Here is a 60,948-nt window from a genome sequence, read left to right on the forward strand (position 1 = left end):
TTGGGAGGAGCTATGTTGAAAACTTTGTTCAAGAATTTTGATTTTGAGGTGGCCCCAAGCACAAGTGGCTCGGTTTTAATGCCCAAAAAAAAGAAAGATAAAAACAGTTCTTTCATAGAGTTGTTTAGAGTTAGACAGCATGATCAAATTATCAATCAAATAATATATTAAAAATAAAATAAATAAACATCATTTACTTAAAGGATTATGGAGCATATGTCAAACATTTAGAAACCACATGGACTAATCCTACAAACAGACGAATTTTTCGGGAATGATTTTTCAAAAAAAAAGGAGACTAAAAAAACTCTTAGGCAAAAGTACATTCAGCATCCTGATTTTATTTCTCATGTATATTTATCACCCAGGTTTTATTTTTCTAATTTACCGAGCACCCCAGTATTATTATTTTAGTTACATCCAATATCATAATCTTTAAGATGCTTAATGCACAAAAAATTAAATTAAGATACTGAATGTATCATAAAAATAAAATTAAGTCGTTGGATATATCTAAAAAAAAATAAGATTAGAATGTGACTTTTACCCAAAATTCTATATGTTGCAGGTACGGCGTTGACAAGGAACATTAATTGAAGCGGCGTTGGCGTAGAAATTGAATCGAATGTCGATTTTCCTCTAGAAGTCAAAGAAAACGTCATTTTCATTTGACATAAGGAGGAGCCAAATGCGCGTAAGCTCACCATTTATGCTGTATTTTATCAAATAAAGTTTGTTTTGATCTCAAAGCCACCGCTGATTCCAATTGGAGATTTTGTTCTTCCTTCGGTAGTAAAAGTCTTTATCACTTTGAGCTCATCACCATGTTTTCTCTCGTTTGATTCACATTTAGTTCAAGAAAGTTGCACTACGTGATTAAAAATCGGAATATCTGGTTTTGAACTTGTGTTCTCTTATTTCTGGAATGAGATCACTATCATCTCAATCAATAGCTTGTTGGTAAAATTGTTGGTTTTAAATAACAAGTCATATGTATAATTTGTATTCCTCCGGTCCTTAATATAGGATCCAATTGTTGAGTTGGTTTTGGTCCTAAATATAAGACTCATTTCTTATATTTATCAATTTTCTCTAAATTACCCCTATGGATAGTCCCTCAACCATAATCAAATAGAAGAGGGAGATGTGGTATTAAGAAAGATGATTATGATGTTTTAGGAAAAATGCGTCACATTTCTTATAATTAACTAACTTACCTAACTTCTTTAATCTAATCAAATTAATTAAATGGGTCTTATATTAATGATCGAAGGAATATTTAAAAAGCATATGTTCATTTCCGAGCCTTAATAATTTTATCAATATTAAACAAATAAATATGGTTTGGATATGTACTGAGAAGATAATTGAATGCGCAGATGAAAGAATACATCAGACAAATATTCTAAAAAGGAGGAGGAAGACCAAAAAAAAATCAATGAAATTATCAAAAACGAGACCTTTTAATTAATAATCTATTTAAATATTTAGTTATTAACGGAGTATAATGATGTCGTGGAATTTCTATGGGTTCTTTTTTAAATAAAAATACAATTATACCAAGGAACAAGAAACAATCTTCTGGACCCACGCAATGTTTTTACATCGTAAAGTGCCATAATTTATCGTTTAATGCGCGTTTTTAGGTGATGGCCGCCGTCCAGTTTTATATTTCTGCCCCCGCCATATGTATAATGTGATTAATGTCAACAAAAATATAAAAATCATATTCAATGAAAATGTTTGGTGAACTACAGTACTCCCACTGTGATAGATGTTAGTCATTATATAAAATTTTAGTTTATTTTTTTCATATTTATAAGAAAGAATTGTAATAGAATCCCATGAAAAGAAAATAACTACCAAAAAGTCTCAATAATAAATGAGTAGTTGTCCCTAATGTGAAACTTGTTATTATAAGCTACTTAGTTGTTATTGAAATGTTATAGTAATTATAATTTTTTTATTGAGATTTCATTGCAATTCTCCCTATTTATAACTTGTTTCACACTAATTTATTTAACTAATAAACATATATATAATCTAATACTATTATATAAACATATTGCGTTAAAATTAAGTCATTTTTATCTGAATTAAGTAATTTGTTAACTTTTTAATTTACTCAAATAAATTTAAGTAGCTTAGGAAACTAGAAACTATTATACACATGGTTTCTTTTTAAGGAAAATCGCAAAAAAAAATGCCCAAATGAAAAAATTATACACAAAGACCCGTTCATAAAAATTATTATTAAACCTACGTTATTATTGTCAAAACCTATACTAATGTTATTATATATCTCTATTTATAATTTTTCTATTTTACCGGTCATTTTTTACTATTTTTCCTTCTTCTTCTTTTTATGACTTCATCATTTTACCTACTTCTATTTGAATTATCAAAATTAAGTATACACCTTTTAGAAATATAATTAATGAAAAAAAGACTCAATCCATGAGACATTCAACATTGTTAAATACGACTGGGTTTATCAACCCATACCTAAACCAATCGCCCTAGCGTTCCAGCTTTTAGGTAAACATGCTTGTCTAATTCATTTCAAATAAAAATATTATATACTCCCTCCGTTCCTTATTATAAGAGACATTTGATGCTTATGGCATGTTCCTATATATAAGAGACACTTAAAAGTTGTCTCTAATTTTTTGTGTTGATTTCCTATTTTACCCATATTTATTGTCTCCAACTCACACTCTCTCTCCTTCCCACTTCTATTTCTTTTAATAATTTACCATTGTTCTCTCTCATGTTCTCTCTCCTTATTAATGAGGGTATTTTTGAAAAAAAAAATTATACTTTTTACACATTAATTGTTCTTAACTAATTTTAACTGTTTTTTTGATCAACGTAATTCGGTTATTCGTCTCTTATAATAAAGAACGGAGGGAGTACTAATTAAAATCAAGTTTCCCATAGGTCAATGAGGCTTCGAAAGTTACTCGGGAAGAGAGTTATTTATTCTGCATGTTTGATATACATTATTTAATTAAGTTACTAAACCTGATCTTAATATAAAATTATTCTCTTTAGTTTTTATTGTAAGAGACTATTAACTAATTCACACATACCAATAAAAACAGTTAAAATCATTAAATTTGTCATGAAGTTTAAGTGATTTTTAATATGGGCATATATGAGAAAACATTTAATGCTTATTGAAATTGTTGTACTCCTCCGATTCTAAATATAAGACCCTTATTCTAATATGTATAAAGGTTTTATATTTAGAACTGAAGGAATATGTCTTAGAAAGAGACTAAAAAGTACTTAACTAATTTAAATAAATTAAAAAATTAGTTAAGTTAGTCATTTGTAATAAGAGTTAATTTTTCTAAATTTTTTTTAAAAACATTATCATCCTTAAATGGAAATTCCTTGATATATATTTTAAAAAATAAATTACAAATTTATGAGATAAATTGAACTGAATTACGAAAGATGGTAATAAGGAACTAACACTTGTACTGATTATGGAATATTAGGCATCACAATTTAGATGCCTGTGCGTAAACTGAGAATAATAAGCTGTGCATTTTGTTCAAATTTCTATCGAGCGAAACAAATAAAAAAATTCCTCTAGTCTTATATTTTTAAAGTTAATATCATTATTCGTCATTAAAGTTTGATCAAATTCTGGTTTCAATTCTATAGTTTTATGAGGACTTAATATGAGTTTAAATAAATGAAAACTAAAATTCATTAAAAGTATAAACATCAGTCCTACATGATATGAAGCCTAAATTTTAATGAGTTCTGCTAGACTGAATAAAAACTCGATCACTCATTTGGTATTAATATATTAATATATTGATATACCATATATTACTTCTGGTCCTAATTATAAGATATTGTTTATAGATTATAAAAAATGTCTTATATTTAGAACAAGAGGTAGTATTAGTGTGAGAGTCAATTGCGTTGGTTTGTTATCTTTAGAATAGTTAGGATTCAACAAAGAAAAAAGTCATAATTTTAGTTAATTACTACCTCTATTTCTAAATATAAAATTTAGTTTTTATTATAATTTACATTACAAATTAGATCTAATAATTAATAACTAAAGATCTTACACTAACGAATTCGTTGCTCTGCATCACCTAGATTTAAACAACCAATCAAGATAACAGATCCATACTGCCAAACATGATTACTTTAGTATCTATTTGCTTTTTTTTTTTTAAAATAAAAAATTAATCATTTAATTTTTATAGTTTGATTTAATTAAAATTTAATTCCTAAATTCTAATTTGATCCAACTCAATCTCTATAATTTTAATTCAATTTAAATTTAATTCTAAATTTTAATTTGATATAACTTTAATTTAAGAAATAATTTTATCTCCTACTATTCTTAAATTTTGTTGATTGATTGATTCAGTCAAAACCAATTAAACAGAAAAAACACTTGCTTTTTTTCGGCAACAAAAAAAATGCTTGCTGGCTCCACCTAATCATAAATCATAAATCATAATCATGAAAGCTACATGAAACAAACAGATCAGGTCCATTTGTAACAACAGTACAATCTGTGGAATAGGGATAGGCAAATGGAACACAAATACTAGTCCCGCTATTTAATATAAAAGCGAGTTAAAAATTAGATTTATTCTATTTCTTGTTTTTATCTAATATATTCATATTGACTATAAGGGATTTCTACCAAATAGATAATTTTAAATGCATATAATTAAAAAAGATAGTTTAAGAAGACTAACATATATTTGTGATACATAACTAATTCAGTTAATTTTTTTAATATCATCAAATTAATTATTTAACTCTTATAATAAAACCTAAAGATAGTATTTAGATTTTTTTTTTTTTCATATAAGGGTCAAATGAAAAGCATACAATACATATCACCACACAAACACACTCCGCACAGTTTGATTTTGTGACCTCTCTGGGAGCTAGTCTCACTGCACCCAATGGTCTTTAGCATATAATTTAATATATTTAATTAATTTTTGGTGAAATTTCTTTTTTTCACCCTCCAAATTTGTTTAAAATTTTTGCCATCACATAATATATTATTAAATATGCCACACACATATTCACGCATATTAATAATTATATATTTAGGACACCAACACGGACAATATGTTACAACAAAGATGAACAAAAGTCAAATATTGGTGGCCAAGAGCACGAAACAAAACTTGTCTTTGTAAAAATAATTTGAGAAAATAATTAGATAAAATCAAATCATAATTTTAAAAGTAATTTTATGATATAAATATGTGAAAAAAATTTTCTCGATATCTATAAAAATACTTTTTAACGGTATTTTTCATCTCATCTAAACACTTTTTAAATCTTAATTTAACTACAATAGTTTTGCCATGAAAATAACGGGATATGTGTGAAAAGCTTGTTCTTTTCAGTTCCTTGAACAAATGAACCACCGAGGCGAACGCGTCCACTTTTATTAAATACTCGTAATTAAATAACAAGAATTGATTGATTGATTTTAAAAGGAGCATATACAAATAGCGTTCGGTGGAAAAAGCAAAGCTCTTGATTGTGAATTTTTTTGACTAATCACAATCCTTTTCTGACTCTGTCTTTAATCATCGCCGGTGGCAGCCCCAGTTTCAAACTTTAGCTTTCTTCTGAAATTGATCAGATTTTGCATCAGCATACCTCACCATTTGAAGTTTCTCGTCTTCTTTTAGCCTCACCGAGTTCATTGTCCATGGCGGCAGAGCCACCTCCACCGTCGGAGATCCACCTGAGGATTAATTCTCGGAAGAACAACCATGTGATCCACCCAGAGGAGGCAGGCACGGCTCTGCCCTATTCAACAAGTACAACGCCAGTAGAATACACCGAAGTAAAGCATTTTAAGAGATGGTTTCCCTGGCTAATTCCTTTCATTGTGATTGCCAACATCGTTGTGTTTGTGATTACCATGTACGTCAACAATTGCCCCAAAAACTCTGTCTCTTGCGTTGCCCGCTTCCTCGGTCGTTTCTCTTTTCAGCCGCTGAAAGAGAACCCGCTTCTCGGGCCTTCTTCATTAACGTGAGTTGTCCTTGTTCCTCTAGATCATTAAGATGTTACTCTTATATTTCGTTAGAATTGTATTTCAACTCACAATGTTTAAGTCCATATACGTGAGTAGCTGTATTATAATTGATAGTTTTCATATGTGGGACTGAATTTTAAAATTGTAGCTGTTCTGAATTTTTGTTTTGGAATGAAATCCATGGCTGTAACTGCAATTGAAGAGGTGATATCTATTTATTGCTCAGGCTACAGAAGATGGGAGCTCTTGATGTCGGTAGGGTGGTTCACAGGCACCAGGGCTGGCGCCTTCTCACTTGCATGTGGTTACATGCTGGTGTCTTCCATATATTGGCAAATATGTTGGGTATTCTCATCATCGGGATCCGGCTTGAGCAAGAATTTGGATTCTGTATGTATTTTGCATCTCAAATTAACATTTTTTATTTTCTCCTTGCGCCTTGCAATTCTTTGGATTATGTTTCTTTGAGAGTTAAGACCCCGAGGTCGATTTCCTTCTCCTAACCCATAGTTGGCGAACATCAGGGCATGGTAGCATCTAGACATAAAACAACAATTTTATATATGGAGGAGGAATCCATTTATACCCGTGTCACTCAAAATCAATTTTACCCCATTATACAGGATGATCATTTTTTTCTTCTTTTCATTTAACAAAATCTTCCTTTGAATCCATGAATCCCATCCTCACAAAATCAGTTCTATGACTGATCAGTTATCATAAAAGTAATGTAATGTACAAATTACTTGTTTACTATTTGATTACATGCTTACTGTTATCCACTTTTTCTCAAATTTGAAGGAAAAAAAATAACATAAGACTATTTACAGAATCAGATGCTTGAATGGTGCTATGGTTGGTGCTGTTTATAATATCATAACTATAACAAAGTGATACTAAAGATACTTCATTTTGAGTTTCTCTTGTAGTAGAGATGGCTTTCTGTATCTATGTTATCACTTGCACTATTTAGCGCTAACTGGTTTCCTGTTTCGCATATTGTTGTATTACAGTGCGCATTGGATTGCTATTTGTGATTTCTGGATTTGGGGGAAGTTTGCTTTCTGCTCTATTCATTCAGTCGAACATCTCAGTTGGTGCCTCTGGGGCTCTTTTTGGATTGCTGGGAGCCATGCTTTCTGAACTCATTACTAATTGGTCTATGTATGATAATAAGGTGATCATAAAATTTCTCCTATTTGAAATGTGATCTCCTGAAAAGGAAAATTTCGGCCCTTATATCCAACTTGTTATGATATAATTTTCTGATATGTGCAGTTTGGAGCACTCTTCACTCTTGTGATTATCGTTGCAGTCAATCTAGCTGTAGGGATCCTCCCACATGTGGACAATTTTGCTCATATTGGAGGATTTATTACAGGATTTCTTCTTGGATTTGTGTTTCTGATCCGTCCTCAGTTTAGCTGGGTTAACCGAAGATATGCTCCTCCGGATTACTCTTCTGCCTCAGCTAGATCTAGATTCAAAAAATACCAGTGCATCTTATGGATCCTCTCTCTGATCCTTGTTGTTGCTGGGTAAGTCTCTCAAGTGTTGTTCTTTCTAACATCATATTGCGCTAACAAGCCTATATATAGAAGGAGAAACGTCTTAAGGCTTAACCCTATTGACATATAGCATGAGACCAGTGTTTCAGTTAGGTGATCGGAGTGGAGCAGACTTAATGTATATAGCTTAAGAAGCCAAGTTAATTGCTCGATGTCATAACATAATATAGAATAAAATAAAATACTGTTTTCATCCTGACAGAAGAGGAGCATTTTAATTTGGTTCTCTGAAGTGTAATCTTTTCAATTTAATTCCTCAATAGTGTTTTCCAGTCACTTTCAGTTCTTTTTTTTTGGCCCAAAATCACTTTTAATTCTCTGTTAAAATCATGGCAACTAACTTCCCAATTTGATCCTTCAAACCAAATATGGCAACTAACTTCTCGATCTGATCCTTCGAACCAAATAAGAAGTTAGTCATCGTAGTGACAGAAACATTGTTCCTGCTCTTGATGATATTGTATGTTTCCCTAGTTGCCCCATCTTACTGTATCCTTGATTTTCTCGCCCCCGCCATTTTACATTTTTGTTCTGTTTCAGAGATTGAGCTAATATTATATTGTCAATTTGACAGAATTACTGTTGGCCTTATTGCGCTTCTTCGTGGTGTTGATGCCAATGATCATTGTTCTTGGTGCCATTATCTATCTTGTGTTCCAACTTCAAGATGGAAATGCAACAACGAACCTGCATCTTGCTTGGTAAATATTATAACATTTTACCTGAACTACTCTTGATTGAATAACCCTATCAGGTCATAAAATCACAAAACAATATTTCTCTCTAATTTAAGCACCTGCAATACATCTTTGAACCCCTTTTGGATTGGATACGTGAATCGTATAACACTATTGTGTTCTACTTCTACCAACAACCAATTTTTCAAAAGATAGTATGGATCGTAAAATTATATTATTGACAGTTGAAGACCTCAGAAATACTTTTTTTTTTGTTTTTGGACTCTTGATGTATTCATCTGTGCATGCATGAATTAACGCTTGCTGGAATGCTATAATTTGCAGACAACGCAACTTGGCAGTCAGCTGAACATAACTTGCTCAAGCAATGGGAAATCCAGTACATATTTGATTCAAGATCCAACCGATTCACAGATCAAGCAGTTGTGCAGTCAGCTTTGTACTTGAATTTTGATAGTGAAGGGGATGGTATTAGGGGTTGCTATGAGCTGTTTATTCATTTGTCCATATATATATATATGTGATGTTTTAATTGTTTTGAGGCTCTTATGAAACACTGCTCTATATAGTTGATGCCCTTTGCCTTGGGACATACTTTTCATAGCCTCGAGTAAGGCAAATAGATTGATTTTATATAAAATTATACATCATCTCATTTATATCACGAGGGCAACTTTAGTAGGGTGGAAATGGAAAAATGGAAAGAGCTTCGGTGCTACTTGTATTTATACTCGAATTTGTTATTAGATATTACGAAACCCCCCTCCCCCCAACCAAAAAAAGGAAAAGAAATAAAAATGGTGACCAACAAATGCAATCATCAACACTCGTTAGAATAAATTTTTAGTTGTCTCTAATCTTTTGAAAAACTAGCACATGCCCTGTTTAAAAAGTAATGGTATTTACTCATCAACTCAACCCCGAACTCGAGACTTACGTGTGAGGTGAGGATTTATGTTAATTCTTCCCTTTAGTAAGGGCTTAATTATCTTCCGCGCCTAAATTACATGCTAAGATGCCGTATATATAGAGCCAATGGGTGATTAACTAATTAACTATTATCTTATTTTACAAAGACAATATCTCATATCTGTATCAAGTTCCTAACATCCTTCCATCCCAAATATAACGCCTAAACAGTGAGGCAATTTCATTTTTCAAATCAAGTACTCCACCATCGCATATTTTCGACCCATATACAATGAATTTTAGTATGAGTAAACAACCAGTTATACTCATATCATTAACAGAGGTTAGATCTAGTGAAAAAGGCTAATTTTTCATAACGTGACGAATCAAAATTTAAATATTTGTCGAGAGGTATCCACATTTAGTATTCAATATTGTATTGAATAGGATTGTCTCCAATAAAAGAATCCATGTATTTAGAGGGAGAAAAAACTAGTTATATTCACACAACACGTCACGCTGATTGTTTTGAACTTTAAAAAGAGGAGCTTTACTGCACATTCAACCAAGGGCAATTAATATATATATATATATTATACATATATTGTAATTTAAAAAATAAAACCTTCTTACAGGGAAAAAAGCTTGAGGGAACAATAAGAAATTTTTGATAGTAATTTACAAATTGTACATAATACAATTCATTTTGAACTTCATATAACTATGGTCCCATGCTATTTATGATTAGCTCCACGAAATTAAATATTTATGATGAAAGCAAAATATAATCCAAATAATCTTGAGATGAATTGATATTTAAGTATAAAGTTATTTTGTGAATTCACATATTTTTCTTATATTTAGAATATGAAATATGGCAAAAATACGTTGGCAAAGAAAATGAAATATGACAAAAATGAGGTTTAATGTTGAAGAAAGGACAAACATTAGTTTTAATCCTTGTCAGCGCAATACATTAATTTGAGATTCATTAGAGAATGATCTTAAAAAAAAACTCATTATTTATGGCGGGTGTTTTGGTAATTGCAGAGCTTTTCGTCCTTATTCTGGACTGTGGAGTCGGAGCCATATCTTTGTGAAGCAATATCGGAATTGGAAGATCGCCGTTTTTCTCTCAAGGCTCCACTCAATCCGCTGTTCGGTCTGGAAACTCATGAAGCTCTAAACTTGTCCTCTATCAGACGCTACTATGGCGGTTAGAGCAGTTAATAGCAGCTATATTTTTCGCTCTTCATCCCCTCCTCTCTCGGCGTTCCACATATGCTGCTGCCGCTGCCATTTTAGGACATTGCAGGTTCGTTGCTACCGTGAACTGAGTTCCCGGCGTTCACCGCTGTTCCACTTTCAATCTCAGTTCTTCAACTATGGTGGTGTTCGAAGCTGTACCTTCCAAAGTCTCGTCGAGAGCGTCATGGAAGAGCTTAAAGTCATGCGCAAAAGCAGGAAGAGAGCTTCCTCCGGTTCCGTGTACATATACGCATTTCCTTTTTATTTCTTTTTTTCGTACTGTACTATTGAGATTCTGAATATATTTCTAGATGTTTGGTCTCTTCATTTGAAAATTGCCTGCTTGAAGCGTTATAGATAGGATTTCAAAGAATTATCTTGTGGTTTGGAACAAATAGTACCCGGATATACAATTGAGTGGCATTCTGTAAACATCTGGCTCGGTTACATGTGGTTAGACTTCGTTTTGAATCCGGAACCTTCGACAGAAATCCCATGCTTATTTGATGGTCAGTTTTATCTTCAGAAATTTCAACAGAAGGTCCGTGGAAAACACACAATCAGACTTTATCTATTGACAATCATTCAAGTTTTAAAATTCAGTTAATATTTTTTTCCCTGGTCATAATGCTTGTCATGAATCAGTTTCTGAAAATTTCTATCAAAATATTGTTGTTCATTTCATAGGAAGTACTTTTATTCTGAACAACTTCCTCTCAGGGATTTCTTTTAACTAAAAATTGATTCTGAACAATTTTAAAGTCCATGGGGAATAAGAATCTTAACATTTTTTTCATAATAACATTTGAAATTTTTTCGGGAAAGGGAGGCTTGTAAATTGATGCAGGCAACCTGAATTATCAGATTCCTTGTTCTGCCATCATTTCAAACATCATCTTAAATTTATATGTTGACTTTACAGCATGGCACTGATGGGTGAAGAAATTCTTGAAGATAGACTTGTGAGCCGTTCATTGCAAAAAGGGTTGCTTTTGGAATTCAAGAAGGATTCTGATAAAATCTTGCTAGCAGTTGCTCAGAGGCCTGATGGCAAGAAGAACTGGATGGTTTCTGATCAGGTTCAAGTAGAAACAACATAATGCGGCATGTTGTATAGGTTGCTAGGTGTTGGAACTCCTTCTTTCAAATGCTAAACATTATCAGGTTTTTATTTTGTCTAACTGTTCCTTGGTTTTATTGGGCTGTAGAATGGTGCCACTTCTTCAATTAAACCACAACAAGTGACATATATTGTGCCTGGTATCAGTAACTTTGAGCAAGCAGATATTTCAGATTTTCTCCAGAAAGCTAAGGACAACTTGGTGGGTTTAACATTATTATGGTGGATGATATTTCATTTCTAATTTTTTGCTTCAGTGGATAAGCAGAATCCTGCTGATGTAATGCAGGATCCATCACTACTTGAATTTGCTTGGATTGAGCTTCTGGAGGAGAACAAGTCAGTGACAGCAGAAGAATTGGCCGAGGTAGAATGATTTCTGGGAAGGATGTCATAGTATGCATCATAGATCCTCACTAAATTATATGCTTGTTCTGCAGATGATTTTTGGCAATGCTGAGCCTCTTGAGAGCTATTCTGCACACATGTTGCTTTCAAAAGATGAAGTATACTTCACAGTGCAGGAGACCAAAGGCTCTCGTACCATTTACAGGCCGCGACGAACTGAACAGGTAGATATATTACTTCCGGGTTCCAATTAGCTTTATAAAGCAAATGGGATATCCATTATGTAAAATGCACAAAAATATTACATTATTATGGGAGTTGTTTACCTATCAATTTCAAGTGAGCTAGCACTATGGATCGATGAATTTCTATAATATTTAGGACTTTTAACTACTCGGTTGCTTTATTAATTAGCAGTAAAAATTCATCACAATTGGTAAAATACTACCAATGCAGCATCAAAATGCGCACAAATTTCCCAAACATTGTTTTTGATTAATCTTGCAATAAAAAATGCTTAGGGAGATGCCACCAGAGTTATTTGCTGGAGGAGATTATCTTCTTTCTTTGTGCTTTGTTCATCACTTCAAGTGCTGATTATGACATTGCGGAACTTAAATTCCATGAAATGCTGTCTTTTTTTTTTTTTGGTATAAAATCCAGAAAATGCTCTTGATTGTATGAGGGTTATATACTTTCTTTACTTGCTTAATAAGAACGTCTACATGGAAACATAATTGTGTCTATTGTTTCTTTGTTTGTTTAATTTGTGTAAAGGAAGGTTGAGGAGCTTATGCGCAGGAAGATAGCGAGGGAAGCGGCTGAGAAGGAACTACAGGATTTTGTGAAATTGCTTTGTTCGGCAAAATCAATGCCTTCACATGATAAACCTCCCAAAGCTTCATGGATGGGTGAAGAGAAAATCTGGAGTCGAATTGAGTCATTAGAAGCATATGCTGTTGATGCATGTAAAAATGATGAACAAAGAAAAACAGCTGGGATGGTACTCCAACCGAAACCTCCTAATCTGTTTACATTTGACATTATAATTGATGCTTTTTTTTTTTTAGTGACAGGCTAAGATGTCTTCAGGATGATAGTCTAGAATCATAAATTTCATCATCTTAACTGTTGATTTTTTTGCTATATGTATTGACTGTTCTGTTCTAATGACTCTTATTTTCTTGTCCTACCAGATTCTTAAGGAAATGGGTTTGACAAAAACTGCATCTTCGGCTGTAAATCTCCTGATAGATATTGGCTATTTTCCTGTACATGTCAATCTTGATTTGTTGAAGCTAGGAATTCCTACCAATCATTCAGAAGAAATTATATCAGTTGCTGAAGGTCTCCTAGCAGACTCGTCTGATGTAGATGAGGTAAGTTTCCTTCCTAATAAACTTTATAATATATATGATGTTGAAATTATATGAGTTGCTGAAGGCCTTCTAGCACAGTCTATTCCCTAGTTTTAAGATCAGAGGAGGTACAATGTGATCCGAGTTTTACTTATTGGGGTGTATCATATTCCAATAGCTGTGATTTTTATTAATAATATCTATTTAAGATGTGTCCGTTATATTCCCCGTTTCCGTTCCATAAATCCCTTGTATCTTGAAGTAAAAAGTTAATACAATTATATCAATCTTTAATGAATCAAAGCGGATAAAATTAAAATATTTTCAAACCATTAAGGAGACTGCATTAAAGTCTTATTTATTTTATTATTATTTTTTGCTTTAAAGAACTTATCATCATCATCATCATCGTCATCGTCAATCTCAGATATGTCTTTTCATTTAATTGGGAAACCCCTGCAATAAATGCCTTTCTCTGAAATATGATCAATATATCTCTGCATGGATTTTTAAATTGAATTTATCATGATTATTGGTTAGAAGCCTCTGTCAATAATATCAATTTTAACCGAGGAAGCACTGGTATGGCCAAGAATAAGCTATGCGTCTGATACTGATGCATATGTGGGTGCATTCCTATCACAGCTATATCCATCTCGTCTTCCTCTGAAATCCCCAAGTGCCATTATCCTATGCCTTCCTCCATATTCCTTAATTGATTAAATGTACCTTCATCTTGCTGCATATTCCCATAGCCCTGTTTTGCCCTTAGCCATGAAGCAAGATACATGAGATCCTAGGAAGCAACCTGTGTCTTCATCAATGGCGTTGTCTTCAGATATGTTACTGTCGGCTACTGAAAAGGGACTGTAGCTAAGAGCAATGAAGCATGTTGAAGGATAAGTTGATTCATCTATCGTGTTTGAGAATCCCCCCCTAACAACTGCCAAATCAGCAGTGTCATTGCCTTTGACCGACCAAATCAATTATCTTTATGTGTATGATTAGACATATACCTTATATCCTCAAATTTTGGGAATTGGCGTATTTTGCATATTGTATTGGGTATATGCATTGCTAAGTTATCCGTCCCTAAGAGGGAAAGTTAATTCTACTTGGTAGGGTTGCCCCCTCAGATTTCTGACCTTAATTTCTGCCTTCACTCACTTTTCGGTTTTGTGTATTCTTACGGCTGAATTTTTCAACCCTAAGGCGTTGCTAATAATGTTTAACCATACCAACCCTAGCCAGTATGTGAGGATGCACAGCTGGATTGTCTTGATGAATTAACCTTTGAGTTGTGGTTGGAGTGGACGATCAATTTAGAAGTGTGGGATAACCTGACTCTAAACAGTAGACTGTACAGCCTTGACGGTTGTGTTTTATAATCGTTGCTGAGGGTTTGTTGTTCATTTGGTTGTTCTCTACTTGGTTACATCTTACAAGTCTGTCCTAATTAAATGCTTTGATGTTATTGGTTTCAGATTAACAGGAAGGATTTTACTGATTTGAAGGTTTATGCCATTGATGTTGATGAAGCTGACGAGGTAAAGACCCTTCTGTTTTGTGTGGCTTTGAGAACTAGATGGCCTATACCGTTTAATGTTATTAACGAACAATCTTTTTTAGCTTGATGATGCTTTGAGTGCGACAAGGTTGCAAGATGGCCGCCTTAAAGTTTGGATACATGTTGCAGACCCAACTAGATATGTTCGACCTGGAAGTATTTTGGACAGGTATATGGTTGAGATTCAAATAGATATTTCATTGAAGATTGGGTGCTAACTCTATTCTTTTGTGTACCTCATGGCATGTAGGGAAGCTATGAGAAGAGGGACTTCTGTTTTCTTGCCGACTGCCACGTATCCTATGTTTCCAGATAAACTTGCCATGGGCGGTATGAGTTTGAGACAAGGAGAGCATTGTAATGCTGTTACAGTATCCATTGTGCTGCATAATGATGGCAGGTAAATTTTCAGGTTATGGAATGCATCTTGTATAAATTCACCTGATAACATACTTGTAGAACATGACATTCACAATCAAGGAAACCCGTCTGATAGAAACTATTTATTTGAAAGACTCGGGTTGATTGAGATGTCTTCCTGCCGTAAATCTGTAAAAGTTGGGATGTATTTCAATATTTCATTAAGTTTTAAGTTCATGGTTTATTTCTCGTCATCTTCTGGACCTGCAGATAACATGGTACTCCTTCCGATCCTTTTTTTAAGGGCTTGATAACTAAATTACACGGTTTAAGAAAACAGCTAAAATTAGTTAAAAGCAATAAATATGTAAAAAAAAAAAAAATCCCAAGTATGTCCTTATGTATAAGAGGGTAAGTAAGAGAGAGAAATAGAGAAATAATGAGAGAAAGTATGAAAGAGAGTGTGGTATGCCAAGTTACCAACCTTCTAATTTATGCAATATATAAAATTAATTATGGAAAAAAAAATGGTAAAGACACATTAAATGTTCAAACAACCTCTTATAAAAAAGACCAAAACAATTCAAATTTCAGGCTCTTATAAAAAAAAATCAGAGGGAATATCTTGTACATGTACAACAGATATATTTTGCTAATGCTTTTTTTATCACGCTCCCCTTTTTCTTGCTGGAAGGGGAGTTTCTTTCTCTGAATTTGCTTAGGAATAGGAAAGCTCTACTTTCTTCTTTTCCTTTTTTCTTAAAAGGGTTCCTTCTCCTTTGTTCATCGTCATTCTTTCCTCCAAAATGATTGTTTTTTCATTAGGGATATAGATAGATAGATATAGAGAGGGGAGATTTGGAAAATGATCAGTCAATGAAATCTTATGTGGATGTAACAGCATTGCAGAATGTTCAGTGGATAATTCAGTCATTAAGCCAACGTACATGCTGACATATGAAAGTGCATCTGAGCTACTTCATTTAAACCTCGAGGAGGAGGTGGAACTCAGAATTTTGTCTGAGGCTGCAAATCTTCGATTAAATTGGCGACGCCAGCAGGTTGGTTTTGGTTGGTTCAGTTTGCAGTAGTTGTGTTTCAGGGCATTTGTTTTTTGTGTTTTTGGTAGTGAACTAAAATCATAATATCTTTAGCCCAATGATTGCAGTACATGTGGCTACTGCTGCCACTAAAAGAAGCTGTTTCTTAGCTCAAGTCCATTACCTGTGATACAATTTGAAGTCTTGTCAAAATGGGAAGTGTCTGATGATGAGGCAGAGGGGATACTTTATAAAAGAAAACATTTCCGTCATTCTGTTAAAATCTATTTAGCATTCTTACCAATATCCTCTATTCATACCTTTTTATACCAAATTACTTATAAAGCATCAGTACCTATTAATTCATTTGGTAATTTTACATTCTTTAGGAACTTTGGTTCATTCCAGGAATCAATAGATTTTATAACTACCTGATTAGCAAAACAATAAGGAATTGAATTTATTAGGTAATTTGTTATCTATTTACAATTTGTTTAGATTAGTTAATAATTGGTCTTGGTAATGGTAACATCAAACATGCTTTTGTTTGTCAATCCATTAAGACATGGACAAGCTGCTTGTGTCAACATTTGTTTCGTTGGTCAAAGTTTTGTTTTTAGAGTTGGCCTCTGATATGTTAACTTCCCTTTCTCTCCCTTTACTCAGGGTGCAGTTGAGACAGCAGCCCTAGAAACTCGCATTAAAGTGCCTAATCCAGAGGATCCTGAACCATCAATAAATCTTTATGTTGAAAACCAAGCTGATCCTGCAATGCGATTAGTCTCTGAGATGATGATACTTTGTGGTGAAGCCATAGCTACAATTGGATCCCAGAATGGCATCCCTTTACCCTACAGGGGACAGCCCCAGTCAGACATAGACATGTCTGAATTTGCACACCTTCCAGAAGGACCCGTTAGGAGCTTTGCCTTGGTCAGAGTAATGCGTGCTGCTGAAATTGATTTCAGGAAGCCAATGCGCCATGGGGTTTTGGGACTTCCTGGTTATGTTCAGTTTACATCTCCCATACGTAGATATTTGGATCTTCTTGCACATTATCAGGCAAGTCCCTTTCAATCATGCTGGGTGTAAATAGATTTCAAACCTTATTGCCGCTAAAGGCCTGCTAGAAGATTTTATCATCTTCCAACTTGTATTAGTTTATGTAGCAATGCGCACAAATTAGGTGGGGCAAATGCCTGGCTCAATTTTGTACCTGCTGGCCTATCTTATAGTCCTATTTTCTGGCACTGCTTGATCGGATCTCTCCCACCAACACCCCCCACACCCCCCCCAAGAAGGAAAAAAAAGAGAGAGAAAGGAAAGAGAGGGGAAAAAAAAGAAAAGAAAACATCAAACCCAAGAAATAATACTGCCTCCTAATTTAATATAAGAGCTAGTTTGACTTTCAATTTGATCCTAAATATAGGACCCCAATCCACTTTGTCTTCAATATTTATCTATTTTTTCTCTCAAGTAATCCCTATAGTAGTTGCATATGTTGAGGAGTTACCATCAATATGTAATTCAAACACATATTGTTAATAAGGTCATTTTAGGAAAAACATCTATTTATTACAAATAACTAATTTAGTTAACTTTCTTAATTGTCTCAAATTAGTCAATTAGGTATTATATTAAGGATCAAAGGTGGTATCTTTGCAACCACTTGGCTGTTTTAGGCATTTGATCACTGGTTTTGATATGTTTTTGCAAAATGTATGTAGTGAAAATGCAAACAATGTAGGTGCAGAGAATGAAACATGAAGAAATCGCAAAAGTGTAGAAGGTGAAACTCTAAAGAGCCACTAGTTGGATTCTGGTAGTCTATTTAGGGCAATATGGCAATCTTCTATATTTTGAGTAACATTTTGAAATCTAGACGGTGGCAAACTTGCTTTTTTTCTCCTGCAATATATTCTATATTGATTTTGAGATATTTGCTGTCAATCCTTTGCTTCTTACATCTCTTAGCCTTCTTTTGTCCGAATGTGACAGCCATACGTAAGAGAGATAAGCAAAGGTCTTTCTCACTGAGTTTTTAACATCCTTTTTTTGGTTTTTTGTGTGTTTGTGTGGGGTTTTTATGCTTTCTACAGGTAAAGGCATTTATAAAGGGTGAGCCTCCCCCTTTTTCAGCTGGTCAGCTTGAAGGAATAGCTGCTGTTGTAAATGACAGATTTAGAACAGTAAGAAAGCTTTGCAGCAGTAGCCTTCGATATTGGACATTAGAATATTTACGGAGACAACCTAAAGAGAAAAGATATCATGCGCTGATCCTTAAATTTATAAAAGATCGAATTGCAGCCTTACTGTTGACTGAGGTAAGCAGTTTGTGATTGCATTATATTTTCTATTTGGCAGTCCATATTCCATATTATGTAATGATTGTCGCAGTGGCAGCTGATGGCACCACCTGAAACGATCATGTGCTATCTGACCAATATTAGGCGATAATAGCTGCAAGTTTGTGCAGTTAGATTTTGGTTATTTATGTCAATCTCATAAGTGCTATTATGGGAGGAATTATGAATTGTGGTCCATCATCGCTTTCTCCTGGTCCAATCGATTGATTTTATGGAGGCCATCTTTATTGCTGATGCTGGGCTAGAGACTTGATACTCATTGGAAGACTGAATATTATATTATCTGTTGTCAAAAGCTAGTAGAAAATTGACATTGGATCATATGTTTAAAATTATGTATTTCCTTTTAGCGTGATCATATTGTGTAGTCCTATGATAAGATTCATTTGGACAAATGAGGGACCAAGTAAATCAGTTGCTGTGATGCTAATTCTGACAAAATTGTCACACATACACAAGATGAAATTCTAAAACTGCTCTTCTAATTTTGAGGGTTTTTTTTTTTTTTGCCCCCTTTTCTTCCACCCCCCCCCCCCAACTTTTTTTTTTTAAAAAGAAAAGAATTACAAGAGGGAGCAAAATACAAAAGCAAAAATCTAGAAGGAAAACTTCTAGACCCCCATTACGTTCTCATTCAAGATAGGGCGTAAGCCCATTTGGCGGATGCTCAAGACTGTCCTGAATGCATGAGTTCTTTATCTTTTGCAGGTTGGATTTCAAGCTACTGCTTGGGTGTCTGTTGGAACTCAGATAGGGGATGAGATAATAGTTAAGGTGGAAGAAGCACATCCACGTGATGGCGTACTTTCTCTGAAGGAGATCATAAAAGATTGACCAAAGAGCCTTAATATTTTCTGTAGAGGACTTGTTCAATGTCCAGAATCTTCCACAAAAGGTAAACAGACTTGTGTGTGTTCCCAGCGGCTCTATGTTTCAGTTGACTGACATGGTGAACGTTGCTCCGATGGGGGCGGCAGGCTCTTCTCATTCACTTATTATGCTCAGCTCACACTCTGGGCTGCAGCCTAATCTTGTTTTCATTGACAAATTTTCAACCTCAGACTCGTTGAGCTGTTCAAATTTTGAAGTGTCATTTCTGGCAGAGAAATTTTGAAACATCCTAACCAGCAAAGTTAGCTCTTCTCTATTATCCTGCTAGTGTACAGTTCTTTACCAATTTTTCTCCAACCGTACGGTCCCACAAAGTTAGAAGGTCCTCTGCCCCTCTCCTGTACATTTCCTTATTGTTCTAATGATATGGTCAGGATATGTCCGGCAAGAGCTGGTAATGCGGAACTTGAGGCAATCTGTTTATTGATATATTTATTTTTTTCCAATATATTGAGTGGAGGATTTTTCTGCTGTAATATATTTTAGCTTGATATGTATGCGGCTATGTAAGTTTGTCTTAATTGAATATATCTGTTCAATTTAATCTCGTGTTCTACCGTTGCTTAGTTGGAATGGGATATGAATTTGGGTAGATGTTCCAGTTCCAATCCTTGTTTTTTTTCCTTCTTTTTACATTTTCCAATGTGTTAATTTAAACAGTGAGGACCAGATGGGATTCAATAAAGTATTTGAAAGCATGATGGAGAATAGGCGGGGGAAAATCTGAATTACGTAGTGATTTATCACAATTGACAATAAAAACGATGGTGGCACAAGAGAAGTGGGTTTCGGGGGAAAAGTACCCATCTCTTAGATAGAGTTGAATATGATCAATGTGATATTGCTGTTTATGGCACTTGCATTGACCGGTAATCGGCTTCCCAAGATCTTTATGACAAACAGTTCCTATCTTCTCCCCTTGAAGCACTCTCATAATGTTGTCTGTAGTATAGCCACTTGAAAGGAGATTGAATTCAAATCTTTTTTTTTTACCTGAAAGATTGAATTCAAATCAAAGTCAGTAGAATAGGAAAATCCCTGTATCCTTGTACCAGAGAAAAGAATCAGAGCTAACACTCACAACAGAAATTAGAGCCCTTTTTGTTTTTTTTCCACTTCAGATAGTTGGCATTCCGAGACATTATAAGCCTATAGAAAATATGAATTGTTGCAAGATGAGGCATGTTTGTTTAATTTTTTTTATCATTACATGGCTCGTAAGTGTCAGTATGATGGATAGAATCATTGTATTTGTTTCAGTCTGATGTAGACCATCAAAACGAACTCTTTTTCTCGGTTCAGTGGAAGCTCTTTAGTCCCATTTGCTATGAAAACATAATTTTATTGATAATAAATGAATGTATATGTAAAAAGTTAATAAGGTTTATCATAACATTCCAAAATAAAATAACACCATATAATAAATATAGTTCCTCTAAAAGGAGAAACTGTGCAATCTTTTTATAAGGCAGTATATGAATTTATTTATTATAAAACTTCTCTTTTATCCTTATTTAATGTTGACGTAGGAAAATTAAAAAAATGTATTTAATATGATCAAAGTAATAAATATTTTGATTTTATTAGATTTTCTTAGTTCTAATTAAAAAAAATACTGAAAGTAACTTATAAAATTAGATACAGTTTCCCAATTTTCCCCAAGCCCAGAGAAGTTTTTGGTCATAAAGTCAAAGTCAAAAGAGACCATTAATTAAAAAAATAAATAAATTTTGGCAAAACATGATATACGTAGATAGTATAAATATAGACACATAATACACCGACAAAATATAAGTGCATTCCTTCGTACCTTCAAGTGGTACGGACCAACTGGCCTCTAAAATAACACTCCTTTGCTTTCACAACAATCAAATTAAATGTACGTACTATATATATATATATATGCTACCCTTTCTTTAATTAATTCCGTAAAATGCGTCTTATACTAGTTTTTATTCTTGTTAGAAAGTAATTAAGTCCAATTAAGTATTATAATAAGTTCAGACCAAAAAAAGTAGTATAATAAGTTACTCTGAGTTATTTGCAATTATGATTCATATAAGTGTAACCATTCAAATGTGTACTCGTAACTCATTTTTCAAGTAACATCTAACGAAATATCTGTTATTAAATTAAATTTTTGGGGCTTAACTATAATTCTCAAGATGCATGGTAAATATAATTAATACAATATTAATTTAAGCATAAGAAATACATTGATGCACACAAAACAAAGATTGGAAAAAAAAATTCGCCAACCAAATTGATGCTTTATATATATATATATATATATATATATATATATATAGCCTTATGTACCTTACCTTGGTTTGTTTTCTTCATAATGACGTTTGCTTTAAGGCAAAAAATAAGTTGAGAATCTCCTTTTTTTTTTTTTTTCAATAAACATACCATTAGATTGATCTCTGGTATTTTTTTTTCCCGTTTTACATTAATGTGATATTTACATGATATAAAAGGCTGTGATTGAATAGTACTAGTTTTATATTGATGAATATAAATTTTATATAGATTCTTCATGCATGTTTTCCAAAATGGTACGAAGCAAGTAATAATAATTTAGGGAGACTTATGTTTCAAGTGAACGTGATAATTAATGCACTGTTACACATGAGAAGCTATGTTGCTAATTAATTATGAGCAAATGGCTTATAGAAAGGGGTTGGCCGCACATGCATCCCCTTTTAAGTAAATAACAAGTTATGATTAGATCTCTATTAGTGCACCTCATTTTCATTAATCATTAACCATAATCCAACTTTGAAGACAATAATTTCTCTCTCTCTATGTTTATTTCCAATATATAATCATGGTACCCATGTGATGTTCAACCTCGAAGAATAGTGTCTTATACTGCATTTTCAAAAAGTCAAACCCTACAACTTTTACCTTTATTGTTAATTATTCCCTCTCGTCCTTGTTAATAAGACATTTTCTAGAAAAATGAGTGGTAGTTATTATAATTTACTTGTTGAGATATTAATTAAATTTTTTCAATAGATTAAGGTACAAATTTATCCATCAACATTGCTATGTTTTGAAATTTTTAGAACGATATTGAACTAAAAAAATTTCAAGACAATATTAATTTTGAGTGAAAACTTTCAAAACAAATCTACATCAAATATCATCACTATTGAAATTCAATTTGAGGGAGAATGTAAGGTACATACAAAAGTTTTCTATTTACATAGGGGCAAAATCATAAATTCATTTCATTATTAGATAATATAATATTAATAACTTAATTATCTATCATTAATTAGTTCTGACTAAAAGGTGCTATACAATAAGAATCGAACAGAGCAGCTTATAATTATTTTTTGAGTAAATTTCATTAAGATAGCTTATATTTCTAGTTTGAGACACGTTCACGTTTATTTTCAAAATAGGAAGGAAGTAATTATATAATTTTAACACAACTCAACTCAAACGACAACTTAAAAGTTTTATTTTCCAACAAGGTTTGTACAATTTTTCAAGCAAATGCACTCTTAATTTTTCCCCCAACACATTTCTTTAAGTTCATCACAAACTTTATTGGTACTGTTGGGCCGACTATACATGGCCCACTATAATGTTTATGAGAAAAATATAAAAGGTCTATTTGAAATAACATTTAAAAATACTTATAAACACGTTTTACATAAGTTAAGACAAAACTTATCTCACATATTTATTTAGTATTTCGTAAATTATAATTAAAAACCTATTTGTAAGTTATTCCAAACGGTCCAAAGAAGATCTCAATTATTTGATTTTGGGATGGCCGTCTTGTTTTGTAGCTTGTAGTCTCATGAAAATCTCAAACGAAGTAAAATACATCAATATATGGGAGAATTATCAAGAGGTCGTAATGAAAAAATTTAATTACTAAAATAATTAAATCTCTTCCCTGAACTTCCTTGAACTGAATGCTATTCTTTCTTAATACTCCTCCGGTCCTTATTATAAGACCCAATTTGACTTTTTATTTGATCCTAATTATAAGACCAAATCCATTTTCTCTCTTATATTTATGCATTTTTTCCAAGATAATCCTTTTAATAATGATAGTTTTAGCCAATATACTTAATTAGCAAGGATATTTTAGAAATGACAACACTTATTTATTATAAATAACCAATTTAACTTACTTCCTTAATCTCCTCAAATAAGTCAATTGGGTCTTATAATTAGGACCGGAGGAGTATATAGATAATATCTCATATATATATATATAGAGAGAGAGAGAGTGAGAGGATAGGTTCACATGCATTGTTGGGACGACATATCCTTTTTTTTTTTTTTTAGTAAGTCATCTGCACAAATTAATTACCTTAAAAGGTTTGCATAGCTGGCATTTGAAAATAAAAAGGGCAAATGTTTGGCCGTCCCATCTCTTTTAAAGTACTACTATATCATGATAAGCTTTGGGGAGAAAGGGTAAAACCGCAAAGGTAATTGTTTCAAATTTTCAATCAACTTCTAGAAAATAATTCAAGGACTTGTTAAACAAATTACTAGTTTTTCGCGATAGGTATAAATGTGTTACGATTAAATTTTTATATTGAGTTTCAGGAATGAGAAAATAGTAGAATCGCTTTGTATTTATAATTAGGACCGGAGGTAGTATTTTTCTTTTTAATTTTAAAATAACAATTCTATTAATTCAATTGGAAAAAATAGGGGAATAAAGATGGTAAAATTTTCAAAAAATGATTGTTGAATTTTAAAATTTCAAATCAGGAATTACTATAAGAATATATTGTTATTTGTTTTTTTTAGTATAGTAACTAATATTGATTTTAAATTTTAAATTTTAATAATTTTTTTTTGATATTTTTTCATAAAAGATTGAATAATTTGAATTTGATCCTATTAACTGAGAAGACATGCGGCAGCGCTGTTGGTGGCAGGTTCACGTGTGAAGGCGTGTGTGCATGTGTGGTTGGTTGTGAGATCACGTGCTGACGTGGAATATCTTCAAGATCTGGTTGGTCGGTAAGTGGGTCGCTTCTCAAGTTCCCATGTCTTACGTGTCACCCTGCCCCATCCCTTCCCCTGCACCAGCGCCATGCGGCATTATCAGCTGTGGATACTTCAAAATCACTTTTAAAAAAAATATCTTCAGGAAGTCAAGATAAAATTTTTTTTATACACCTACTTATTATAAAATTATTTTTAAAATTATGATTTAGTTTCTACTTGAACACTTCTTAATTTATGCCCTCCAATAATAAAAATATTAGTGAAAAAATAAAAATAAAAATAAAAAGAAGGATTTTTTTTAAAAGTACAAATAAAATGTACCTGTAGCAATTAGAGCACAAGGACCCAGCCCTTTACTAACATTTTTATTTTTAATATAATAAATAATTAAAAATTAGATTTAATTTTAAATATAAGATCTTAATATATTTTGTATCCTAAATTTATAAATTTTCTTTAAAATATTTCTATTCCTCTAGTCTTAAATATAAGACCCTTGTACCAGTAACAACTTGATTAGTTTTATAAAAAGTCTTATATTTAGCATTAGATGAGTATTTATTATAAAGAGTTTCTATCAAATGGTAGTTTCTATCAAATGGTGGTTTCAATCAATATACATAATTAAAAAGAATAACACATTTGTTACAAATAATCAACTTAAATAATTTTTTTAATATATCTAAATTAGTTATCTAGCCTAGTGATTAAAAATTTTGGTAGAAGTAAGTAATTCAATCAACAACCTGATTGAACTTTTAAGTGAAAAAAAAAAAGAACCAAAAACCATAGAACTGGGGAACTTCTTACAATCAAAGTCAAATTCTAATTGATTGGTTAATGCAACTCCAAAACATTGATCCGAATTCCTTTTAAAGTGGTTCAAAGGAATCAACCACAAACGGTGAAACAACAAAACATGCAGCCAAAAAAGTATATTCCATCAAAACTAACCTGTTTTCATATTAGCCGTCCAAAACTGAGAAAGAGCCATTAAAGCATGATGCCTACTAAAAGTAAAATTAATGGGCAGTTTGTTATCATACATCCAAGAACATATCCCTTACACAAAACCAATAAACAAACTAGCAATTTCAATTCAGCTAATTTCTCCCCCTACTCTGCCAATATCTTCATATTCACCACCAAATATTATATATTAGTCAAAGACCACCCTAATGAACGGAAAAAAAAATCAAATTTAAAGGGGGGAAAAAGGTGAGGTGATCATTTTTCAATAAAGACTGATTAAGAATAAAGTGAAATTATAGAAATTTACGTGTCAACTTTTTTAACAATATGAAATGTCAAGTTAGCTAGAGCTCTGCTTTGGCCAGAAGGGGGTGAGGTGGATCAGAGTAATTTAATGACATGGCAAAATATAAATATAAGAAGTGAAGCATTCACTTGTTGATCCATTTATTCTACGGTGTTTAAATTAACTGTTAATAAAAGAGAAAACGACATGTCGCAGGGACCAAAACAACATGCTCACGGGTTGAGAGGCCTCCCAAAAAAAAAAAAACCCTTTTACAATTGAAAAATCGTAAAAAACACCACCAAAATAAAAAAAATTACTCATTCATAAGAATTATTGTCAAAACCCATGCTAATATTATTATGGGTCTCTATTTATAATTTTTTTTTATTTTGGCGGTTTTTTATGATTTTTTTTTTACAACTTAAGGTACTCATCTTTTATTTGACGGTTTGTGAATTTTGAGGATTTATAAAGATATATACACTAATTTTGAGGATACACGAGGGTGTATTTGTCTTTAGCACACTTCGACACTTTTGCAATAGAAACTAGAGAGTGATATGTGTGTGTGTGTGTGTTTCTGTACAAAATAAGATTATTATTTGATAATTTTATTAGGCTATAACAACATACAACAGCTTGATATTATTTTCTAATTATAGTCAGTATCTTAATATTATTTTTGGTGTATCTAACATTTCAAAATATAAATAAGATTATTGTGTTGAGTATAATTAACTAAAAAATAATATTAGAAAGTGCTGAATGCATTAGAAAAATAACATTAAAATGATGGGTTCTACTTTATTCATCTTAATAAGAATAAATGGACTGATATCAAAAAAAGACATCTTTTAATTAGATTTTTATAGTGGTGTGTTAAAATTTAAATTTTCAACCACTTGATTAGGTGTGATGAAGGTTCCCATTACCCATGCCAACATAAGTTGTTTTGAATATATATAAATTATTATTCCCTTACGTTAATTAATTGTTTTGAATATATATAAATTATTATTCCAATATGCTTTTATGACAGCTTGCCCTCTCTCTTTTTGTTATAGCCAGTGTCAAGGCTCTAGGCTTGCGTTTTCCTTGCACCTTTTCTAGTTAGTTAGTAACATAATGAATTCTCATTCAATGTCAAGGTTTTAGTTAGTCTTGTTTTCTGATTCTTTTCTTTTTCTTTCTTGTTTTTCTGTTTGTTTGTTTGGTGAAAGTACTTTGATTCCTTTCCTTTTTACTTTCCAACGTTTCGTGATTTTTTTTGGTAAACGAAAGTTTAGATGAGTTAGGTCTCAGAGATTCACTAGACTACGGCATATATCTAGGTTCAGAGAGTGCTTACAGAAGTATTTACAGATTGTTCATCAACAGGATCCTCACATCAGCAGCAGGATTCAAACTCACGACCTTATAGGTTATGAACCAACTCCTTATCAACTAGATCAATTCTTGTTGGGTTTCGTGATTACTTTTATCTTATGCTGTTTGTGTCTTTTCTAGCTATAAAGTCAAAAGAAAAAATATTAATAAACTAATAAAGACTTAAACCACTATGTGCTTTATTCACCTGTCCTTTTGTATGCACTTCTCTCTCTTTCTCTCTGTTTCTTTTTTTCATATTGGTATTTAATAAAATAATACTCTTCCGGTTTTAAATGTAAAATCTTTATATACACTAGTAGAAAGGTCTTATATTTATGACTGGAGGAGTAACATTGATTCCGATATATTAAAAAAAAATTGATTCCGTTCTTCTCTCCCCTCCAAAGAAAGGCTATTTTATAAATATGAAAAAATAAAGTTGAAGTACAAACACTAACAGCTTAGGCCAAAAAAAAAAAACCCTCGAAAAAACCTATTAACAATTTTTTTTTAAAAATTTAATGGGATAATTTAGCCTTAAAACAAGAAAGAAATGATAATTTATTGAATATTAGTTTTAATATTAAATGATTGACGATAACCCACTTGCGAATGAGAAAAGAAAAAAAAATTAAAAAAAGTTAATGGTAACGCTTCAAATTAATTAAATTAGTCCAAACGGCGACTAATTGCTTTTTGTTCTTTCTTTTTTTTATGGGAATGATTTTTGTTCTACATGAAACAAGTTGAGAGAAAGCAGATGTTGCCCCCCCACAAAAAATTCAACAATATCTTTCATATTTATTTTTAATATAAGAAAATAATTATTGCGGTTAATAAAACTCGTAAAAGAACTTAGCTTAGCATTGCAACGATTCCATTATGTTCACTGTCATTCATCCATTTTTTTATTGGCAAATTAAGAATGATTCACCGTCTTATTTTGATAACACGAATAAATTTAGCAATAATATATTTATATATTATCTTTTGTTCTTAATACAAAAGCTAGTCGGAGATTCAATTTGGTCATAAATATAATATTCAAATTTATCTTGTTTTTAATATTTATCCATCTTGTATCTAAATAATTCTTATAATAATTACATATGTTAAGGAGTTTACATAAAAATATATTTCAATATACAAAATTGATAGATGCACTTTAGGGAAAACAACAGTCATTTATTATAAATAACTAATTTAATTAATTTTTTAATACTCACTAATTAGTTATCTAATTTTTATATTATAAATAATATATATTTTTCAGAACAAAGTTGCATTAAAAGCAGAGATTTACTATACTTTCTCTGCGGAATAAGGAAGCTCAATGGATTTGACAACATGCTTGTGGAAGACATGGAGGACCATTTTTAGATTTCATTGTGAAATCAAAAGGTGGTCTTCTCTATTATATCTTAAATTCGATTTTGAGATGCTTTTATTCCGATATGGATAATCATGTGATTTCACTTGTCTGTACGCTCAAATTGAACTCCAACTTGCCCTATTTTCCTCTTACGTACCAAACAAAATAAAGTAAAAAAAAAAATCTTCAAGTTTGCAAAATTCATTTTAAAGTAAAATGTAATTAAATACAGAAGTAAGGGGAAAAAAAAAAGTGAATGACCTAAGTCCTTTCCATTTTAATTACGTGTGAGACTAGGCATCATATTTTTTTTAATTAAAGAGATAATTAGTAACAACATGATGGTTATAAATGAAATTAAACCCACAATCTTCCAATTATATGGAAATTTACAGCCTATAATGTGAATTGAAGTAGTTCTATTACTTTATTATTTGTTGCTGGTTGATTATTTTTAATTTTAACAATTAATAAATTTAAATGTTCTTGTTAATGTATAGGATCGAGATCAGTTGAAAATTAAACGAAAATTAAATTGAAGCTTTAAGGAAAAGGATAAATAAGATATGAAAAAAACAGAAATAGAGAGAAGAATGTCAAGTAACATATTACTCCTCCGGTCCTTAATATAAGACCCATTTAACTAATTTGATTAGATTAAGAAAGTTAGGTAAGTTAGTTAATTATAAAAAATGTGACATGTTTTTCCTAAAACACCATAATCATCTTTCTTAATACCCCCTCCCTCTTCTACACTTGATTATGATTGAGGGAGTATCTATAGGGGTAATTTAGAGAAAATTGATAAATATGAGAAATGGGTCTTATATTTAGGACCAAAATCAACTCACCAATTGGGTCCTATATTAAGGACCGGAGGAGTATATTCTCTTCACACTTCAATTTGGCTATCCCGAAAAGGTAGTAAGCAACACGGACTAAAAATTGTAATTAAAGAGGATTATATATTAATTTATTAAAAATTATACAAAAAATTCTTGAAAATTCTTTTATTGGGAATAAGTTATTCGTATATTTATATAAATTTTTAAATCACAAGGATGCCTCTATAACTTTAAAACAATTACTAGAATATTGTATCAAATAGGAAAATCAATTAAATATCCACATAATTTCAAAAATTAACACAGATCTGCTTAACTTATGATTTAACTTTCTTATTTTTCAAAATTTATATTCCTTTCGTCCTAAATACAGGAGCTGAGCTGATTTTGATTCTCAATGTAAGGTTTTAATTCATTTTTTTAATCATATTTGTAACTTTTTTTAAAACTAGTTTATCTATCTTATAATTTAACATATAATTTAATATCACATAGATATATTCTAGAAACATCAGGTGATATTTATTTAAAATAGATACCCTTCCGGTCCTAAATATACGCACGTGTATAAAAGTCTTATATTTAGAACCAGAAAAATATATTTTAAGAATATTGCGTGATATTTATTTAAAATAGATATATTTTTAGAAACATTACATGATATTTATTTAAATTAAATAGTTAATTTAATTTTTTTAATCCCATCAAATTAGTTAACTAATCGGGAGGAGTAGTGTAGTATAATGCATGTGACGAGGGGAAGAGACGAAGAAAGTAATTGGAGAAAAGCGACAAGATTCGCCCCCTGGCCTCCCTCCATAAGTACCCTTCTCCTTCACACTTCACACCACCTTCCATTTCTCTTCATACCAACACAACCTACCCAGAAACCTCTCTCTCTCTCTCTCTCTACAATGGCCACAATGCCTCTTCTCTGCATTGCCACATTTCTCTCTCTTTTCGCCGCCGCCACTGCTCGAATCCCCGGAGTTTACACCGGCGGTCCATGGCTCGCGGCTCACGCCACTTTCTATGGCGGCAGTGATGCTTCTGGAACCATGGGTACTAACTCTTGCTATTCTCTTCTTAAACATTATTATTGCACCTACAATTTCTGGATTCGTTCTCTTTTACCTTGAATTTGAGCTCAATTTCCTTCATGACAGAGGTTTCCTCCATGTTCGTCAAACAATTCACACAATGAGCGTTGTTAATTATTTGGCACTTTAATGATTTCAGGTGGTGCTTGTGGGTACGGGAATCTGTACAGCCAGGGCTATGGAGTGAACACAGCGGCTCTGAGCACTGCTCTGTTCAACAATGGCCTCAGCTGTGGTGCGTGCTTCGAGATCAAGTGCGTCCAGGACCAGAAATGGTGCAACCCTGCAAGTCCTGCCATTATTGTCACTGCCACCAATTTCTGCCCTCCCAACTTCGCTCTCTCCAGCGACAATGGAGGATGGTGTAACCCCCCTCGATCGCACTTCGATCTCGCCATGCCTGTCTTCCTTAAGATCGCTCAATACCGCGCCGGAATCGTTCCCGTCAGCTACCGCCGGTAAGTTGACCGCTTCCTCCTCTTACTTCTCTGTTCTGTTTGGATACTCTTTTTAACACTATACTGTGTGTGTATGTATTACCATATTCTGTTGGATCTTCAGAAACGAGAGCGAAACATTCAAACATTAAGAAGATAGTGAATTAGCTTTTTTCTTTACATGCTTCCTTAATTTTGCTGTTATTTTGAAATGGTCTGAATCAATCTCATAATTTATGATGATGATCAGAACACCCTGTATTCAACTATTCATTGACTAGTGATTATTTTTCTTTTGGTGCTGCGTGTTGAACTGAGTTGTTTATTCCGCTGACTCCTGAACGAGTCAAAAAAAAGTGAATCTCTGATTCTCGCTACCGAAGTTCCCTGCATGATGAAATCCGCATCCGCAGTTTTTCTCTTCCATTTTCGATACCGAAGAACCAGACAAAACAGATCAACAATAGCAAAAGATGTTGAAAATCTTGCTCTTGTTCTTTTCAGCAGATTTTCTTGGAAAACAAACTACTGAGAAAAAAAAAAACCCCCCGATTCAAGTTCTCGTCGTTTTCCTGCACAGAACCAGCCAAAGAATGTGAAAGCCCCTCTCCTTATTTCGCCTTCAAACGCCTATTCATCCCCACCTCAATTTACCAAATTCACCTCCAACTGTAACAAGCAACAACCCGCCAACAGCCTTCCGGTCATGTTAATAGTCATCATTCCAACACGTAAATCTGGTTCTTTGGACTCAAGGGCATATTAGTAAAATAGGCATCATTTTTTTAACCAAAAATCAGGTTATTCTGTTAAAGTAAAATTTATTTGTTTGTTTGTTTATATACAGAGTGGCATGCAGAAAGAGAGGGGGAATCAGATTCACGATCAACGGCTTCCGTTACTTCAACTTGGTGCTGATCACCAACGTTGGAGGTGCAGGGGATATTGTGCGCGCAAGCATCAAAGGATCTAAGACAAACTGGATGAGCATGACTCGCAACTGGGGGCAAAACTGGCAATCCAACGCCGATTTGGGAGGCCAGGCTCTTTCGTTTAGAGTCACCGGCAGCGACAGGCGGACCTCCACCTCCTGGAACGTGGCACCCCCTAATTGGCAGTTTGGCCAGACATTCATGGGCAGGAATTTCCGTGTCTAGCCATATATATCTACCTTTCCGCCAATGGTTCTTTTTGTAATTTTAACTTGTCCGGTCCAGGTTCACACGCCTTCAGCTTTCGGTCATTTTACCGGGGAAGTTTGAGGTTAGCTAGAACTTAATAGGAACAACGGTAAGAGTAGGGGCAGTTAGGAAAAAAGAGTGAAAGTGACGTTTATGGTTATGTGAGATTTTTTTTTTATTTAAAATTTTTGGGTGGGGTTGGGGAATTTGTCAAAATGTATCAGTAAAGTGTAATGGAGTCGCTGGTTCGTATTAAAATACCCAGCAATGTGTAATTTTTTTTTTTTTGGTTGGTGTGTAAAATGCTGAGGCGGCGGCAAGATTTTGCATGTAGCCCGCAGCTCTGTCTCTGATTAATCATTATTACATATAATAATATATATTTAAGTTGTCATTTAATTGTTTTATTGCCTTTTCCCTGGTTTGATGTTGGCATATCTACTTTGAAAGACATGTGAATTTCGATCATTTGTAGAGGATTTGTCTTGGGGTTAATCTTTATAAACACAACGATGGGTTAATCATCTTCTTTGATTCTAACAAAGAATTTGCATTATTGTTGAATTTATCTAATAAAACAAAGTTATAGATGTAATGATGAGTTCCTTTTCATTTGTAGTTGTGACGCACTGAAAGAAAATGTTGATGGCTCAAATTATTTTTTATTTTCATAAATGACTCAAAACAAATTTAATCATGTGTTACACAATAAATGAGTCAACTTTACATAAGAAACAATGATACATGATTCAGGCCAGAAAACAAAGTCTTTGTCAAATTTAGATCTAATTATCAATTTAATTTTAGATACTGATGGCAAAAAATATATTTAATTTTAGATATTAATGCCCTCTCAAGGAAACAAAGCGTGGAGAAAGCCCTTAATTAGACAGGGTCCTCCTTTGGCCCCAAAAAAAAAAAAAATAGATAGGCTCCTCCCAGGAGTCGCTTATTATAGGAATTTTTATTTTAATTTAGTTTTTTTTGGAAAAATTTTAAAAAATACTTTTAAAATTTCAAATCAAGAATGTGTTGACATTTGTTCCTGAAATGTTATCAATTGTTATTGAAGTATACAAATAGCAAATAAAATTGATTGGAAATTTTGAAATTTAAAAGTATTTTTTTGGATTCTCCCTTTTTTTTGTCAAAAAGCCCTTGTTGTTTCTTTCTTTCTTTTAAAAAAAAATTATTTAGTTGTAATTTGTGTTATACGATACACATTTAATTTTTTTGACTTCAAAACTTCTCTTATCTTCAGGTTTTATTTTGGTTTTGGGTTTTGAGTTTTTTTGTATGGTTCGCCTTTTTGTCATTGGTGTTTGTACTAATTTTTTGTGATTAATAAAACTGACTTTCTTTTTTGCTAAATAAAATATTCTCTATTTGTAAGGTGTTTAAATAGTCTCATAAATTTCATAATTTCAACACATCTATATGTGATAACTTATTTGAGTTTGTAAATGAATGACACGTGTTGAAGAAAAATTGACCAGGCGGCGCACTTATTCTCTGTAATAGATATGATATTGATAATCACCGTACTTGTAATCTCAAAGCATTTGTTCCCTAAACACTTAATTATCCAATGAATTGAAATGGCCTGCGATTTTGATTATCACTAAATTTCACACAATGTTCTTTGAATTTTGTGTGAGAATATATATAGTGCGTATTAATAATTTTATTGATAATCAAAAATCAAAATTAAACCCATCAATTTTTAAGTCAATCAACCAATTATATTCTTGAAAACTTATAATATCTAATTCATTTAAAAATGAGTAGCGCATGATATCATTGAATCTGAATATATTAAATTAATGAGATTTGAATAGCATGTTGAGATATGAATATATTAAATTAAATAGGAAACATTATAAGTAAATAGAATTTCAATTGGAAACCCAAATGAAGAAATTAATAATTAATTTTGAATTCGAATAATATCTTAATTGGGATTTGAATATATTCAATTAAATGAAAAAAAATCATGAGTAAATAGTATGTCAATTGGAGGCTTAAATGAAGAAATAAATAAATAAATAATTTTAATTTTTCATCTATTCCATCTAAATTCTGTATCTCTAATTTAAATTCAATCTGCATGAATAAAAAAATCATAGTCTTATAAAAGATAAATCTTGAGGTACAATAAATAAAGCAATTTATTAGAATTTTCAATCTAATCAAATATGTTAATTGTGCATCGTATGAGGGAGAAATTTCTAGTTTAGTATATAAAACATGACATAAAATGAGAATGATTTAAATACAATAGGCTAAAATCTTGGATACATAGAGACATATCTTAAAAGGTTACGAAAAAAATTAAAAGAAATCATGATCAATTAAATGGGGTGCATGGTTGAATTGGCTTTATCTTATTGTTAACTTTCGGGAAGGTGCGTGCAATAAAGCAAAAGGAAAAAGAGAATCATGTGAATGGTTTTGTGACGGTTAAAGCTTGAGGAATATTTGGAAGGAAGTTGTGACTCACCTTCCCTCAATCTTCCTCCTCTTTTTCCATCTTTTTTTTGTTGCCAATAAATAAAATAACAAAACACACACACACACGCACATATATTCCTTTCCTTTCCTTTTTTTTTTTGGATACGATATTCCTTTCCTTTCATTCTGCGAACATAAATTCACTTCCATTTTTATCTTTTGTCTCCATTTTAATTTGTAGATTATTTTTATTGTTCTCTTTTAATTCAATTCAACTCTGCTTTTTATTTATCCCAGTTCAATTTTAAAAAATTGATACTTTTTTAAATAAGATTGATTATTTAAACTTTTTGAATGGAAACGAAAAATAATAACCATGCATGCCGGGAGAATTACTTCGTCAACTGCAGAACAAGTAATAAAAAAGTGATTTTTTTTTTGCCATGGCCAAACGATATGCTTAGATTAGTGATTAATACCTAATGACAAATAGTTGCACTAAAAAAGTATTAATCAATGATTTATAAATATTAAAATATTGTTTTGTGCTAAATTTAAGTCCTATAAAAGTGTCCGTTAAATATTCTTCCGGTCTTAAATATAAAACCATTTTTATAGTATAAATTATACTATAAAAAGGTTCTATATTTAGGACCGGAGGAGTATTAGAATCTAATTTTAAATGGTGCGGATACAAATTCAGGTGACTTGAGTTTCTTTCGCATGCAATTTCTTGTTGAAGAAGTCAGACCTTTATAGCTCCAGAAGAAAGGAGAAAAGGAAAAAGAAAAAAAAAAGATAACATTTGAATTCGGTCTAAAGAAACCTTTAATAGCGACTTTCCATATCACTTTCCCAGGATTTAAAGTGACCGTGATTACGCATTCGCATTTTTTCAAGGGATGACAATTGGATGAATTAGTACATATATTAAATTCAATTTTTTGAATAAAAATACAAATTTGAATAAATAAAATAAGACGATAATTAATGCAAAATAGATCTTTTATAGAGAAAAAGAAAAACGCTTCTATAAGCCCCTTTTGCACTATTTTTCTTTTGGTTTAATAAACACTGATTAAAGCCAGTGGTTGTTTTAAAAACACTTGCCGCTTTTTCTACTGAGACTGAACTCAATCCCAATTAGTTGAAATGCAGATATCTAAAGTTAGATGCCAACTACTTTTAGTGGCTGATAATATCTCTAATAGGATTATCCTTGATAAGAAGATATCTACGCTTATAAAGAAAAAGAAAAATGGTTAATTAATCAATGGTTGGGATAAAATTATAATCTTTTTGGGCTGGGTCCATACTCAAGGAGAACTCCGGCTAGTGGGCTATCTTAGAGATATTAAGCTTCGTTGATTTTAAATTTGAAATAAAAATTATTGCCACAATACTAACGGGGTTGGGTCTAATAGAAGAGACTAGTCTCTCACAACGTGATGAACTAAGATTTGAATTCCCGCTGTGAGATGTGTCCACATTTAGTACCCGACAGTACCTCGAATAGGATTGCCTCCAATAGGAGGATACCTGTGTTTTAGCCAAAAAAAAAATTTTATTGCCATAATCTTCTAAACATCAAAGAGACAACTCGAGATAGCAGAAAGAGACAACCATGAGACCAATGCGCCTAGATCGTGCCCACCACACGAGTCTCAAGTAGCCACATGACAAGACTCAGTTAACTTAAATATCTCACATTATCAGAATATATATCTGAAGTAATATTGATAGAGATGAATCGTATAAGATCTTCCCCTCAAATGGTTTGGTCGAAAAAGGCAAAAAGTTCCATCTTTGAGATGGCTTAGTTTTTACAAAAGGAATTTGTCTCATGAAGGACGGTGCATATACAGGTCTGGTTTCTGATGATAAGATGAAGATATTAGATAGATGCCGTATGCACAACACAAAGGCATATAACCCTAAAAGAGCAAAACTCTCTGGTTGGTTTCCGAGAAAAACATATATATGATCTGAGGCATTTATGCTTTTCCTATCTTATCTTTAAAGCCGAAACAACTTTCGGTTCAATCAAAATGAGCCAAAGAGGCTCATCAAAATTGGGTTTTGATGACGCACGTACTTACATGAAGTTGTGATTAGATAGAACTCATCTTAAACGTATCTTCTTCTTTTGACCTTTTCAGCTTTTCTTCTTAAGAACTCAATTTATATATAATATTATACGATCTCACAAGAAGCGCACAAGTTTGGATACTTGACTTTTTGCCGAAATCAAACACGTAGCCTTTTTGTGTGTGTAACTTAGAATATTCTGAAGTTACTTTGGATTTGAAACAACTAATCTTTGTTGAGTCGGGAATAATAAGGTTAAAGCTCTCATAACAAGTATGTTTTTCAGAATTTAAACATGTATTATCTGCTTATTATCATCTCAACTAATAACTTGTTGATCAAACACATAGCCTTCAACCCTGCTTTATGCGTTCTAGTGTGGCATGAAGAAAATAAGCCATGAAGATGTATAGGTTAAAATTTAAATTACTTAATTTTTTGTGCTTTTACTCTTTTCCACGTTTCACATTATTGATTTTTCACTTGTTAATTAAAAAGATTCGGAACAATCCGGTTTAAAGGGATTTATTCCTTTACACTTCTATGCAGTTCATCTTTTCATCAACACGCAGCTCATAACAACATCAAGTACTACAAGGAGAGAAATATAACGGTATCTGTCTTTTCCTTTAGTAGTGGAGAGAATTGAAATAGAATAGGAATCTCATACTTCATTCCTCATTATTAACTCATCATTACATAATTAAAATATCAACAACAACAAAAAAAAGCTGGGAATGATATTCACGAACATATAACTTTGGGAGACATATATATCTCATTTCATTTGATCATCTATCGACTGGATTCATCAAGGTGATGGCCCATAAAAGGTTTTAGGTTTGGGTTATATTGCTCACAAGTAACAAAGAGCAATTCATCCTAGACAAACTAACAAGGTTAACTCTAATAGAAAGAGTTAGTCTTATATAATATGGTGAATTAAGTTTCGAATTTTCATTAAGAGATGTGTCTAAATTTAATATCAGATAATATCTCAAATAAGATTGCTTTTAATAAGAAGATAAATATGCAGTAGTAAACAAAAAATCGTCCCAAGGAGTGATTTCATCACTATATGCAATAGTTATTAGAGGCCTATTTTGTTATCATACGAAAATATTGTATGTCAAGAATATTTTTTTAAATCCACACACACACACACACACATATTTGGCCTTCGATTTTTACATTAGCATAAGTTGACTTTACTTGGAGTGGGGTGCAAGGGGTTGATTTGGTTTCAGCCCTTTCGTTGATAAACGACATTTCGGCGATATTTATATCTATGCTGCCTTCCATTGACCTTAATTTCTCTATTCTCTTTAATCCCAGCACGTCAAAACTTATATGTTGATCTCTCACATTTATTTACTACACAGACTCCACATATCATCAAAGCCAGGCTGCTCCAAGCTGGTGCCGAGCATATGATCATTTATGGCAAAAAGAGATGAAGAAACCGGTTTGGTGCAGAATACCTCATCACCATAAAGTGAAGCTGAAAAAACAAAACCCAATAATATTGTGGGTTATCCAAATCAGAAATTATGTGTTGATGTTGTTGATGCAAAACATGTACAGAATAAAGCTCTCCCCTTTTGTTTGGTGAAAATTTGGCCCAGAGACGCAGATCCCAAGTCCAAACTTGAAGATGCAGTCAAACTGTTTGAGGAAATGGATCAGAGACTTCTTCAGATATCGGAAAAGATCAGAGACAAAGTAGTAAGTGAAAAGAATGACATTTCTTTTTTGGGTTTGATAACACTAATATTTATTAATGGAAAGATTGAAAGAACAATGGTGTCAAATGATCTTACTGTTCTGTATGTTTGCTTTCTGCCAATTGCAGTTTCGTCGTGAAGATGTGCTTTATAGGTTGAGAATTCTGAAAAAATCCGACCTTTACGAACTCAGTCGAAGTATTCAAGGGAAAAAGGACTCACTGACTCGCTTGAATACGGCACTCGATTATTTTTCTTTTCCACTGTCTCGTGCATCAGAAGAAAAGCTTGAGAAACATGTAAGAAAAAAAATCCAAACTGATACAGATTATATTCTCTCTTAGCTTGATCATGTTATGAAACTAAACTATATAGGCTGTTTTATAATCCGATTCAATCACCAGTCCGATTTTCCCATCTAGTTTATGATGTCCCGTCTTGATGGTTATGTTGCAGAAGTTGAACTTCCAGATTCAGCATAAGACCAAAAATTTGGCCCAGGAGAAGCACCTGTGCAGAGAGATGAATGTGAGCCCGAAGAGGAACAATGCTTCAGTTCCACTTATGGTAGAGCTTAGTGACACTGTAATTTTTTTATTTAACCTAAAAATTTATTGAATTCATTATTCGGTCTTCTTCTAATAATTAATGCCCTTTTGTTTTTGTCATCCGTTTTTTCATGAAATTAAATAACTGTAGTTATGGACCATTCCGAGAACATATGAATGCTGCCACAAGCACTACAAGAAGAAGAAATATGAAAAACTAGTTGAAGAAATCAAACAATTTCAAGCGACAAGGAAGATATCAGAAGGGTCAATGAAAACAATGAGAAACCTAGCAAGGTAGGTTATAGTTTTATGCACGTTTATTTCTTCATTTGGAGGGAAAAAAATTTATTGGACACACACAACACCAATTTGATTAAGATGATCTCTCCGGTGACTGATGCTATCTTTAATTTGTTTTTTATAGGTCATATGCGATGATCTAACGGATATGGTAAAGAAGAAGAGAGAACTTGAGATGAAAATTGAATCCTTTGAGAAAGAATTAGAGAGTATAAATGAAGAAATATGGTCAATTCAGGAGCAGTTGATGAATTATAAAGACAAGCATTACAGAGATAAAGAGGCTTCTCTTGTGATTCTTGAGCATCACAGAATTCTTGAATTTAGGTGGTTCCTCAGATATGGCAACTTGGGACATGGTTCCATTGACTCGAGTAATATCAATGGGGATGTTATAAATGGAAAGACACGTTTCTTGTATTGGGCGAGAGAACTGATAACCTCATTTGAATAGTGCATGTGGTCTTTGTATGTGGGGGCATTAAGGATAATTTTCAAATAGGATTTCGATCCTCTTTTGTCAAACAGTTCCTTCTACCTTTTTGTAAGATTATATTACTATCTCCGGTCCTAATTATAAGACCTCGTTTGTAGTAATTATATCTAATTATAAGACCTCGTCTGTAGTACTTCCGGTCTTAATATAAACGAGGTCTTATAATTAGAACCGGAAGTATTACAAACGAGGTCTTATAATTAGGTATAATTAGGATCGGAGGTAGTAATTATTTTGATAATATTAAAAAGAAAATTAGTTAAACTAGAGAAGTTGACTTTTCTATATGGCGGGGGCTCCAGGAGGGTTAATTGACTTTAACGTCTTAATCATTACGGAAAGCCTATCATATATTAGATATATGAACGACAGGTTGTTTCATTGAGTGAAAACGAGAGTTTTGCACATTTAAACATTAAATAAACATGAAAGAGCCATGGATTGCAAAGCAAATTTGTTTGGTATGTATGAATGAGATTTCTCCTGTACCAAAAAAAAGAAAAAGAAAAAGAATGAGATGCCTCGATGGGCTATAATCCGTAACAGTCAAATGATTCAATAGCTTTGGCAATGGGTGACGCAACCTACGATCAAATTTCCAAATTGAGAAGTGTTTTTTTTTTGGGTGAAAAAAATTCTAGACAAGAGGTTTGGCTTACTCACAAGTCAAGGGTTACAAGAAAACTAGCCAGTCTCAGACAACTCATCTGCCTTTCGGTCATGTACTACTCATTTTGGCTATCGGTGTGCCTAGGTTATTAGTCAGGATAGAGCATTAGCCACGTGGGAATTAGCTCCAATTAGTGTTGCAGCCTTTCACTCTTTATCCATCCACTTCTCATATTCCCACCTTCATTTCATTCAAGTATCTTTTTTGCCATCCATTAAAATATAGTTTTCTTAAACCAAATATTATTGTAATATTTATGTATAGTTACTGAATAGTGGAACCTATTATGATAATTTATATTCATATAGATAGATAGATATATATATATTTGTATCATTTCAAAAAGTTCCTGAAAACAAAAGTGACATCATTCGGAGATGAAATTGTAGTTTAACACAAAATCTAATATTCATTATCTTAATTTCATCATGTTTTCTTTCTATGAAAAAATTGCAAGCGTAAAATCTAAATTTGAAGCAAATTCCATGGTTTATAATTCATAATTAAATAATACTTATAGCTGATTTATCATGTTTTTATAACTAATAGTTTAGGTGAGGTAATCCTGAAACTAATTAGGGTGTTGAGACATTGCCTCAAGGTAAAAATTATTAATAGGAATCTTGACATATTAGCTACTAACAAGGCCTTCATTTTCAGCAGTGGGATTGGAATCTATTAATCTACATGCTACCTCTGGCTTTGAATATAATAGCTAGTACATGAGTTTTCTTTGGTAAAAAAATAAGATCCCAATCTATCTTTTTTCTCAAATTTATAATTCTTTTCCTAAACTTTCCTTACACTTATTAAGGGTTATTCAAAAAATACAACGAAGAAAATTATGATTCAAGCAAAACAACGAAAATGTCAATATATTCTTATATTTAACAAGGGCGAGACGGCTATATTAAACATAATACATAGTATCACCGGCCAAAAGCACTTAGTTTTAAATTATATATTCTATTCACTATTTATTATTGAAAAATTATTTATCTATGTCTATATATGTATAGATAAACTGGTAACAAGCAGCAATATTCAAGGGTCATAATTATATGTGGCTATTTTTGAGCTCATGCGATGCAAAGAGGGCCGTATATTTTTCGGGGGGAAAAATATAAACAAGTCCCTTTGGTCCTTGTTTTATGATATTTGAAAGTAGACTTTTGCGTGGGGAGCAAGGTGTTCTTTATTAATTTAGCCCTTAGGACGATCCCTTTTTGTTTCTATAAACCAGCAGTTCAGCAACAACATTAATGCAACCTCCCAGTTATTTTTCCATATAATTCTCTTTAACCCTTACGATTATTGATCCCAAACCTGGAATATGATAAGAGGCTTTTGTTTTGTAAGAATTTGGCCACAAGACGGTGTGGATGCCCAGTCCTTAGTTCAAGATGCAATCAAACTGTTTGAAGAAAAGGATCAGCAACTTCTTCACATATCTGAAAGCATCAGACAAAGACTGGTAAGTGCAAGGAACATCAGTGACGATTTTCTTGTTTAATTTGATATATCTTGAGTATAATTCAAACTAATGAAAGATTAACAATGGCGTCATTGATATCATAATTAATTGCAGAATGATCGTGAAGATGCTGTATCAAGGTTGTATTATCTGAGAAGAAAAGATCTTGACGGACTCAAAGGAAGAATTGCTTCGAAAAAGGACTTATTGACTCAATTGTATATGGCACTGGACGAAGTCTCTTTTCCAAAATGCTGATCGGAAGAAAAACTTGAAAAACACGTAAGTACCAAAAAGCTAATGTAATTCAAAAAAACTATGTTAATTCTCTTGTCTAAGAAAACTGAATGAACTCTGATTTTGTGTCGTTTTATAATCTAAATATTGGTGGAGCAGAAGTTGAATTTCCGGATGCAGCATAAGACCAACAATAATTTGGCCCAAGAAAGGAAATTGTTCAGAGAGATGAACTTGAGCCGGGAAAGGAATAATGCTTCAGCCTTATCCATAGCAGAGCTTAGATTCAATGTACGAAACTTACAAAAACCCACTTGTTGTTTTGGTTAAATTGTTTTTAATCCATTGAATTTTATTATTACCTTAATTTTGATTTTGTAACGTCTTTGCCTTTTTCCTAATTATGTGGGTTATCAAATGATTGTAGGTATCTGCATATTGTCATCATCACGACAACCGGATGAAGCGAGACATGCTACTTGAAAAAATCAAACAATTTGAAGTGACAAGGAAAGTCCCAAAAGGCTTAAGGGAAGCAGTGAAAAACCAGATCAAGGTTATATAAATTTTATTTAGAGCACATTTGTTATTAGTCATAAGGGTACCCCCTCTAGTTTTACATTATTAGTCTTCACGAAGATTTCTTTGATTCCAATTTAACAGAAGCAATTAATTAATTGTTGTGGCATATTTAATTTCCTCTAAGAGTTGTGATGATCATTAATGTGTAGTGTTATTGATATGTTGTTAATTTGCGTTTAATAGGCGGTATGTGATGAGTTAATGGAGATGAGGAAGAAAAAGAAGGGAGTTGAGGCCAAAATCAAAGTGGCTGATAAAGATTTAGAAGCCATAAATGAAGAAATTTGGTCATTTCAAGAACACTTGAAAGGCGATTACCAGAGAAAGGAGGCTTCTCTCTTCTTTCTTAGGACGACGGATACTGATAACGGTTGGGTTCTCAAATGTGGCAAATTAAACAACAATTCTATTCACTTCAATACAACCTCTGCAGAAAATGTAAATAATGGAGTTATTAAAATTCTTTTCTGTTTTGTTTCCCTATTGAAATAAAATAAATCCTTCTATGATGATTCTTCAATAATAGAATTTGTAAATGATATTTACAAATAATTAGCTGTGAGTCCCATGCATTACAAATTCAAATGACCTATATTAACCTTAATATAAGAGCTAGTTCAAGATTTAATTTGGTTTTAATTATAATACTCTAATTCACTTTATTTCTAATATTTGTACATCCATTTTTCCATTAAATGATTCTTATGATGATTAAACATGATAAGGAGTTTTTATCAAGGGATAACTCAAATGCATATAATTAATAAGAATATTATAGGGAAGACAACATTCATTCATTATAAATAACTAACTTAACTAATTTATTTAATATTTATAAATTGGTTGCCTAATTCTTATATTAATATAGGAGGTAACAATTAGTATACATGCACGTAAGAGTATGTGTGGATCTATGAATCTCAAATTAAATTATACAACAAGCTTATCATATTTTATTAAAGACATACATTATATCATTTTTAATAAGGCATCTCACCAAGAAGATTATGTGAAACTGCAACTAATTCATATATAAGTTAAAGGAAAGAAGAAGCATGATCTCAAAATTAAACAACACATTTAATTTTAAAATAAGGTTAATACAATCTTTGGTCTTTAAATTTGTTCTCATTTTGATTTTGATCCCTTGAGTTTAAAATTATAAGTTTTGTTCTCCCAATAGACTAACTGGTCTAGGTTTTTATTACGACCAATATTTTAAATGAAAAAAAAATTTGAGTAACCAAAATTTATGATTTAAATTTAAGGAATTAAAACCAAAATGAAAACAAATTTAAGAGATCAAAAATTATATTAACTTTTTAAAATACATACTTAACAACGAGAGTTAATAAGAAACATAGTGCGGATACATAAATTATCTCCACACACACGGAAGTAGTAAGCTAATTTGGTTTCTTTGTTCTTTTCTCTATTACACACACACACATATAAAATTTGAACTATTTAAATTTAGTTAAATGGTTCTAATTTAGTATAGAAAATAAAAATATTAAATCAAAAGTAATATATTTTGAGAAAAACTAAAATGGAAGAGGAAGTATAAAGAGAAAGCCAGAAATTAGGTTTGTGTAGTTGGAACTAAAATATCAGGCACTATGTTTTTGTTTTCCAATCACCGTATACATACATATATATATATATATATATATATATATATATATAACTTCAGATTCCAGGATACTGACTTTATGGCGTGGGGTGCAAGGATTGACTTATTACATACACGCTTACTTTAAAAAATTTTAAAATATTAAGAATGTTAAGTAAGTTATTATAAATAGGTGTTAGTTTTTTAAGGTATCTTTATTAATCATGTATATTGGAACTACTTTTTCATGGAACTTATTAATATGGGCAATTAATAGGGATATTTTGGAGAGAAAATGATAAATTTGAGAGATAAAATAGATTAAGATATCATATTTAGAATTAAAATAAACATCTTATTTAGCTCATATATTAAATACTATACGCATTTAAATTTACATTCTGTTATACACAAAATTGAAATGCACGAAGAATGATATTAAAAATGTTTGACAATTAGTCAAATCGATCACATTGACAGCCGCAGAGATACCACCGGAAGATGAACCAGAAATTACAAAACAATATAATACTCCTCCATACTTAAAAGGTCAGATATATTTAACTAATTTGATTATATTAATAAGATTAGTTAAGTTAATTAATTATCAAAAATATAAAATGTTTTTTATATGTTTATTCTAAAGCATCATAATTATCTTTTTTAATACCCTACCTCCCTCTCCTAGCTATTTGGTTATGGTTGAGGAAGTATCAACAGAGATAATTTACAAAAAATTGATAAATATAAGTAATAGGTCTTATATTTAGGATTAAAATTTATTGAACAATTTGATCTTATATTAAAGAATGAAGGAGTATTTACTGTTTAGAACTACTTATAGCACCTGAAACAAATATAATATAGAAGAAATTCATAGCCACCAAGCTTTGACATTTGATTTTGGCCAAAAAAAAAAAAAGCTTTGACATTTGATAAACCAATTCATCTTTTTTCCACCCAGTGTGTCCAGATTCAAATTGATCAAACTTAATCTGAATAATTCAGATCAAGCCGAGTCAAGCCTCAAACAGATATTATAGCTCTCATAAATGCATTTTCAATTGCATTTGGCCAATCCCTTAGCTTCTTAATTTTAACACGCACTAAAACCACCACCACTTCCACCGCCATCGCATGTGGAACTTCCACCACCTGAGCTCGACATAGCCGCTGCAACTGCAAGTCCACCGGAGCTTTCCGAAACCCCAGCGTCCGTCGTAGAGATAGACCAAACATATGTCCTCCCACTGTGAGAAATTACACCAGCACCACCACTAGACGCCGGCCGACCAACTTGTCTCCTTGCGTGCTTTATTGACCATATAAAACAGGCACAGAAGCAACTGAAGACGCAAACAAATGATGTTACAAATACGATGATAATTGCTCTCTCTGTTTGATCCATCTCTATCTTTTAAACCTCTCACTGCTATATACGTACATATATGTGTGTGTGTGTGTGTGTGTGTGTGTGTGTGTGTGTGTGTCTAAAACTTGAGAGAGTTGACTTTTATATATGGCGGCGTGGGCTCCAAGAGGGCTAATTGGCTTTAACAAGTTAATCATTTGGAAAGCTTATTTATTAGATATATGCACGACAGGCTGTTTCATTGAGTAAACAAGGTATTCCGCATTTAACAATCAATAGGGGTTATGTTATGTTCAATGTACAAACATGAAACAGCCTTGGATTTCAAAGCAACTTTGTTCGGCATATGCAATATATATATATACTGTATTATGTTCTTAATATAAGAGTTAGTTGATTAATTTGAGTAGATTAAAAAAAATTATTAAGTTAATTATTTTATAAAAAATGTCTTATCTTTCTTAAAATACCTTTGCTAATCATGTGTAATAGCTATGACTACTATTTAATGAAACATTTAACATGCAAAACTCTTACTCCTCCGATCTTTAATATGAGACCTGATTGTTGAGTTGATTTTGGTTGTAAATATAAGACCTATTTATCATATTTATCAATTTTTTCTAAATTATTCCTATGAATACTTTCTTAACCATAATCAAGTAAAAGAGGGAGGAAGGATACTAAGAAAGATGATTATAGTATTTTAGAAAAAAAAACATGTTACATTTTTTATAATTAACTAACTTATCTAATTTTCTTAATCTAATCAAATTAGTCAAATAAATCTTATATTAAGAATCATAGGAGTACAAGGATTATTTTTAAAAAATGATAAATATAAGAAACAAAGTAAATTAAAATTTTATATTTAAAACTATATTGGAGATCAAATTAGTTTTTATATTAAGGAGAGGGAGCATATATGACTGAGATTCCTCATTGGGCTCATTCTTCGAAGAAATGTCATCCGTACAGTCAAATGATTCCATTGCTTTGACAATGGAATGTAACTGTGCGCGTGACGGAACCTATAATCAAATTTCGAAATTGAGGTAGGGTTAATGCAAATTTTAGTCTCTCAAATTTGAGCCTAATTTGGTATTGGTTCTGAAATTTAAAACGTATGATATTTGTCCATCAAATTATGTCCGTTTAAATCCGTTGGTTCGTGGCTTTTTGGCACTGTTAAATCCTGTTAACATGACATTAACACCGTTAAGCGATAAGTTGGACCATATGACTTGGTAATGAACCGCTCGCATGTAGGTGTCACACTAACTGGACATGGACCAAAAACCAAGAAGATCCAAACAGAATATGATGAGAATACGAAACTCCGTACCCCACCATCTTTCTCTTTTCTTCTTCCTTCATCTTTTTTATCCTTCATAGGCTCAGGACCAGATACAACCCAACACCACTGGTTACCAGTGCTACGCTAACCAGACCGGCTCCGGCTACCCTTATTGGACCTACGCCTTTTACCGAGCTTCAGCTCCTAATTTCCTCGACCTCGCCTTCATTGTGACCTCTTCTCCGTTAGTCGTCCCATGATTGCAGGACCAAGCAACATTTCTTCTCCTACTTCAACTTTAGCCCCAAACCAACCCCTCTTCGTTCCTCTATCTTGCTCCTGCAACTTCATCAACTCAACCTTCGGTGCCATCTCCTATGCTAATCTCTTCTACACCATCAAGAAAGGAGACATGTTCTACCAAGTCTCCACGTTTAGCTACAAGAACCTCACAACCTACCCATCCGTAGAAGTCGTGAACCCTACCCTCATCCCGACAAATTTGACGATAGGTGTTAGCACCGTGTTCCCTGTGTTTTGCAAGTGCCCTAACGCGATGCAGTTGCGAAACGGAGAGAACATCCTGATTTCCTACGTGGTTCAACTGAATGATAACGTATCATCGATCGCCACCATGTTTGGATCGAAACCACAGTCAATAATTGATGCTAACCGTAAAAATTTCTGAGAATTTGATACTATCTTCATTCTAGTGTCGCGATTATTGGTGCTGACGCAGCTTCCAGTTAATACTTCGATGCCACTGGCTTCGTCCCGTGCCGCATCACCTATAACTTGCACCGACAGAACAGGAACTGTGAGAGGATTGACGATTGGGTTAGGGATTTGTCAAAGCTCAACAATCAGAACCAGAAAACCCTTTCCTTTCTCCACTCATGCAGATTCTATCTAAACCCTTTCCCCTTTGTTTTTTCTTCTATTGTCGTCCCCTGCGTTTTGCATCTGATTCCCCCTTTTTTTTTTTTTGGGTCCATGTCTAGTTAAAGTGACACCTACATGCCAACTCAGCAGTTCATTACCAGGTCATATGGTCCAACTCATCGCTTAATGGTGTTAATACCATGTCAACAGGATTTAACGGTGCCAAGAAGCCAGGAACCAACAAACTTAAACAAACATAATTTGAGAGACCAATACCACATGTTTTAAATTTCAGAAACCAATACCGAATTGGGCTCAAATTTAAGGGACTAAAATTTGTATTAACCCATATATATATATATATATATATTTGTAGTGACTGAATAGTGCTCCTTGTTTTTTTTTTGGATATGTATATATATTTTTTGGTACCATCTCCTCGTTGGGCTCATTCTGTGAAGAAATATCATCCGTACAGGCAAATGATTCCGTTGCTTTGACAATGGAATGTAGCTGTGCGCGTGACGGAACCTACAATCAAATTTCGAGATTGAGGGGGTTTTTATATAAATATATATATATATATATATATATATATATTTGCAGTTACTGAATAGTGCGCCCTGTTTTTGTGGATATATATATTTTTGGTACCATTTCTACGTTCTCGAAAATAAAGTGACATCATTCGGAGATGAAATTGTAATTTAACACAAAAGAAGTGTTTAGATAAAAACAAAATTATGATTTTAAAATAATTTTTTGGTATATGAAATAAAAATGTAACACAAGTTTTTTTTCAGCTTGTGTGAAAACACTTTTAATATTCACTGTCTTAATTTCATATTTTTTTCTTTCTAAGAAAAAATGTATGTGTCTATAAATTCATGATTTATGATTCATAATTAAATAGTATTATCTCAGTCCTATTTATAAGACTTTGTTTATTAGTTACAAACCAGGTCTTATAATTAGGACACTATTTATGGCTCATTTATCATATTCTTTTTTTCTTTTATAACTAAAAGTCTAAGAGAGTTAGTCCATTAGGGTGTTAAGGTATTCTTTAGACTTAAAAAATCATTTACCGCAGAAACATTCATATATTATTAGCTACAAACGAGTTCTTCATTTCATTTCAGTCTATTATTTGTCCGTCAGCCTTTCCTCTTTTTTGCTCATTAGAAATACTACATTCGGTCCTTAATATAAGACTTTGTTTGACTTTTATTTTGATTCTAAATATAAGACCCTAATCCACTTTGTTTCTCGTATTATGTATTTTTTTTTCAAAAGTAATTCTTCTAACAATTTTAGTTCTAACCAATGTATTTAATTAGTAAAGATATTTTAGAAAAAACAATACATATTTATTACAAATAACTAACTTAAACTTTTTCTTTAATCTCCTCAAATTAGTTAACTAGCTCTTATAATTAGAACTAAAGGTAGTAATAAATATGTAAAATTTGTAAATTTCTTTGAAAAAATATAGAGTATTAAGATTCAAATCTCTTTACGTTATTTAAGTGATTTGATTTCTGTCGTTTTATTCACAAAAAATATTTTATTCTTTTTATTCAATCTAACCATATTTGTTCAATAGAGTAACTTTTGATTTTTTATTTTTTTTTCCCCAAAAGAAAGCCTCCTCATGTCTTCAAAAATAGAATGAAGAAAATTATGATTCAAGCAAACAACCAAAATGCGGCCCTTTTATATTTAACAAGGGCGAGGCGGCTATATTAAATGTAACACATAATTTCATCGGCCTAAAAACAATCATAATTTGAATTATATGGATTGTATTCATTATTTGTTGCTAAAAATTATTTGTTTATGTCTATTGTATATTATAAAACTGGTAATAATTGACAGCAACACTTGTTTCATGAGTCATTATTGTGGCTATATTTTTGAGTCTTTGGCCCTTGTTTAATTTATTTATGATATTTGAAGGTTGACTTTGCGTGAGGTGCGAGGTGTTATTTATTAATTTAGCCCTTAGGACGCCCTTTTGTCTCTATAAACCAGCAGTTCATCAGCAACAACTTTAATGCAACCTTTAGTTGACTTTTCTGTATTATTGTCTTTAACTCATACACTTGTACGCTTGATTATTCATCTCAAACATGAAATATGATAAGAAAATTTAGTTTTGTCAGAATTTTGCCACAAGATGGTGTCGATGCCAAGTCCTTAGTTCAAGATGCACTCAAGCTGTTCGAGGAAAAGGATCAGCGACTCCTTCAGATATCTGAAAGCATCAGACAAAGACTGGTAAGTTCAAGATTTTATTGTTTGATATCACTTAAATATACTCAAAGTGAAAGATTGATAATGCCATCATTAATCTGATAAATAATATATACATGTCTGCTTTCTGACAATTAATTAATTGCAGAAAGATCATGAAGATGCGGTTTCAAGGTTGCATTATCTGAGACGAAAAGATCTTGACGGACTCAAAGGAAGCATTGCTCGGAAGAAGGACTTATTGACTCAACTGTACATGGCACTAGATGAATTCTCTTTTCCAAAGTGTTCATCGGAAGAAAAGCTTGAAAAACGCGTAAGTACAGAAAGCCAAAGTAATTCACAAAAGCTACATATTAATTCCATTGTTTAAGAAAATTGAATGAACTCCGATTTTGCGTCATCTTGTACTCTAAATATTTGAGGATCAGAAGTTGAATTACCGGATGCGGCATAAGACCAAAAATTTGGCCCAAGAAAGGAAATTGTTCAGAGAGATGGACTTGAGACAGGAAAGGAATAATGCTTCAGCCTTACCTATACCAGAACTTAGATTCAACGTACGTAACTTACAAAAATCCACTTGTTCTTTTTTGGCTAAATTGTCTTTTTTTAAAACCAAGAGGTTAAATTATTTTTAATTGCCTTAGTTATGATTTAGTAACGTCTATTTGTTCTTTTCTTATCTGGGTCATCAAATAATAATTATAGTTGTCTGCACATTGCCGTCATCACGACAACCGAAAGATGTGTGACAAACTACTTGAAGAAATCAAACAATTTGAAGTGACAAGGAAAGTCTCAAAAGGCTTAAGGGAAGAAGTGAAAAACCAAATCAAGGTACGCGCACAGAGAGAGAGAGAGAGATATATATATATATATATATTATAGCACATTTGTTATTTGTTACAAGGGTGCCCTCTAATTTTACATTATTGTTCATAAAGATTTCTTCCAATTTAACAAAAGCAATTAATCATTATCAATTTGTAGCGTTATTGATATTTTTTTAATTAATTAATTTGCGTTTAATAGGTGGTATGTAATGAGTCAATGGAGATTAGGAAGAAAAAGAAGGAAGTTGAAGCCAAAATCAAAGCGGCTGATAAAGACTTAGAAGTCATAAATGAAGAAATTTGGTCATTTCAAGAACACTTGAAAGGCAATTACCAGAGAAAGGAGGCTTCTCTCTTCTTTCTTAGGACGACGGATATTGACAACGTCTGGGCCCTCAAATATGGCAACTTAGAAAATAATTCTATTCGCTTCGATACAATCATTGCAAAAAATGTAAATGGAGTGATTGAAATTCTTTTTTCTGCTCGGTATACCTATTGAAAGGCAACTTAGATAATAAATCCGATCATGATCATTCTTCAATAATATTATTTGTGTATGATATTTACAAATAATTAGATACGAGTCAATACATTACATACAAATTGAAATCAGCCAGTGTTTTTAGTTTACTCATGAACAGTGTAGCTTATCATATACTCCTTTTGTCCTATTTATATTTATAATATATATATAGTCATCTCATTAAATTTTTAGAATGAATGCAATAACTTGCCCCTCATTTATTATTTGGTAGATTATTATTGCTCTAAAAAGTGAATTATTTAAACAGGGATAAAATTAAAAAATTGTAAAAATTTTAAGATAAAATTAATGAAATTTAAGTTTTTTTATTCTCATGAAACTTGTTGAAAGTAACATATCAATAGGATAAGAGAAGTAGTTAGTATGTATGCATGTAAGAGCGTGTGTGTGTGTGTATAAATCTCAAACTAAATTATACAATACTTATCACATTTTATTAAAATTATGTGAAACTGTAACAAGCAATGTTCAAAAAACGGGACCGGACCGGCCGGTTCAGACCGGAAACCGGTGGACCGGCCACTTGTCCGGTCTGATTCATGCTATGAACCGGAAAATTTTTGAATCGGTATGAACCGGTTCGAACCGTAGTGACTCGGTAATAACCCGGTCAACTCGTTGGGTTAGATGGGTTAACTGGGTCACTCTTTTTTTAAAAATAAAAACCAGAAATTGGAAGTTTGAGGAGAAAAAGAAAGAGGAGGAGGAGGGCGGAAGAGACAGCGGCGAGAAGGAGGAAGAATGGAGAAAAAGGTAGGGAAGAGGAAAGCAACTTGCCAAACTTTTCTTGGAAGCATAGAGCGCATATGTCGGAGTGTTGATTTTGCAAGCATCATTGCTGCCATGTCCAGCCTGTTTCTGCTTAGGAGGAGGAGTTGAGGAGGAGAACAAAAATATATTCAAACTTGAGAGAAAGATGAACGAGAACCAATGGGGAAAAATAAGTGAAGGGAAGAAAGGCATAAGTTCTGGAGTTCTAAGTCAAATCAAAACACTGCAGAGAGTTTTTTTTTTTTTAAAAAAAGATATTGTATGGGCAGACTATTCGCTGAGGACTTGCAGGTTAATAGGTTATAACACAACTTTTTTCCTTCTTTTTCGTTCTTCGAAGCATTAATTTGATTTTTTATTCATCTCATCTTTATTTTTTTTAACAGACATTTCTCCCATTAATCCATATATATATCAATTATATATAAATAAATACTATAATTTTGAAGATCGTGGAGGGAAGGCCCGTTAAAAAGAAAATTGAGGAGAGCTGCTTGGGTGTAATACATACTATTTAATAAAACATTCTTAATGTTATTACAACTAAATTATTATTATATTTCTTAATTTTTTGGTTGGCAGCAATTATTATTGTTGTTGTATTTTTTTATCTTCAATTAAATTATATTATTTTAATATTACCGGTTTGATTCGAGTTGACCCCGGTCTGACCCACTAACCCTTGAACCACTACCTTAATCGGTTTAGTGTCCAATTCGGTTTTTTGTTCCTTGTAACAAGTCATATATGAGTTGAATGAGGAAGCATTCTCAAAATAACACCTTGAATTTTAAAATTTTTTCTGTCATCACACCTTGAATTTTAAAATACATACATATATAACAACGAAAGTTAATAAGAAACATATGTAGAGAGGATATACTACTTGATTTTTCCAATTAATGTAACTGTGTTATTATTTAGATTATCTCCACACATGTGCCAGTAATCGGCTAATTTGGTTTCTTTGTTCTTTCCTCTATCTCTTTTGTGTGTGTGTGTGTGTGTGTAATTTGAATGAGAATACATGAATTTAAATGGTTGATATCATATCTATAATATTGGGATGTTTTAAACTATAATGAAAGAGAAAGAAAAGAGAGAGACCGAAACTAGGTTCGCGTAGCTGGAACTAAAATATTAGGCACTATGTTTTGCTTTCCAATTACCATATATATATATATATATATATATATATATATATATTCAGATTACAGAATACTGACTTTATAGCGTGGGATGCAAGGACTGGCTTTGACATATTTAAACATTTGGAAAGCCAAATAAATAATTAAATATGGGTTTCAAGTTTCGACTTTTTTACCCACTCTTTATCGTATACTTATCATCACTTGAGATAGCCGTAAACTTTATGATTAATTGTAACCAATGCAATATTGAAACTTTTGTCAAATTATTATGATTATACTATTTTTGGTTCTTAATACAAGTGTGAATTAACTAATTTGAGTAGATTAAGAAAATTAATTTAGTTATTTGTAATAAATAAATATTGTCTTTTTTAATATATCCTTACTAATCAAGTGTATTAACTAGAATTACCATTACCACAATGACTATTTAAAAAATTAGATAAATATGAGAGACAAAGTGGATTGAGGTCTTATATTTAGAATCAAAATAAAAATCAAATTAGCTTTTATATCAAGGACAGGAAGAAATAAATCATAATTAGAAATTTGAATAGATTACTAGTTGCGTGACTATAAATGTACGAGAGTCAAAATATCGAATTTTATAAATTATTACCTAAGAGATTTACTAAATTCAAGTGACTATATAATTAGTAAGGGATTCACAAAATTTAGACTACTAAAAGTTATCGAAGTTATATAAGCCAAATAAAAAATTGACCCTTTGTTTCAATTTTTTTTTTGGCCAATATTTTAAATTTCTTATGACTTCCTTGGCGTGGGGTGCAAGAGAAATGACTGATAAATACAACCAAAATAAATTGGAGTGCTTACATAAACCAAAAGCCAGCATACATTCAGTAAAAACAGAATTAATCAACTTTCTCATTTCTTGGTAGACTCCGTAAAGAGGCAATCCTAGCAATTGAGGTAAGTGTACATGTTCTTCTCTAATTATAATTTGAACAAGGATGCATTTCAATGTAGCTTTTGATCAGACCTATGGATTCACTTCAATATAATTTGAGTATGCAGATTTTGATCTAAATGGACGAGACAGAAACCAGGGTGAAGCAGAAAACCCCACCAGATCTTCAGGTGCTACTACCATTTTATTTTGTCAACCTTTGGCCCAAAGATGTAGATCCCAAATCCAGAATCAAAGAGGCAGTCAACCTGTTTGAGACAATGGATAAGCGACATTTTCACATGTCTGAAAAGATCAGAAGAAAATTGGTACGTGAAAAGACTCATGCTGTGAGATTTTCCTTTATTCGTTTCCAGTTTGTTTCTGTTTGAGCTCCAAAGAAAGAGCGCGATTAATTTAGACATTTGAGAAGTTATTAATATTAATGTCAATAAACTCAATATATCTATCATGGAGTTTTCTGTCTATATATAGTTTGAATGGGAAGAGGAGGTTTCAAGATTGGATGATCTGAAGTACGACCATCGGGAAGTCCTAAGAAAAATTCAAATTCAAACAAGCAGGCTGGCAAAATTGAATCTGGAGCTACATAATTTGTGTTCTGCTGGTGAAGTGCGTAGGTGGGAAACTACTAAATTTGAATGCACTACAGAACAAGGTGCTGATATCCATGTAAGAGAGAACTCACTCAATTAATATTCTGTTAATCAGATCCAGCCTTTAATTTCATTCGAGGACTTCTTCCTTTGATCTGACTTTAGCTTTCTTGTTTGTTCCCATTCTGATGATTCAGAAGCTGAATTTCTTGATGCTCCATCAGACCAAAAAGTTATCTGAAGAAAACAAATTCTTGAGAGACATGAACTTCAGACAGCAGGGAGAAGCAGATCAAAGAAAGTCCACTAACAGTGCAACATTAAAGGGGAAAGATTTGAACGCTAAGATCTCAAATAAAAGCATAAGAAAGACAATTGAGGTATAAGTGTTCCTAGATTTTGTTTTTTGGGTTATATCTCGAGAACCTCTATATATATCCCCATTCCACCAGGTACAATGGTGTACCAATTTCAAATTAGGTTAATTTCTGTTGCATATAAGCAGTACTGATTGCATTTGGTGTCACGTTTACTTGTAATAGGATGTATGTGATGAATTAATGGAGATGAGGAAGGAAAAGAAGACACTTGAAGCCAAAATTAAGAAAGCTGAGAAAATATCAGGAGCAATAAGAAAAGAGATAAGGTCTTGGGCGAAGCAGTCGAAAGATAAACAACACAGAAAGGAGGCATATTTCTGCATGCTTGACCAGAGAAGGATTTATAACGAGGAATGTTGGGTCCTCCAATATCGTAACTTAGAATCTGTCAAAAGTTGCATGATTTATATGGACAAGTCTTCTTCGACATGGGCAGGCGGCTGCAGAAATTGGATATTAAGTCACAATATCAATTGTTTGTGATTTCTTTTTCTTTTTCTTTTTTCTTAGAGTGAGATGTGATATGTAACCAAATGTTGGTCCCACACGCTTCACATAGTTTGAAAAGAACCGCATTGTTTACAATTTTATGAAAGGTGTAATTTGGTTATTGATTTTGTATATTTTTCATTGATGGTGATTGATATTGATATTGATATTTGTGACATGTAATATTTAACTGGAGAAAGAATGATATTAAGGAAAAAGTAATCCAGCTGTGTCAGCTCAAGTCCTTTCTTTATAACCATTATTATCTTTCGTTTTTATTTGGCCCTCTGATTCTCTCCAAAAATATTGAGTCTGTGAATTTTGATAGTTCAAGCAATTGAAGGATAATTTAGCTAATTAATCGAGAATAATTAAGTTACTTATTGCATCAAGATTATATATAATGATAAAAAATGAACTTCATATTTGTTCTCATTTCTTGGAACAGTTGGAAAGGATATGGATCCGGAACACTTTTTTATTATTACTAGTGGAATCTAAGAAATAATGTATATGATGTGTTAATTAATAATAAAATAAGAAGTACACCTTCTTTCCACGACGATCTTTGAGCAAATTGGTAAATCAGCTATATGAATATTTAACCCAAAAAAGTTTTTTCCCCCATATATGACTTATAGGACCCATTATGTCAATACATAGAGGGTTCAAACTTGCAGCCTCAGGCTTAGGAAAGATTTAAGAAAGGTGTTTGGTGTTATTGAGCTACAACGTCCCGACCAAAATGAAAATTAAAAACAAGTTTGATGCATGGAATATATTCCAAAAAAAGAAAGTTACCATATTATTTTGCTGAAATTTTGCCAAAAGATATTCACATCCAAAATACAGAGTCATAGTGATAATCAGATTGTTTGAGGAAAGGGTCGACAACATTTGAAGATGCCTGAAAAAGTCAAAGGAAAAGAAGTACTTAAAGCATTCATGCTACATAATTTTTAATCCTTTGATATGAAATTCATTTCAGATCATATATACAGCTAAAACATCGTTGGTGATTTTCTTGTCAGTCTTGTAGTGTATTTAAATATGTCAATAAAGTGCAGAAATTAAGTTTGAATAGTTTATATTAATATTGTTAAGCATCATGAAACCTAGCCGCATAGTATATTTCAAATGAATAAAAAAATTATTTTAATAATTTATCTATATTTTGGACTTAAAATATTTGGTCCATCTTTTTTATTCGACATCCTTGGCTTGAGGTCCAAGGCGTTGACTAGACTTATTGTACAACTAGCATCGCGTGAAATACATATAAAAATGCTAAACATTGCCTGACCATGATGAGTTGATAACACAGTTCAAGATCCAAAAGATTTCTCCAGCTTTGGATGATCCATAACTGATAATCAAGGTAAGCAATATTTTTGTTCTTCTCATTCTCTCTTTGAATTCTTTTACCGGAAAACTAAAGCACATCAATATTCTTGGGACGTGACAGATCAGTTATCTCCATGGACGAAACAGAAACCAGTTGGTTGCAGGAAAACTACTCATCAAGGTCTCAAAGTGATGACGAAGCTGAGAATTACAAGAGACGTAAAGATCTGGACGTTTCACTTCCATTTTGTTTCGTAACAATTTTGCCAAAAGGTGCCACGCCCCAGCACGTTTTAAAATAGGCTATAAAGATGTTTGAGAAAAAAGATCAACAACATCTCCATCTATCTGAAAAGATCAGAGAAAAAGTGGTATATATATACAAATTAAAATACTCCAATGCAATATGTTTGATTTTCTTTCTGTCTTCAACTTGAGCTATTATGATCATTCAAATGCTTGAAGCTTTATAAAGCTGCAATCATATCTATGATATTTCATGATATATATTTTGATGATCGAATGTGTCACCATAATGAGGATTAAGATGTTCCTGAGTACTGATACTGATACTGATCCCTGGAATCTGACTCATTAGATGCTTTTTTTGTGTGTAGTTGGAACGTGAACTGGTGATTGGCAGGTTAGAGAATCTGAAGTATAATCTGAGAAAATTGAATCAGAGGATAGGCGAAATAATGGCTAATGCCAAGAGAGATCCACCACCAGAAGATGTGGACGGCCAAGTAAGAACAGAAGATCCCAGTCAATATATTCTCTTAATTACCAGATCTTTTCATAGTATTAGTAATTTGATGTTGCCTACTTTAAATAGGCTGTCTGTGATGAGTTAATGGAGAAGAAGGAGGAAGAAAAGCAGACTCTCGAGGCAAAACTTAAGGAAGTTGAGAAGGAATTTGAGGACATAAAAGAAGAAATATGGTCTAACGTGGATCATTTGAAAGAGAAGCATCACAGAAACGAGGCTTCCGTCTGTACTCTTGACCGGAAGAAAATTCGCAGAAAGGATCGCTGGTTCTTCCTTTTCTGTAACTTGGAATCTATACAAGCTGGTATCACATCTATGAACACGTCTTCTGATACCTTGTAGTTTGTTTGCATCAGAGTCAACAATTTATGACTCTATGTATCATTCCAGTTTCATGTTGAGAGTTTGATTTGGTGTTAAATCCCCATTTTTTATCATTCCCCCTCCCCCAAAAAAACTTGTATTCTTTGAGATCCTTATTTTAAGAGTTTATTAATAATTTCATGCAAAATTTTAAAATTATCCTTTATAAATTAATTAAAAAAGAATCTTTAATTAGTTAAGGAGGATTAAAGCAAATGAAATTCAAGGAAAATAATAATTTTTCAAATATAAAATATTGTAGTACTACATTAAGGATTAAGAGAGATTTTTATAATAAAAATGGGAGAAAGTAATATCTTAATGATATGATGGGAACCTTGCATAATAGCCCACTTACCCATAAATTGGACCGGTTTCGGCCCATCCATAATTTGTGAAGCCCATATGTATAACAGTATTCTCGGGTATGCTCTAGTTTAATTTTTGTAAGAAAAAAATAAAAATAAAATTATTTTCATTTTGTATGAATTTGAAAAACAATGCATAGATTATTTGAGAAATAACTAAATGAGTGATTTATAATTACAATTAAGTGTCAGGTGAGTAAATTAATTACTAATAGCTCTCTTGAGTTGGATTTATTACTAAAAGGGTTGAGGGACTTGAGAGTGACTAGGAAAAGGGGTAAGATTAGCCTAATATCATTTTATTGCTTTGCCTAACTTGGGACCTAATTGTAATTTTCCTTAAAATTAACTATGACTTTTTCAGGATATGCATTATTAGGCCTGGATAAGACTAGTCTCTTAAACACATTATTTGTAATGCCGTGTTAATTATGACATTTTAGATGATAGGCATCATTTTATCAACCATCACTATTTGTAACAAAGAATTCAAATATTAATTGATTTGTGGTCAAGATAGTTCTTGATTGACCAATAGGTTGAATGATATAGTTGTAAAATATACATGTTCACATCAAACCAAACATATCAATATAATATATATATATATATATATAAACAAAAATTTCAGAAAACACATTATTCATAAGTTGTAAAAAATATGCAATTATACAAGACCTACATCATTAATGAAAATATATAACACGTACATAACAAATGTTTCAATATTCTTAAGGAAGGGTTCATGAGATGGCCTGTGTATCTAGATGTGACACGAAGAAGTTAAAATTAAATAAATGCATATATAATAATGATTTATGCATGCATAATTTTTCTATTATTTATGAGGAACTCTTCCAGTTCTTCCATGCTCTTGCAAACTGGGATGTGATTAATGAGACTAATAGCATCATCGTCATCATTAGCAACAGGAGAAGTAGACGAGGAACAAGAAGAAGAAGAAGCAACATCAACCGTCCGAGGTGGTTTGTCCTGATCATTGTTATTTGCAATAATGTTGTTCTTATTATCATCACATAGAGAGATTAATGCCTCGGCTGCCTTATCTTCAAGCTTCTTGTAAAGCTCAACACTATCGTCATTATCATTTCCCCATATCTTTTCTTCGTCTTCTCCATTTTGTTCTTCTTCCATCTTCTTCGAACATGATTTTCTCTTTCGACTTGTTGGGCAGCTCTCATACATTAAGAATGTTACGATCTCATAAATTGATCTTAATACTCGCTTTGATCTTTTATGACGATAATACTGCATCCAAAGTTCAACATTCAGTCTATACAGACAAAAAGACATGGCGTTCTCTTCACAAGATGTCTCTCAACTAGGTCTAGAGACTTGTTTACAAGTTATCTTGAAGGGCTATGAGAAAGAATGGACAAAATAATTTAGGGTTAAGGTGCAAATTTTTCCTAAAATTTTTTACCTAAGAGCATTGAGCATCTAAAAGAGTTTTTGGAGCCGCAAATTTGCTTTGAAAATTTAAAGGTTTAACAATTTTGTCCTCTACTATTGAAACTACTAATGGTTAAAGTTAGTTTTTTTAATTTGTAGAGAATAAAATTGTTATAATTTTAAAACATCTGAGTATCCTTTACTCCTATGGAGTGAAGATTTTAGAGGCAATTCTTCACCTTAACTCAAAAATATATTTAATCAAATGAATGTTAAGAAATTACCACGTCACATCTTCCAGTTTCACGTTGTCTGCGCTCAATGTTCCAGCCTTCAAGTCTGTCCTTGAAGGATAATGTACGCTCCGATAGGTTGGTGGCTAGCTCCAAATGGGGTAGCTGCAAAAGTTATCAGGTTTATCTCCAAACTTTTAACTCTACTAGTTATTTTAATCTTTAGTTTTAGGAGTTATTAATACTATTTTCAGTTCCTGATATTTGATGACTTCAGGTTTTAGTTTATGAAATTTGAAATCAGTAATTTTGATCATTCTTGAGATCTTGTTCCAGAGACCAAAACTAAAATGAAGTTAAATTTCAAAGACTAAAAATAATATCAGTAACTGTTAGTTTTAATTAATTTTAACAGATACATAAATACACAATTTAAATAATCTAAACCAATGTTATATATAAAAGGTACCTTGTCCATGTCTATCATGTTGGCGATATCTTTAGGAATTTCAAAGGAAAATAAGGTATTTCCAGCTCCATTCATACTTGTAAGAGGTCGTCTCCTGCCTCCAGTACGCTTTAAAGAAGAAGAAAGTAACCCCAATTAGGGGATATGATTATTTCATTTGAAGAATTTGAATGAGAAATCAATTAACTTACAGAAATTGATGCTTCCCCAGCAAA

At 32.3% G+C, this 60,948-nt stretch overlaps 5 protein-coding genes and 1 long non-coding RNA gene across 6 annotated transcripts; all 6 read left to right on the top strand.

Annotated features, from left to right (window-relative positions):
• Window positions 1–5,532: 5,532 nt before the first annotated feature.
• Window positions 5,533–8,982, top strand: LOC114739513 (RHOMBOID-like protein 1). Its single transcript, XM_028927573.1, has 6 exons — window positions 5,533–6,048; window positions 6,279–6,442; window positions 7,066–7,229; window positions 7,331–7,590; window positions 8,195–8,321; window positions 8,643–8,982. The coding sequence occupies exons 1-6, from the start codon at window positions 5,720–5,722 to the stop codon at window positions 8,763–8,765; spliced, it is 1,167 nt and encodes a 388-aa protein (XP_028783406.1). The 5' UTR covers window positions 5,533–5,719; the 3' UTR covers window positions 8,766–8,982.
• A 1,338-nt stretch (window positions 8,983–10,320) lies between these two features.
• On the top strand, window positions 10,321–20,699 carry LOC114739647 (ribonuclease II, chloroplastic/mitochondrial). The gene is made up of 14 exons (XM_028927731.1): window positions 10,321–10,715; window positions 11,398–11,554; window positions 11,684–11,797; window positions 11,885–11,962; window positions 12,036–12,167; window positions 12,725–12,946; window positions 13,140–13,322; window positions 14,786–14,848; window positions 14,931–15,037; window positions 15,119–15,268; window positions 16,130–16,289; window positions 16,935–17,330; window positions 18,368–18,592; window positions 19,343–20,699. The coding sequence occupies exons 1-14, from the start codon at window positions 10,438–10,440 to the stop codon at window positions 19,466–19,468; spliced, it is 2,391 nt and encodes a 796-aa protein (XP_028783564.1). The 5' UTR covers window positions 10,321–10,437; the 3' UTR covers window positions 19,469–20,699.
• Window positions 20,700–30,239: 9,540 nt separating this feature from the next.
• LOC114739659 (expansin-A4) lies at window positions 30,240–32,480 on the top strand. The gene is made up of 3 exons (XM_028927741.1): window positions 30,240–30,425; window positions 30,603–30,921; window positions 31,748–32,480. Exons 1-3 carry the CDS (start codon window positions 30,278–30,280, stop codon window positions 32,055–32,057), a joined length of 777 nt encoding a protein of 258 aa, XP_028783574.1. The 5' UTR covers window positions 30,240–30,277; the 3' UTR covers window positions 32,058–32,480.
• Window positions 32,481–38,038: 5,558 nt separating this feature from the next.
• LOC114739602 (uncharacterized) lies at window positions 38,039–47,195 on the top strand. The gene is made up of 6 exons (XM_028927681.1): window positions 38,039–38,345; window positions 38,473–38,643; window positions 42,232–42,363; window positions 42,500–42,628; window positions 42,838–43,092; window positions 47,034–47,195. Exons 1-6 carry the CDS (start codon window positions 38,298–38,300, stop codon window positions 47,193–47,195), a joined length of 897 nt encoding a protein of 298 aa, XP_028783514.1. The 5' UTR covers window positions 38,039–38,297.
• Window positions 47,196–55,190: 7,995 nt separating this feature from the next.
• On the top strand, window positions 55,191–55,996 carry LOC114739522 (uncharacterized). The gene is made up of 2 exons (XR_003739612.1): window positions 55,191–55,285; window positions 55,448–55,996. It is a non-coding gene; the product is annotated as an uncharacterized LOC114739522 (long non-coding RNA).
• A 1,097-nt stretch (window positions 55,997–57,093) lies between these two features.
• LOC114739521 (uncharacterized) lies at window positions 57,094–58,308 on the top strand. Its single transcript, XM_028927588.1, has 4 exons — window positions 57,094–57,152; window positions 57,240–57,489; window positions 57,736–57,864; window positions 57,954–58,308. Exons 2-4 carry the CDS (start codon window positions 57,430–57,432, stop codon window positions 58,227–58,229), a joined length of 465 nt encoding a protein of 154 aa, XP_028783421.1. The 5' UTR covers window positions 57,094–57,152; window positions 57,240–57,429; the 3' UTR covers window positions 58,230–58,308.
• Window positions 58,309–60,948: the final 2,640 nt, after the last annotated feature.

The sequence above is a fragment of the Neltuma alba genome, unplaced genomic scaffold, assembly GCF_004799145.2.
Source record: "Neltuma alba isolate B1F8T4 unplaced genomic scaffold, ASM479914v2 tig00002863_pilon, whole genome shotgun sequence".
In the NCBI taxonomy this organism is placed as follows: domain Eukaryota; kingdom Viridiplantae; phylum Streptophyta; class Magnoliopsida; order Fabales; family Fabaceae; genus Neltuma; species Neltuma alba.

Coding starts and splice junctions, on each gene's coding strand:
- LOC114739513 (XM_028927573.1), top strand. CDS start 5,720: ATGGCGGCAGAGCCACCTCCACCGTCGGAGATCCACCTGAGGATTAAT. Junction 6,443..7,065: donor TGAGCAAGAATTTGGATTCT/GTATGTATTTTG, acceptor GTTGTATTACAG/TGCGCATTGGATTGCTATTT. Junction 7,230..7,330: donor GGTCTATGTATGATAATAAG/GTGATCATAAAA, acceptor TGATATGTGCAG/TTTGGAGCACTCTTCACTCT.
- LOC114739647 (XM_028927731.1), top strand. CDS start 10,438: ATGGCGGTTAGAGCAGTTAATAGCAGCTATATTTTTCGCTCTTCATCC. Junction 12,168..12,724: donor GGCCGCGACGAACTGAACAG/GTAGATATATTA, acceptor GTGTAAAGGAAG/GTTGAGGAGCTTATGCGCAG. Junction 15,038..15,118: donor CCTGGAAGTATTTTGGACAG/GTATATGGTTGA, acceptor CATGGCATGTAG/GGAAGCTATGAGAAGAGGGA.
- LOC114739659 (XM_028927741.1), top strand. CDS start 30,278: ATGGCCACAATGCCTCTTCTCTGCATTGCCACATTTCTCTCTCTTTTC. Junction 30,426..30,602: donor TGATGCTTCTGGAACCATGG/GTACTAACTCTT, acceptor TAATGATTTCAG/GTGGTGCTTGTGGGTACGGG. Junction 30,922..31,747: donor GTTCCCGTCAGCTACCGCCG/GTAAGTTGACCG, acceptor GTTTATATACAG/AGTGGCATGCAGAAAGAGAG.
- LOC114739602 (XM_028927681.1), top strand. CDS start 38,298: ATGGATCAGAGACTTCTTCAGATATCGGAAAAGATCAGAGACAAAGTA. Junction 38,644..42,231: donor AAGAAAAGCTTGAGAAACAT/GTAAGAAAAAAA, acceptor TTGGTGGAGCAG/AAGTTGAATTTCCGGATGCA. Junction 42,629..42,837: donor CAGTGAAAAACCAGATCAAG/GTTATATAAATT, acceptor TGCGTTTAATAG/GCGGTATGTGATGAGTTAAT.
- LOC114739521 (XM_028927588.1), top strand. CDS start 57,430: ATGTTTGAGAAAAAAGATCAACAACATCTCCATCTATCTGAAAAGATC. Junction 57,490..57,735: donor AAAAGATCAGAGAAAAAGTG/GTATATATATAC, acceptor TTTTGTGTGTAG/TTGGAACGTGAACTGGTGAT. Junction 57,865..57,953: donor CAGAAGATGTGGACGGCCAA/GTAAGAACAGAA, acceptor TACTTTAAATAG/GCTGTCTGTGATGAGTTAAT.